Below are 72,089 nucleotides of genomic sequence, written 5' to 3'. Positions count from 1 at the left end.
CCTGTTCTGTATTGGCATGCATGCATGCGCACGCATGCACACAAGCACGCCCATGCTGCTTTTCTCATTGGGACATGAAGCACAGGGGATCATTTCTGGCCACCGTCTTGGTTACTGGTGTGCTCTTCCTGACATTGCGCCCTCCCAATGGGCAGGCTCCGGATCCCCAACCGGGCCAACATGACAGGATGAGACCTCTTAAGTCTTTTGGCGTGAATATTGCCTTTGGGTTCCCAAGAGTTTTCCTCTGTCCCATACCCTTTCCACTCTATCGGGAACTGAATTTGGTTTTTCCTCTTCCTGCAATCCAAAATTGCTTCCACTTCAAATTCCTCCACCCCATTGACTAGTACCAGCAAGGGTGGACCAACGTTTTGCCCAGGGAAAGAATTAGGGATAGCGTGTTACAGCAAGGTCACATGAAAAACGGGGTGAATCCTGAAAGTTTCCGGTAGCTCTAATTCATGGGCCATATCGTTGACCTTTTTCTTTACTGGGAAAGGCCCCACAAACATAGGGCCCAATTTATTTGATGGGCAGGCTAGTCTTAGATTAGTTTTGGACAACCATACTTGATCTCCTAGTTTCAGAATCAATTCTCCTCTTCTTTTTTTGTCAAAGACCCTTTTGTTTTATGCCTGTGTTTTAACCATTGTTTCTTGCAACAGCCTGTTATTAGTGTCAAATAACTCCATTGTTTCAAGGACAGCAGGTACTGAGCATTCTGGTACTGCATCGGAAAAGAAAAAAGGATGGAAGCCATAATTGGCAAAGAATGGGCCTGGGGATTGCTTTGTGGCTGAATGGACAGAGTTATTGTAGACAAATTCAGCTAATGGTAATAGCGACACCCAGTCATCTTGAGAGAATGAGGAAAAACAGCACAGAGTCTGATTGGTTCTCTCCATCTGTCCATTCGTTTGTGGGTGATAGGCTGAAGAAAATGACAGTTTGATCCTCAGGGCTTCACGCACAGCTTTCCAAAACATGGAGGTGAACTGTACCCCACAATCTGACACAATATTTGCTGCAACCCCATGAAGTCTTATAATTTCCTTGATAAAAATTTGTGAAGTCTCTTGCGCAGATGGTGTACCTTTTATAGGAAGGAAATGTGCCATTTTAGACAACCGGTCCACCACCACAAAGATGGTGCTGTATCCTTCCGATGGAGGAAGCTCGACAATAAAGTCTATAGAAATCATCTTCCAGGGTCTACCCAGGACGGGAAGTGGTTTCAGCAGACCCCATTCCTTAGTTTTGCTGTTCTTGCTCTGAATACAAGTGATGTAAGACTCAACATACTTCTTGCGTTCTTTCTCTATCTGTGGCCACCAGAATGTACGTTGCACAAGTTCAGAGGTCTTGCTGATTCCAAAATGTCCAGCTAGCGTGATTGTGACACAGCCCCAAGGTAGAGACTCTGAAGTTTTCTGGTACAAAGATCTTATCCTTATACCATAGCAAACCATCTCTTGCCTGTAAGGTAATTCCAGTAGGTGGGGGGATTCCCCACGGAAGCTTGATTGTTTGATTTGAGATAGTAGATCTCCTTGAAGCAAAAGGAAATTTCCTGAAGACAGAATAGTATCTGGGGGTGCAGACTGTTCAGACTTGCTAAACATGTGGGAAAACGCATTGGGTTTCGTATTCTTAGACCCGGGCCTGTAAGTTATGTGAAAAGAGAATCTAGAAAAAAATAGTGCCCACCTGGCCTGTTGGAGTCTCAACCTCTTTGCCACTCTTAAATATTCCAGATTCTTATAATCTGTATAGATCAAGATTTGGTGTGCAGCTTCTTCCAGCAGGTACCTCCATTTTTCCAGTGAGGCCTTGATCGTTAGGAGTTCACAATCCCCAACATCATAGTTCCATTCTGATGTTGATAGTTTATGGGAAAAGAAAGTGACTGGATGTAACAGAGCCTTGGACCCTAGTCTCTGAGAAAGCACTGCTCCAACTGCTGTTTCTGATGCATCCACTTCCAGGACATATGGCAAGACCTGATCAGGATGTTTTAAAACAGATGCAGAAGTAAACATTCCTTTAAGAGTGTCAAAGGCCGTCTGAGCTTCAGCGAACCATTGGAATTTGATGCCTTGACTGGTTAGTTGCATGATGGGGGCGATGATAGCGGAAAAACCCCTAATGAATTTCCGGTAAAAATTTGCGAATCCCACAAAGTGCTGAACACCCTTCTTATATGTGGGAGCTGGCCAGTCTAGAATGGCAGCAACCTTTTGGGAATCCATATTCACACCTTCAGTGGATATAATTAGTCCCAGGAATTGAATACTTTGGCGTTCAAATTCACATTTCTCAGGCTTGGCATATAGGCCATGCTGACGAAACCAGCCAAAACTCTATTTACATGTCTCTGATGATTGTCCAAGGATGAAGAAAATGTTAATATATCGTCCAGATAGACTATGACGAACAGATCCAAAAAGTCTTGGAAGGCATTGTTAATGAAATGCGGGGGGCATTGCATAATCCAAAGGGCATCATGAGATACTCAAAATGCCCAAATCAAGCGCAAAAATCTGTATTTCGTTCATCCCCCTCCATTATGCAAACCAGATTATAGGCTCCTCAGAGGTCTAGCTTTGTGAATATTATTGCAGCTCCAAGCCTTTGGAATAATTCGGGCACCAAGGGGAGAGGATAGCTGTTCTTGATAGTGATTTTATTGAGTCCACGATAATCCACACAGGGCCATAGTGAATGATCTTTCTTCTCCACAAAGAAGATGCCAGCTCCAGCCAGGGAAGTAGAGGGGCAAATGAAGCCCTTCTATAGGTAAATTCTTCCAAAAGGAACTTCGACCCCGGGAAGAAGTTCGATTGGACATAGGGCCAGTGAGGGGGGTGTCTCGACCCCCTTTTTGCTGATCATATCCAATAACTCGTGGTATACTGCTGGTACAGATTGGTAAACTTCAGAATCAGAGTCCAGACATAGCAGGGACGGTGGATCATGTGAGCTTGCCGGTAAACAGTGCAGAAGGGAGAGTCAAACTCAATTTCCCCTGTGGCCCAATTGATGTCCGGATTATGGGCTTGGAGCCATGGCATGCCAAGGATGACTGGAAACAGAGGCGAAGCAATGGCATCCAAGTGTAGCAGTTCTTGGTGATTGGTGGCAGTGGAGGCACATAATTGAACTGTCTCTTGTGTAACTGGCCCGGACTTAATAGCAGATCCATCAGATAGATGTACTGAAAGCCCCTGGGCCTTGGGTTGCATTGGGATCTGATGTTCTGTAGCAAAGGATTAGTCCATAAAGCAGCTTCAGGCCCCAGAATTGATTATGGCAAAAACTGGAATAGTCTTTTATGGCAGCTGCAACAGGATGGGAAGAGCAATATGAGATAAGCTGCTTGGTGAGACTGGTGCAAGAGCAAAAAACATTGAGAGGCACTTCCAGAAATTGGCCAGGCATGATCTCACATAGTTTCCAGGTTCCCCACAGTATAGGCAGAGGTTATTCTGGCGCTGGCATTGGCGCTTCTCAATGGTGAGTGAAGGGCGGAGCAAGCCGAGCTGCAATGGCTCTGGAGCATCTGAGACAGGTGCTGCGAGGACTGGTGGAGCAGGGCTGATGGAACTGGGAACACGTGGTAACATGTACAGTGGATGGGAATGTCCTGCGGTTCTTTCAGACCTTTGTTTTCTTAATCGTCGGTCGATCTGGATGGACAAGTTGATCAAAGCATCCAAAGTATGGGGAATTCCAACCTGGGCCAGTTCATCTTTGAGTGGTTCAGAGAGGCCCATGGAGAACTGGTAGCGTAGGGCACTCCAGTGCCTTAACACTGAAACATAGTCCTAGGCCGCTCTGCGACCTTAATGGAGTTTATGCAATGCTGCTTCCACGGTGGCAGTTTGCTGAGGATTTTCATAAAGCTGGGACATGGAATTAATGAAAGTGGCCAGGTCTGTTAGTGCTGCGGCCCTTTGTTCCAGTAGACGTTGAGCCCAGGATTGTGGCTCACCCTGCAGCAGGGAAATGACAAAGCTAACCTTGGTAACTGTCATTGAACGTCCCACACTCCGCTTGAGTGCTTCCGTCATATACCACTTCCTCCCAGTCTGTATACAGATATCAGATATTCCAACCTCTCTGAGCACAAAACAAGGCGACACTTGCTTGTTGCTAACATGAACTGTTTTATTTAGAATCAAAATTACAAGACTTTATATGCCGTTGGAACCTCCTCTAACAATACAACTGTAACCTCATTAACATAATTAACATGAGCTAATTAACTAAAAAATTTACCCAGACCAGATGACAGACTTGTGGGCACTGAGCTTCACACAGTAGTATAAACACAATAGCTGGAGCTAATTACAATTAACAATACAAACAACAATCTCCCCCCCCTCCTCAGCCTATTCATCAACAGTTCGGCTCCTAGCCAGTCCTGGAGGCTAATGTGATCAGCTCACTCAATTAACAGGTTGAGTTCAGAATCAACCAAACCAATAATAGTCTCTACATACATCCTGGGAGATATTGTGGACAAATATTACTGTCCCATTTTAAGTAGTCCAAGATATATTTTCTCACTCACCCTGTGCCAGGATGGCACAGGGTGACTTAGACATAAGATGTATTCTGAGTTCCACGGGCCCTTCCGTCACATCTCTCCCCTTTCGGCAGAAGACTAACACAGGAGGAGACCCCAGACGGGTTGACTCCGAAGTTAGTAAGTAGTTCCAGTTCTCTACTGCCTGTACCCACACAGTACCCCAAATAAATTGTTCCAAACAAAGCATTACTCACCCAGCCAACCTCTGCCTCTCTCAGAGAACATATCTGCCGCTGGGGAGAGGCCTGGACTGGCCCTTCTCCCTGGAGTCCTTTCTGCCGCTGGAGAGAAGACAGGGTGTCTGGGCTTACTCTGTCATGCTGTTGGGGATCTGGGCCCACTGCCCAGCATCCCTGGGGTATACAGGTGGAGACTGAAGTCCCATCCACCTTCACAGGAAATCCATCCTCTGTTAGTCGAGGGCAGAGTCCAGCAGTCCTCAGCCCTGTTGCCAGCCCTTCTGCTGGAAACCCCACACCATCTGTTCCGGCTAACTGTTGGGGAGGGAGGCCGACTGCCCCACCTCCCTGGAACTCTGTAGTTGTTGCTGGTGCTGGGCAGAGGTTGGTAACACTCTGCCCTGTTGCCAGCACTTCTGCTGGGGACTCTGCATCCTCCGCTCTGGCTAACCGTTGGGGCAGGAGGCTGGCTTCCTCCACTCCCAAACTGTGTAGCTGCCATTGGGGAGGTGAGCCGGCTGCTTCCTTTTCCATTCCCTCATCTGGTTGCTTGGATGACATGTCTATGGTACTGTCTCCCAGGTGCACTGATCTTTGCTGGGGAGGGAAGGCCGCTTCCTCCACCCTGACCAACTGTTGGGGAGGGACAACACACACCTCCTCTCCCTTCTCCCCCTGTATCTGCTGCTGGGAAGTGATTGCCACCTTCTCACCCTGGGCCTCCGAAACTGTCACAGGTGTGGGGCAGAGGTCTTGGACCCTCTGTCCGGTTGCCAGATCTTCAGCTGGAGAAGTTTGTTGTAACTCCACAGATACTGCTGTTGGTGCTGGGCAGAGCACAGTGAAGTTTGGCCCCAATAGCAGCTCTTCTGCTGGAGGCTCATCAGGTTGTTCTTCCTCAGCAGAAAAGTCTATTAAATCCCCTACCTCTATAACTGGTGTCTTTGGATAGAGGTTCACCATCTCCTGTCCGTGGAACTCAGAAGATGCCATCAGTGCTGAGCAGAGCGCAATGAAGTTTGGCCCTAATCCCAACTCTTCTGCTGGGGGCTCTCCCGATGGTTCTTCCTCAGCAGAAAAGTCTATCAAATCCCCTGTCTCTGCAACTGGTGTCTGGGGATGGAGGTTCACCATCTCCTGTCCATGGAATCCAGAAGATGCTATCAGTGCTGGGCAGAGGTTAGCAGAGCTCTGCCCGGTTGTCAGCACTTCAGGTTTGGGGATGGCAATCTCCAGATTTTCCGCTGCAGATTCTCTGGCATGCTGCTGGACAGGCACATTCCTCCATCCAAGATCATCCCATGCAGAAACAGGATCATCAAGGTCAGTCAGCACTTGCTGCATCCGCCATAAGACCTCCGCCTCCCTAGCTGTGGGGACAGGTTGGCAAAGCACACTATTGCTCTGCCACATTGCCGACTCTTCAGCCAGGATTTCCGGGTTGTCAGCTGGTATTTCCTGATAGTCCCAGGCAAAGGGAGCCCAGCCCTGGCACTGAGCAATGTCTAGCAGCCGTCTGTAGGCAATCTCTAGCTCCCATTTCTGAACGGCCAGAAACTCCAAATCTTCCTGTGCCCAGTGCACTTCCGAAATGTTCAGTAGCCCTTCTCTGAAATCCATGATTTCGTCCACCCGCCACTCCAAATCACACCCAAAGTTAGGGTCCCCTGTCAGCTTCACATACAACAGTCCCAAGCCGCCGTAGCTTAAACCTTCTGTTGGGCTGTCATCCGCTATCCAGGGACATGCTTGGGATACATGCCACCGGAGGGCTCTGTAGCTCTCATCCAGCTTTATCTCTGCCCAGACCAGCCTGCTTAATTCAGCTGTCTGCTTCTTGTGTGGTTTTTCTCCCAAAAACCGCACCCGCAGTCCGTACTGCGACCAGTACCTTTCCTCGATGGAGGGGAGAACTTTTCCCTGGTGTCGCTGCTCACGGGCTAGCGCTTCCTTCCAGAGTTTGCAGCGAATAGAATCACACCATCCCAGCAGGACCTGCTCCGATACTGGTCCTCTGTGCTGTATCTGCATCTCTCGCAACCTCCTTCTGAATTCCTCATCCATGGCGGCTGGTATCTGTACCTCTCGTCTCCTGCTATCTGGAGAAATCCCCTGTCTCTGCAACTGGTGTCTGGGGATGGAGGTTCACCATCTCCTGTCCATGGAATCCAGAAGATGCTATCAGTGCTGGGCAGAGGTTAGCAGAGCTCTGCCCGGTTGTCAGCACTTCAGGTTTGGGGATGGCAATCTCCAGATTTTCCGCTGCAGATTCTCTGGCATGCTGCTGGACAGGCACATTCCTCCATCCAAGATCATCCCATGCAGAAACAGGATCATCAAGGTCAGTCAGCACTTGCTGCATCCTCCATAAGACCTCCGCCTCCCTAGCTGTGGGGACAGGTTGGCAAAGCACACTATTGCTCTGCCACATTGCCGACTCTTCAGCCAGGATTTCCGGGTTGTCAGCTGGTATTTCCTGATAGTCCCAGGCAAAGGGAGCCCAGCCCTGGCACTGAGCAATGTCTAGCAGCCGTCTGTAGGCAATCTCTAGCTCCCATTTCTGAACGGCCAGAAACTCCAAATCTTCCTGTGCCCAGTGCACTTCCGAAATGTTCAGTAGCCCTTCTCTGAAATCCATGATTTCGTCCACCCGCCACTCCAAATCACACCCAAAGTTAGGGTCCCCTGTCAGCTTCACATACAACAGTCCCAAGCCGCCGTAGCTTAAGCCTTCCGTTGGGCTGTCATCCGCTATCCAGGGACATGCTTGGGATACATGCCACCGGAGGGCTCTGTAGCTCTCATCCAGCTTTATCTCTGCCCAGACCAGCCTGCTTAATTCAGCTGTCTGCTTCTTGTGTGGTTTTTCTCCCAAAAACCGCACCCGCAGTCCGTACTGCGACCAGTACCTTTCCTCGATGGAGGGGAGAACTTTTCCCTGGTGTCGCTGCTCACGGGCTAGCGCTTCCTTCCAGAGTTTGCAGCGAATAGAATCACACCATCCCAGCAGGACCTGCTCCGATACTGGTCCTCTGTGCTGTATCTGCATCTCTCGCAACCTCCTTCTGAATTCCTCATCCATGGCGGCTGGTATCTGTACCTCTCGTCTCCTGCTATCTGGACCTTGGATCCAGATGGAAGTTTGGATGTCCCAGACTGCAGGAAGCTTTCCCGCTGCTTGCCACCAATGTCACGGAACGTCCCACACTCCGCTTGAGTGCTTCCGTCATATACCACTTCCTCCCAGTCTGTATACAGATATCAGATATTCCAACCTCTCTGAGCACAAAACAAGGCGACACTTGCTTGTTGCTAACATGAACTGTTTTATTTAGAATCAAAATTACAAGACTTTATATGCCATTGGAACCTCCTCTAACAATACAACTGTAACCTAATTAACATAATTAACATGAGCTAATTAACTAAAAAATTTACCCAGACCAGATGACAGACTTGTGGGCACTGAGCTTCACACAGTAGTATAAACACAATAGCTGGAGCTAATTACAATTAACAATACAAACAACAATCCCCCCCCCCTCCTCAGCCTATTCATCAACAGTTCGGCTCCTAGCCAGTCCTGGAGGCTAATGTGATCAGCTCACTCAATTAACAGGTTGAGTTCAGAATCAACCAAACCAATAATAGTCTCTACATACATCCTGGGAGATATTGTGGACAAATATTACTGTCCCATTTTAAGTAGTCCAAGATATATTTTCTCACTCACCCTGTGCCAGGATGGCACAGGGTGACTTAGACATAAGATGTATTCTGAGTTCCACGGGCCCTCCCGTCACAGTAACTTCCAGGGCTGTAGAGAAAAATAGAGTTCACAAGCATTGTGGAATGCTCTGAATTTACTGCGTTCTCCGTAAAATATTTTGGGGGTCGGAACCCTGGGTTCAGGGGGTATCATCATTACTGAGGGTGCAGTGGGTGTTCCAGGAGAATGGGTGGATGGCTGAACAGGCCCCTGAGTGGCCGAAGAAGACAGAGCCTGCACACATCCTTCCAACCGAGTGTAGGCCTCTTGAAGATTCAGGAAAGTCTGTGTGAGGCCTGATAGATGTTGGCAAAGTCCATCCATGTGAGAGGTTCCTTGCTCAGACTCGGACATGGCTGTCTGGTACTGTCACGTACCTGGTAGTAAAGTCTGTTATGCAGAGGAAGGCCTCTTTTACACCTCGAGCTCGAGGCCTCTTGATAGAGCAGACAGGAGGAGCGGGAGTGCAGAGTCGCACAAGTGCCTGGCAGAATGGCTAGCAGTGAAGCCGAACTGAAGGCAGAGCCATGGAGGAACACTGACATTGCAGGATGACCAGGGACAGCTGACAGGCTGGAGACTGAGTAAGGACTGGAGTACAGGTTGCAAGCAGAATGTGCTGTACCACAATGGCAGGTTCCCAGCTGCTTTTTTCTTTTCACGTAAGGCTATTCCAGCTCTGTACAATCACGTGGAACACAATGTTGTGGCATCATTGGGCAAGGCAGTCAGCCCTTAAGGTCCACGTTACTGCTGACACGTGGTCCAGCAAGCATGGTCAGGGACCAAATATTTTATTCACAGCACACTGGATAACTCTGCTTGCAACTCGGAAGTATGCAAGACAGGGCTCAGTGCTGCAGCTTGTTTTGCTGCCATGTTTCCATACAGCTGGTGGTGATGATGTGAGATTTGTCAGCTCCACCCCTCCTCCTCCTCCTTCATGCCTTCCTCTGCTGAATTGTCCTATGAACCACCAGTACCCCCTAGGTGTTCAAGGTGCTATTTAATGAGTCTGGCTAAAAGATGCCATGCAGTGCTTTAACTGGTCTAGGGGACACATTGGAGCAGAGATTCTTGCAGCTCTGCATGAGGAGGCCCAGAGGGGGTTCACGCCATGCCAGCCAGGAATGGTGGTGTGCAATAATGGCACTAACCTCCTGCCCGCCTTTCGATAGAGAAAGTTGACACATATGCCATGTCTTGCACATGTCCTCAGTTTGGTGGTGCAGCATTTCTTAAACACCCAGGGTTGGAAGATCTGCTAACGCAGGCCAGAAGAGCCTGTAGCCATTTCAGGTGGCCATACACAGCCAGTGCTCAGCTGGCTGAAATTCAGCAGGTATTCCACCTGCCCGTAAACCACCTTTCGTGACATGCCTGCCAAGTGGAACACAACTTTGGCAATGCTGCAGCAGCTGAACATGCAGCAGAGGGCCTTCAATGAGTATCTGTGTAAGTATGGCACAAGAACAGGTTTAGGGCAGCTCGGATTTTCTTTCCCCATGCCAATAGCTGCTGATAAAGGATGCATGCACTGTACTGTCAACATTTGAGGAGGCGACAAGGATGGTAAGCCAAGACAATGCATGTATCAGTGACACAATCCCTCTTGTGTTCCTGCTGGAGCAGACTCTGCATAGTATTATGAGGCAGAGCAGTTGGAGGAAGAGGAAGACTTCTTTTCCTCTCAAGGCCCGCTTTATGCAAACACCATTCTTGCAATGCCACAGAACACAAAAGAGGAAAGGAAGGAGAAGGATTCTGGCAGTTTTGGAGGCTTTGAAGCAGAGAAAGACATACGTCAACCTTTAGCAGATGGTTTTCCATCTTCAGAACCCTTGGGAGTAGTACATTGCTGGGAGGAGGCAGTTCCAGATACTGTAATCCTCAGTCACCCCGAGGACTCTGCTTCTCATGCCTCCGCAAACATGCAGTGCATGGCCTCCCTCATTTTTCAAAGCCTGTGAAAGGACCCGAGAATTTGTGGCATTGAGGTGAATGATCACTATTGTTGGCAACCCTCCTTGACCACTGTTACAAGGGGAAAGTCTCATAACTCACCCATTCCCACAGAGGAAGCAGAGGATGAAATATCTTGAGGACACCATAGATAGGAGTTTATGTAATGCCATTCCAGACTCTGGTAGGTTACAGTCTCATGGAAAAGCTAGTTTTGAGATTTCTGTTGGTCAAGAGAGGGCGGTGGAGAAGGTGGCCGCCTCAGTAATACATTTAAAAAATGTTTTAGTCCTCGGCAGCTAAGGATGTCAGCTTCCACATCCCATTGGCAGCGTCTGCATCATATGGTGGGAGATTATCTAGTGGCGAAAACAGACATGTAGAGCTTTCCGGTGGACGATCCACTGGGTTACTGGGTCATGAGAATAGACCACTGGCCAGAACTTGCCCAGTATGCAATTGAGCTGCTGGGCTGCCCTGCATCCAGCATGCTTTCCAAACGGGCATTCAGTCCTGCCAGAGGTTTTGTGACAAATAAAAGAGTGCGTCTATCCACAGACTCTGTTGACCGGCTGACATTCATCAGAATAAATAATTCCTGGATTAGCAGCAGCTATCAAGCCCCTGATGCTGGTGTTTTCAGGATGTGGAATCAGTGCAAGACTGTCTAGGCTGCCTAGCTTTGTGGGTGTTAATTTTATCGTGAACAAATATTTTGGTATAGGTTTCATGGGCATTATTTTTTTATTATTATTAATTTTAATTATATCCATATACAAAAACAAATTCCGTAAATTCTAAGATGATTACATTTGATGTATACATTTTATCCCCCCATAAGTCCTCCCCACCCCCCCCTCCTGTTCTCCATCCATTCCCATCCATCCCTTATCTAAATTTTCTCATTGAATGAATGGATTCCAGTAATATGTTATTCAAGTGCAAATAGACCTCCTAAAACGTCAGGGGTGAGCAGTTAGTGTGGCACTAGGTGCATCTGGAGAGCACTTGTCTATGGGTGTTTGTTCTGGCAGTTGAAGAGTCTATTGAAGCATCTTTATTTACACTTTAAGCACTTTGATTGTTTTTGATGACCTTGCTGTCTTGGACTTTATGCTATCTTTTTGGCACTATTTAAATTAATTGCACAGCATATTGTTGCCATATGAGATTATATAATATATGTTTTCTGAAAAGGTTTATTATTAAAGTGGTTGTAAACCCTCCTGTAATGCTGCAGCCCCCCGAGCCCCTGTTTTACTTACCTGTACCCTCTTATTCTCACACCGGGAACAAGCACACCAGCAAAAGCGGGTGTCTCGGGTTCTGATTGCATGGATTGATAGCAGCGCAACCATTGGCTCCCAGGGGCGAGGCTGAGTACTACTTTCTGTGTGAATAGACGCAGAAGCAGGACAAGGCAGCGCACCCGTGCAGGTTTCCTGAAGGAGAGCGCTTCTCTGACGGGGCACTTGAGATGAGGAGGAGCTACTAGTGCCACTGAGGGACCCCAGAAGAGGATTGGGGCTACTCTGTGCAAAACCAACTGCACAGGTAAGTATGACATGTTTGTTATTAAAAAAAAAAAGAAGTTTTACAACCCCATTAAGATTCATATATTTATATATTTACATTTATTTTTATAGAAGTGATTTTTTAAAAGTGTTGCACTGATTATTTCCCTTTTATGAAACAGGGGATCTATCATTTAACAGTAACATCATTGCCACCTCTAAATGACAGTTCCCTGCTGGCTTTTGTTTGTAAACAAGGGGCCGGGGATCCCGGGTGACATCACTGACCAAATGGTCATGTCCATATTTGTGCAATGCAATCACCTGGGATCCATGCCACTGTGTTTACATTCTATCACTGCTGGGAATCTGAAATTTGTGATGGGAGGACTATCAGGTCATGTTGTGAATCAACATTGTCGAGCGTTAATCATTGTGATTGATGTAAATCTACATCCCTGGGCAATGTCATTAATGTTAGACTTTCATCGAGGGACATTGTTTTATATTTAAAGGATATTAGGGCTTTTTAACAGTATGGATGTTTTTATCATTACAGGTATTTATATAGCGGCAACAATTTACACTGTGTTTTATATCTATACTGTACATTTACATCAGTCCCTGCCCTCAAGAAGCCTAAAATATAAGGCACCTAACTCACTTTTATACATATACATATTAGGGCCAATTTATACATGAGCCAGTTAACCTACCAGCATATCTTTGGAGTGTGGGTGGAAACAGGAGTACCCAAACTCCTTTATAGAGGATTGAATACTCTTATTTTAAAGGAAGCTTTAAAAGATTCTAAACCTGTTGGGGGATAGGTTGAAGCATTGATGACCTTGTCCCCATCAACATAAGCACAAGCTGTCATGCAAGGGGGACAGACTGCCCCCTTCCCAACCCAATGTCTTTGTACACGAAATAAAGAAATGGAGACATATTCCCTAAAAATAAACAGGAGACCTTTATCCAGATATAAGGCCTTGGTGGCAAGAAAATGGGGTCAGAAAGAGTGTACCACCCCTCCTGAACCATAACAGGTCACATACTTGCCCTTAAAGCCAAATTCTAGTTATGGAATTCATAGCATATTTACATTGATCCAGCTTGGATGTATGCCTATGCCATACCTAGGGTTGCCACCTCATCCCTTTTAAACCCGAACACATATTAATTACACAGGTTCACTGGCTGATTAAGGTGGTAATTAAACTCACTTGGTGCCTTATCTGCATTAAATTACCCTCAGAACCTGTGTAATTCATATGTGTTCAGTTTTAAAGGGATGAGGTGGCAACCCTAGCCATACCTGTGGCGTACCTGTGAAAGCACTGTAGTAGTCACTGGTATTGCCTTCTGGGTCCTGTCATAAGTCATTCAGAGAATACTATGCCTTGCATTAATTTATAAAATAAAACATTTAATTCTGATTCCAAATCTTTAGAGCATTAGGCAAATCTCAGGAAACAGCTCCTGTTTTACTATTTTATTATAGAAGCTGTTGTCATTCAGGTTTTGCTTACATTACATACATTTTACATTGCATACTGGGCAATGGTGGCATTTTATTAAAAGTGCAAATTTGGATATTCAAAATGTAACCAGATTTTTGGACTGGCAAAGCCATGAAGGTATCTTTTCTCTACCCAGTCTTGGGTGATCCTACCATCCCCGACAGCATAGGCCCAGCTACCTTTTGTGATCCCCTTGATACAAATATCTTTGAGGCCTCTAAGTTCACTACATGTGAAAGATGGTCTCCCACAGTACACAGAACATGGAAATGCAATAGTTTTAGTAAATATAAACTGCTAAATACCTTTTCGCAAAAGGAGTTAGAGCAGTCTTCTGACTTCTATCAGTGTCTGATTAAAGCTTGTAGGAGGAGTTTTCATTCTAATTTGACTGTCCTTTAAAGCGGAGTTCCAACAAAAAAAAATTAAAAGTCAGCAGCTACAAATACTGTAGCTGCTGACTTTTAATAGTCGGACACTTACCTGTCCTAGGGTTCAGCGATGTGGGGAAACAAAGCCCCTCTCATATCCCCCTCCTCTCTACAGCGCCAGTATTGTCACTGTGGGTGCCTGGCTGTGGCTTCACAGCCAGGCACGCACTGCGCATGCGCGATACGCACTGCGCACGCACGAGCCACGCTGCACGCTGTGACTGGCCAGGAAATCATCTGGGACCTGTGACGTATCCCAGATGATTGCTGAGAGGGAGAGGTGAACTTTCCTCCTGGTGCCACAGTGCTCCGGCAGGAAGTGGGAGCTGGAACCCTCTAAAAAGAAGGTCCCCCCCCCCAAAAAATGACATGCCAAATGTGGCATGTCAGGGGGTCATCTTCCCTTAAAGCAGAAGTTCCATTTTTGGGTGGAACTCCGCTTTAAGGCTGCAGGACCCCTGACCCTGATCACATGCGCTCTCTCTCAAAAAAAAAAAACTCTCTGGCAATACACACCAAACTGAGCATGTGAAGAATGTCCCCTAGCCTCTGTTCTATCAGGAGATGGTTTTGGGACTCTGGAAGAAGGGAAGGAACAGAAAAGACAGGATCAAACAGCCTTATTTTCCATAGTGAGTATAACAAGCATGCTTTACTGCATATACAGACTGATTTTACTGTTGTGAGTTTAGTAACACTTTAATTCCCTCATGAGGGCTGACGGCTTATCCTGTCTAGATGTCTGGCGGGCCTTGCAACAATGCCATTTTTTCCTCTCATTACCTGCCCATGAAGACCTTAAGAGACAACTCACTGCATTTGAGAGTCTATGTGAGGAAAGAGACATTCTCTCTTAAATATGTAATAGCTCATCTCCCAGCCTCCAGATGATGGCTTTCCTTCCTTCCTGGCTAAATGGGAGCTGGATTTAAATCTAATTTTCTCCCATCACTCAAAAACTCAGACTCCTTTGTTTTACCCTAAAATCTGTCATCTTCAAATGGCTCTCCAGGTGGTACAGGACACAACTGTGCTGCATAAACAATTCCCATATGCTGGAGGTGCTGACAGGTCAAGGGCTCGATTCTCCATTTATTCTGATCTTGCCCCCTACTGAGGACCTTCTAGACAGAGGTTAGGTGAACCTCCAAAAAATTCACAGACTTCCCCTTGCCTGATTGCCCAGCCTTTTTTTTGACTTGACCACTTTTCAATCCCTTGTAAGATATATGTCCATGCTCCATCATCTGCTAAATGCGGCCAAAGCCGCTAATGAAGAAGGATTTGAAGCGCCCCTCTATCCCCGTGTGGCAACATAAAGTTGAAGGTATAAATCATATGGAAGATCTCATCTTCTTCTCACAGAACAAGGTTATGTACAAGAAAACCTGGTTCCATTGGAACACCTTTGTCTTCTCAGAGGAAGGTAAGATGCTTCTGGCAAGCGACTCCTAATCACTGAAATGACTCCTCTTTAAGGTCCCTAGGAGTTCCTCCTACCCCTTCCCACACCAAACCCCCCCCCCCCCCCCATTTTTTTTTTCATTCCCTCCTTCTTCATTTTCTCCCCTTCCTTTCTTCCCAACTTGCTTTTCTTTTAAATTCACATAAAAAATGCTAATGAAAAAAGGGGTTGCATGGAGCTGCATAATCATGTCAGTTTATCCAATCATAATGCTTTGTTGACTTGATACAATGCTTTAAGTTTATGAACTTGTAACTATGTTTGCACCAATATCTCTATAGGTGTATTGTACTAACCTGTTACTGTTCCTAAATAAAGATTTAGAAATAATTTGCAAATTTACAGTGTACACAAGTCCAGCCACTAAGCAGGCTAAATCATTTTTTTTAGTTTTAGCAGGCAATTGATAATCACATGACCCTTAAAAAATATGTTTTTTCATAGCAATACCTCATCCTCTATGTTTGCAAAAAAACTCATGTTTTCTTCTTCTTGTAAACCTTTCTGAAACCTTGTTTTGATACCTTTGACAGATTGATGCCATCCAATTATAATGTAGTTTATCTTCTTAATGTTTGACCTACCTCATACTCGGTTGCCTTCTGGTGCATCTACCCACTTTAAACTTCTGTTTGCACTTGAAATGACTACATTTTCCAAATGTCATTTAAAAGTGTGTTTTTGATATATTTTCCATTTTATTTCCTTTTATTAAAACTTTGCATATCTGCCGTATAGATTCAGTGGTGTATTACCTTTTGCTATTTTGGTCTGATTGTATTGAATGTATCCGATGTATACTGGAACTTCTACCTGTTTCATCTTTTTTTCCCAATAAAAGTTTTTTTAGAAAATTTTTTTTTTTTTAATATATATTCTAGGCGCCTCCTTTACAGAAAAAGACAAACTTATCAAAAGGATTAATGTACACAATTTTTCCTCCAAGAAAACTAGGATATGGAGTTTGATATATGACTAAACTTCCAACTTGCTGGTGGGAAGGAGGTTAATTGTGTTTCTAGGTGTATAACTTTGGGGGTCCACCACCAGAAATAAGGAACAACATATAGTCAATAATTAATAAAAATCTATAACCCAGACCCTTTTCACAAAATGGTGGGCTCACAGCAGCCTTATTGTCAGGCTGTGTTGGAGTATTAGGGAGAGCTCACAATTCTGTGCTAGCACTGTGACACAGTTAGGATCTTAGACCTTGTTCAATGATGTCAGGCTTTCATGTTTTGTTAAAGCTGAAGGAGTGGTAAGGCAGTAGTAGGAGGGTAAATATAGGACTCAATAGTATACAATTGCCAACATTTGATAATAATTAAGGCAGACACCTTGCAGGGGCGGATCCAGAGGTGGCAACGGGGCTATTGCCCCCCGAGAAATTAGATGCGGGTGAGTTAGTGGGTTGGTGAGAGAGAGCGAGAGGCTCCGCGGGCGGGCAGCTGAGAGGGTGGGTGACTCCATGGGTGGGTGAGAGAGAGGAAGGGCCGGGCAACTGAGCGGCTAGGCGGGCGGGTGAGAGAGCAGGCGGCTCCGTGGGCGGGTGGCTGGGTGGGTGAGAGAGCAGGTAAGCTGGTAGGCTTTGTGGGTGGGAGGGCAGCTAACCAATCAGCAAGCTGACAGGAGAGCATTCTCCAGGAAGCCTTCTGTATTGTCCACTAGGGGCAGCGTTTGTCCATGAATCATCTCTATTAGCCCTGGGCCATCTTATCTAGCTCTTATTCTCTTTGAAGCCTGTAACCACATATATCACAGTGGGTGGGCTTAAGCCAAGACATTATTATTCTGATCTTAGGCCACCTGGCTGTATCAACCAGGAAATGAAATACCAGAAGTATGATATTAAACCACGTTGCTATCCAACATATTCCGATTTGCGTCTAAAGGGCGCATACCACCCTTCTTCAGACATGGCTCCTAATGAACAGTCCATCACTGTCTTAATGCGTGTCGCTCCCCAACATGTGTTTCCGAACCAGTACCTATGGAACAGTCCTTAACTGTCTTAACGTGTTGCGTTTTTCAACATGTGATTCAGAATGTGATGGAACAATCCATAATGGTCTTACCGTGTTGTGCTTCCCAATATGTGCCGCTTTGCCACTGAGTGACACACTAGGGATGAGCCGAATACCCCCCTGTTCAGTTCGCACCAGAACATGCGAACAGGAAAAAAGTTCGTTTGAACACGCGAGCACCGTTAAAGTCTATGGGACACGAACATGAATAATCAAAAGTGCTAATTTTAAAGGCTTATATGCAAGTTATTGTCATAAAAAGTGTTTGGGGACCTGGGTCCTGCCCCAGGGGACATGGATCAATGCAAAAAAAGTTATGCTTAAAGTCAAACAATAAAAGTGTAATATCCCTTTAAATTTCATACCTGGGGGGTGTCTATAGTATGCCTGTAAAAGGGCGCATGTTTCCCGTGTTTAGAACAGTCTGACAGCAAAATGACATTTCAAAGAAAAAAAGCCATTTAAAACTACTCGCGGCTGTTGCATTGCCGGTCCGACAATACACATAAAAGTTCATTGATAAAAACGGCATGGGAATTCCCCACAGGGGAACCCCGAACAAAAAAAAATGACGTGGGGGCCCCCCTAAATTCCATTCCAGGCCCTTCAGGTCTGGTATGGATATTAAGGGGAACCCCGGCCAAAATAAAAAAAAAAAATGACGTGGGGGTCCCCCTAAATTCCATACCAGGCCCTTCAGGTCTGGTATGGATATTAAGGGGAACCCCGGCCAAAACTTTTTAAAAAAATGACGTGGGGGTCCCCCTAAATTCCATACCTTCAGGTCTGGTATGGGTTTTAAGGGGAACTCCGCGCCAAAAAAAAAATGGCGTGGGGTCCCCCCAAAAATCCATACCAGACCCTTATCCGAGCAAGCAACCTGGCAGGCCGCAGGAAAAGAGGGGGGGACGAGAGAGCGCCCCCCCCTCCTGAACCGTACCAGGCCACATGCCCTCAACATTGGGAGGGTGCTTTGGGGTAGCCCCCCAAAACACCTTGTCCCCATGTTGATGAGGACAAGGGCCTCATCCCCACAACCCTGGCCGGTGGTTGTGGGGGTCTGCGGGCGGGGGGCTTATCGGAATCCGGAAGCCCCCTTTAACAAGGGGACCCCCAGATCCCGGCCCTCCCCCTGTGTGAAATGGTTGTACCCCTACCATTGCACTAAAAAAAAGTCAAAAATGTTAAAAATGACAAGAGACAGTTTTTGACAATCCCTTTATTTAAATGCTTCTTCTTTCTTCTATCTTCCTTCATCTTCTTCTTCTGGTTCTTCTGGCTCTTCTGGTTCTTCCTCCGGCGTTCTCATCCAGCATCTCCTCCGCGGTGTCTTCTATCTTCTTCTCCTCGGGCCGCTCCGTACCCATGGCATGGGGGGAGGCTCCCGCTCTTCTCTTCATCTTCTTCTCTTCTTCATCTTCTTCTCTGCTTCATCTTCTTCTCTTCTTCATTTTCTTCTCTGGGCCGCTCCATATCCATGCTGGCATGGAGGGAGGCTCCCGCTGTGTGACGGTGTCTCGTCTGACGGTTCTTAAATAACGGGGGGCGGGGCCACCCGGTGACCCTGCCCCCCTCTGACGCACGGTGACTTGACGGGACTTCCCTGTGACGTCACGGGGAATGCCACAGGGAAGTCCTGTCATGTCCCATGCGTCAGAGGGGGGCGGGGTCACTGGGTGGCCCCGCCCCCCGTTATTTAAGAACCGTCATAAGAGGAGACGCCGTCACACAGCGGGAGCCTCCCTCCATGCCAGCATGGATGCGGAGCGGCCCGGAGAAGAAAATGAAGAAGAGAAGAAGAGAAGAAGATAAAGAAGAAGATGAAGAAGAGAAGAAGATGAAGAGAAGAGCGGGGGCCTCCCCCCATGCCATGGGTGCGGAGCGGCCCGAGGAGAAGAAGATAGAAGACGCCGCAGAGGAGATGCTGGACGAGAACGCCGGAGGAAGAACCAGAAGAGCCAGAAGAACCAGAAGAAGAAGATGAAGGAAGATAGAAGAAAGAAGAAGCATTTAAATAAAGGAATTGTCAAAAACTGTCTGTTGTCATTTTTAACAGTTTTTTAGTGAAATGGTAGGGGTACAACCATTTCACACAGGGGGGAGGGCCAGGATCTGGGGGTCCCCTTGTTAAAGGGGGCTTCCAGATTCCGATAAGCCCCCCGCCCGCAGAACCCCACAACCACCTGCCAGGGTTGTGGGGATGAGGCCCTTGTCATTTTTTTTTTTTTAATTTTGGCCGGGGTTCCCCTTAATATCCATACCAGACCTAAAGGGCCTGGTATGGAATTTAGGGGGACCCCCACGTCATTTTTTTTTTTTAATTTTGGTTTGGGGTTCCCCTGTGGGGAATTCCCAGGCCGTTTTTATCAATGAACTTCTATGTATATTGTCAGACCGGCAATGCAATAGCCGCGAGTAGTTTTAAATGGCTTTTATCCTTTGAAATGTCATTTTGCTGTCAGACTGTTCTAAACACGGGAAACATGCGCCCCTTTACAGGCATACTATAGATACCCCCAGCTACTAAATTTAAAGGGATATTACACTTTTATTGTTTGACTTTAAGCATTATTAAAATCACTGCTCCTGAAAAAACTGCAGTTTTTAAAACTTTTGTTTGCATTGATCCATGTCCCCTGGGGCAGGACCCAGGTCCCCAAACACTTTTTATGACAATAACTTGCATATAAGCCTTTAAAATTAGCACTTTTGATTTCTCCCATAGACTTTTAAAGGGTGTTCCGCGGCATTCGAATTTGCCGCGAACACCCCAAATTGTTCGCTGTTCGGCGAACTTGCGAACAGCCAATGTTCGAGTCGAACATGAGTTCGACTCGAAGCTCATCCCTATGACACACCACCATTATTCTTCAGCGACAGATTCCATGTCACCATTCTGTATCTTCGGTATCTTCTCCTTTCTGGTATCTTCAGGACGGGATGCAGTACAGGCAAGGGGTGTCCATTCACTTAACATTCACCAGCACACACCAAGAGCAACATATTGACCAGCTTTCCGATACAGAGTCCCAAGGAGGGCCTTACTCACCCATATTACTAACCTACAATACACATAGGTCACACTATACCATAACATTAAATCAACCCATTACCATAATATATATATCTATATACGTGACCCCTTCAACTATGCATCCTACTCCCAACCTCCTATAACCCTTTACTGTAAATACGGGATTAGGCGGATTTGCTCACAATGTCTTTCCTACTGCAACTTGGCATGTCTGCGGTATTTCAGGGCTCTGAATTGGCAGCAAAGCCTCTAACTTGTACGAAGAGACCTTATCATCAATTCGTCCCTCAGCTTGCATAGATAAGTGGGAGACCCTTCTATATAAGTTTTGAGTCTAACAACACATATAAATCTGAAACAATGACAAAACCCACACAATTCCCTCCCTGTGCCTGGATTTCCATGACCATGCCCAGGATATATCATGCACCTCTACCTACTGTTAGGTTCAAGAAACACCCTAGTTCCATGACTAACATTACATCGGTATCCTTTAGGACAAAGAAACAAACTCGTCTATGTCCCAAATAATACCCAGGTGCTTCCATCCCAGCAATGATCTCTCCATACAGAACACAGAGTGAAATGTCTTCCCAACATTTTTCATTCACCACCATGTATTTACCTGCCAAACAAAGGACATCATGGCCATGCTTCTGATTGAGGGAAATATCAACCTGCTTCCAGCTTCCGTACTTTCTGATCACATGTGGGTAACTTAGCCACAAATGGCAACAAGATAGAATCCCCAGTCAGTAACCCCATTGATGCCACCAAATATACAGACTGAATCTGCACTTCTGTATATGGGATCATACAGCATAACACCTTTCACAATCCAAACTGATACAGCCCATCCAGGCATTTGACCACCACTTTGGATTAGTGTAAGCGTTGTGTTTTGGCAAATTCTTACTGAGCGGTGATGCTAACTCATCAGGCCACTGCCCCTCATACAGAGACTGTACAATCAGCTTGATGTTGGTTGATACTTCCACCCTGCTTCTGCGTGCACGCCAGAGCCCATGACCGATTTCTGTCCTGTACCATCACACTTTCTACCAACCTCTCATACATGGTTGAGAAAATCTGGAGCCACTTTACACTGGGTATTTATGTGACTTTGTTGAATGTTAATAAGGATGCCACCAATCTCTTTGAGTAACAAAGCCCCGCTTATTGTCTGAAGCTATGGCTGTCAGTTTGTTCCTCAGGAGGCCGATGTCCACTCCATTAACAACACCCATCCCAGCCCCTATTCCCCCAATACAGTGCTGAATACATCCCTCCTCTTCCAGTTACTCCTCAGAAATAAGCGTCTTGTGTGAACCTCATCCTGTGTTAACACATCTCTGGGAGCAAGCTTCTGGTACAATGACCTCACTTGATTCAGTGTATACTCAGCACATATAGGGCAATAGGCTTTTATCAACTACTATGAGATGCTGAAGCACCATGTGGTGAAGGCATACTGTACCCTGGTAGCCAGCGTTTGTTCCCTTTATCTAACGGAGCATGCTTCTGTGTGTGGTCACTGGCATTACCTGTGCAGGGTTTCAACCTCTCAGGTGAGACATCAACCATGCGTATCTCCCCCATGTCCAGTTCTGGTGTCCCACATGTCCAGTAACTGAGGGCTCCTCTAAAGGACTGCTAAGATTGAGACACCACCCCTACAAGGAAGTTTTCACTCCGTTGATGTGTCACCTGGCACCCTCTAGTTTGGCCAACCGACACCTTATTATGTATAAGTGCCAGCCTCCTGGGTACCTGCACCATATTAATTCCGTTACGTCAATACATGTCATATATTAAACACTTTTCTTCTTTCAATTTCCTCCCTCCAACAAAAAAAACATATTTTACATTTCATGTTCTGACGGATTGGATATGTTATATTCCTTCCCCAACCTCCATCCCATTGCACATGTATTAATAGCACGTTTGCATTCATCAGGAGAGACTCCAGCAAAAATGTTTCACTAGTCTTGTTGAGAGGCACAGTCTTTCAGATTCAGCATTAGCACTACATTGTCCTTAAGAAAAAAACAAGTATTGAACAGAATCTTTTCGTTTGTCCCTTCTTTCCTGATGCTTATCAGAACAAATTTGTGATGTGGTGTGGCAAAGACAAACTGCCAACCAGATGATCATCTGTCATCCATGTTCCAGAGACCTCTCCAATCTCGCTTCACCATGACTCTGGAAATGAAAAGCAAGAGCAGAATCAAATTCTTGTCCATAATATCTGCTTGCTTGCTACATTTACTTATAGTTCCTTCCTTGGAACCCAGGAACTTAGTATTCCTGGCTTCTGCAACTCTGATCAAACTATCAAAACAACCATGACTTCTTTAGGCTAAACTCACTCTAAAACGGATCCCTATGGTATGATCAAAAATGTAAAAACAAAGCGAACGTCAATGTTGTTTCTCAAAAATTCTAAACACTAACAAAAAACAATGCATTTATCTGTATCTTAAGACCTATGCACTAACTCCCCTTTCAGGTGGACAAAGCATGAACCTTTTGGAACTCTTTGCACCTGAATAAAAATAAAAACAAAGAAAAAAAATGAACTCTAGAGGCTAGAATGGCTTCCTACCAACTCTTGTCTTAAACAAACAAAATATATCCAGCTTGAGGACATAACCCATGACCATCTATTCAGTTGCTAATTGAGGGAATAGCCAATTACCCCCTTTCAGGTGGACTAAACATAATAATTTTGCCACCTGAACCAAACCAGAAATAAAATAAATGAATAAACAAATAGCAAAAATATTTAAAAAAATTAAAGAATTAATTTAAAAAATCTGGCCATTATCACATAAAAAAAACATGACAAGACAACCACCATAAAACAATGACAAACACTCAACTTTTAATTAACCACTTGACAACTGAGCACTTAAACCCCCTTCCTAACCAGACCAATTTTCAGCTTTCGGTGCTCTCACATTTTGAATGACAATTACTCAGTCATGCAACACTGTACCATATGAAATGTTTGTCCTTTATTTCACACAAATAGAGCTTTCTTTTGGTGGTATTTAATCACTGCTGTTTTTTTATTTTTTGCGCTATAAATCAAAAAAGACTGAAAATTTGATTAAAAAAAATAAAATTCTTTGTTTCTGTTCAAATTTATTGCAGAGTATTGACAAGTATTGGCAGAGTATTGGCGAGTATTGGTAGAGTATTGGTGAGTATTGGCAGTGTATTGCAGTGTTGCAGAGTATTGGCAGAGTATTGCACAGTGTTGCAGAGTATTGCACAATGTTGCAGAGTATTGCACAGTGTTGCAGAGTATTGCACAATGTTGCAGAGTATTGCATAGTGTCGCAGAGTATTGGCAGAGTATTGCACAGTGTTGCAAAGTATTGGCAGAGTATTGCACAGTGTTGCAGAGTATTGCACAATGTTGCAGAGTATTGCACAGTGTTGCACAATGTTGCAGAGTATTGCACAGTGTTGCAGAGTATTGCACAGTGTTGCAGTTTTGCAGAGTATTGCAATGTTGCAGAGTATTGCAGTTTTGCAGAGTGTTTCAGAGTATTGACATTGAGCAGCGCTGTGGGCACTAAACATCCAGCCCACAGCGCTGCTGCCATCTCTCCCCCTCTCCCCTCGCACTGTACCGATCGGTACACAGAGGGGAGGGAGGAACCAGCATCATGATGTGACGCCGGTTTGTTTACAAGTGATACCCCTTTCCTGACCAGAGCATTTTTTTACAATTTGGCACTGCGTCGCTTTAACTGCTAATTGCGCAGACATGCAATGCTGTACCCAAACAAAATTTGCGTCCTTTTCTTCCTATAAATAGAGCTTTCTTTTGATGGTATTTGATCACCTTTTTGCGCTATAAACGGAAAAAGATTGAAAATTTTGAAAAAAAATGATATTTTCTACTTTTTGTTATAAAAAAAATCCAATCAACTCAATTTTAGTCATACATTTAGGCCAAAATGTATTCAGCCACATGTCTTTGGTAAAAAAAAATGTCAATAAGTGTATATTTATTGGTTTGCACAAAAGCTATAGCGTCTACAAACTAGGGTACATTTTCTGGAATTTACACAGCTTTTAGTTTATGACTGCCTATGTCAATTCTTGAGGTGCTAAAATGGCAGGGCAGTACAAACCCCCCCCAAATGACCCCATTTTGGAAAGTAGACACCCCAAGGAAATTGCTGAGAGGCATGTTGAGCCCATTGAATATTATTTTTTTTGTCCCAACTGATTGAATAATGACAAGAAAAAAAAATTACAAAGAGTTGTCACTAAATAATATATTGCTCACACAGGTCATGGGCATATGTGGAATTGCACCCCAAAATACATTTAGCTGCTTCTCCTGAGTATGGGGATACCACATGTGTGGGACTTTTTGGGAGCCTAGCCACATACGGGGCCCCGAAAACCAAGCACCGCCTTCAGGATTCCTAAGGGCGTAAATTTTTGATTTCACTCCTCACTACCTATCACAGTTTTGAAGGCCATAAAATTCCAAGATGGCACAAACCCCCCCCCCAAATTACCCCATTTTGGAAAGTAGACACCCAAAGCTATTTGCTGAGAGGCATGTTGAGTCCATGGAATATTTTATCTTTTGACACAAGTTGCGGGAATATTACAAACTTTTTTTTTTGCACAAAGTTGTCACTAAATTATATATTGCTCAAACAAGCCATGGGCATATGTGGAATTACACCCCAAAATACATTCTGCTGCTTCTCCTGAGTACGGGGATACCACATGTGTGGGACTTTTTGGGAGCCTAGCTGCATACGGGGCCCCGAAAACCAATCACCACTTTCAGGATTTCTAAGGGCATAAATTTTTGATTCACTCCTCACTACCTATCACAGTTTCGAAGGCCATAAAATGGCAAGATAGCACAAACCCTCCCAAATGACCCCATTTTGGAAAGTAGAAATCCCAAGCTATTTGCTGAGAGGCATGGTGAGTATTTTGCAGCTCTCAATTGTTTTTGAAAATGAAGAAAGACAAGAAAACATTTTTTTTTTCTTTTTTCAATTTTCAAAACTTTGTGACAAAAAGTGAGGTCTGCAAAATACTCACTATACCTCTCAGCAAATAGCTTGGGGTGTCTACTTTCCAAAATAGGGTCATTTGGGGGGGTTTGTGCCACCTGGGCATTCCATGGCCTCCGAAACTGTGATAGGCAGTGAAGAGTGAAATCAAAAATTTACGCCCTTAGAAAGCCTGAAGGCGTTGCTTGGTTTTCGGGGTCCTGTACGCGGCTAGGCTCCCAAAAAGTCTCACACATGTGGTATCCCCATACTCAGGAAAAGCAACAGAATGTATTTTGGGGTGTAATTTCACACATTCCCATGGCATGTTTGAGCAATATATCATTTAGTGACAACTTTGTGCAAATAAAAAAAAAAATTTGTCTTTTTCCCGCAACTTGTGTCACAATATAAAATATTCCATGGACTCGACATGCCTCTCAGCACATAGCTTGGGGTGTCTACTTTCCAAAATGGGGTAATTTGGGGGGGTTTGAACTGTCCTGCCATTTTATGCACAACATTTAGAAGCTTATGTCACACATCACCCACTCTTCTAACCACTTGAAGACAAAGCCCTTTCTGACACTTTTTTTTTTTACATGAAAAAATTATTTTTTTTGCAAGAAAATTACTTTGAACCCCAAAACATTATATATTTTTTTTAAAGAAAATGCCCTACAAATTAAAATGGTGGGTGTTTCATTTTTCATTTTTTTTCACACAGTATTTGTGCAGCGATTTTTCAAACGCATTTTTTGGGGAAAAACACACTTTTTAAAATTTTAATGCACTAAAACACACTATATTGCCCAAATGTTTGATGAAATAAAAAAGATGATCTTAGGCCAAGTACATGGATACCAAATATGACATGCTTTAAAACTGCGCACAAACGTGCAGTGGCGACAAACTAAATACATTTTTAAAAGCATTTAAAAGTCTTTACAGGTTACAACTTTAGATTTACAGAGGAGGTCTACTGCTAAAATTACTGCCCTCGATCTGACCTTTGTGGTGATACCTCACATGCATGGTGCAATTGCTGTTTACATTTGACGCCAGACCGATGCTTGCATTCGCCTTTACGCAAGAGCAGGGGGGACAGGGGTGCTTTTTTTTTTATTTTTTATTTTTATTTTTTTTGCTTTTGTATCTTATTTTTAAACTGTTCCTTTCATTTTTTTTAATCATTTTTATTGTTATCTCAGGGAATGTAAATATCCCCTATGATAGCAATAGGTAGTAGCAGGTACTCTTTTTTGCAAAAATTGGGGTCTATTAGACCCTAGATCTCTTCTCTGCCCTCAAAGCATCTGACCACACCAAGATCGGTGTGATAAAATGCTTTCCCAATTTCCCAATGGCGCTGTTTACATCCGGCGAAATCTAACTCATGCTTGTAGCTTCTGGTTTCTTAGGCCAAAGAGATGTTTGGAGCCATTCTGGTCTCTGATCAGCTCTATGGTCATCTGGCTGAATCACCGGCTGCATTCTCAGGTTCCCTGTTGGGACAGGAGAGCCAGAGAAAAACATGGAAGATGGTGGGGGGCATTCCCTCCCACTGTTTGTAAAAGCAGTCTAGAGGCTAATTAGCTGCTAGGATTGCTTTTACATGAAAGCCGACCACTGGCTGAAAAGAATGAGACCAAGATGATACCTAAACCTGCAGGCATCATTCTGGTATAACCACTTAAAGTCCAGCAACATACCAGTATGTTGCTGGTCCTTGTTGGGCATATATTGTAATTTTTTTTTTTCATGCAGCCTGTGGGCTGAACAAAAAAAAGAGATTGATCGGTGGCTATGCACACCATTAGAATACCTCCCTTCATCCACCCACTTCTAATGATGGGCATACATGCACCGTATATATATGCCAAAGCATGGGGCATCCGCCCCAAAAGGTAGGAGCAAACCGCTCCTCCGCCCCTGCTGCCCCCATGCTTTGGCATATATGCTCTTTTTTTAACTGTGGTGGTGAAATCACCTCCTACAGCACTGAAGTCACGGCTTTATGTATCGTGGGAGCAAACGCTGTTAGCTGTCAATATAAATAAATCCACGCTGCAACTGAATGGCATACCTGCTAAGCAAATGATGGTTAACAATAAAACAAAGTAACATTACAGTATAACAGTAAGACTTACCATACCTGCAAAACAAATAAAAAAAAAAACATAGTAAAAAATAAAACATTTAACGCAACCTGTGCCTAAAATATATATATGCTGAAGCATGGGGGCATCCTCCCGCAAAAGTTAGGAGCAAATCGCTCCTCCACCCTCTGCTGCCCCCATGCTTCGGCATGTATGCTGAAGTATGTAACTGTGGTGGTGAAATCACCTCAGACAGCGCTGGAGTCATGGCTTTATGTATAGTGGGAGCAAACGCTGTTGCTGTCAAGATAAATAAATCCACGCTCCAACTGAATGGTATACCTGCTAAGCAAATGATGGTTAACAATAAAACAAAGTAACATTACAGTATAACAGTAAGACTTACCATACCTGCAAAGCAAATAAAAAAAAAATAGCAAAAAATAAAACATTTAACGCAACCTGTGCCTAAAATATATATATGCCGAAGCATGGGGCATCCTCCCACAAAAGTTAGGAGCAAATAACTCCTCCGCCCTCTGCTGCCCCCATGCTTCAGCATATATGCTGAAGTATGTAACTGTGGTGGTGAAATCACCTCAGACAGCGCTGGAGTCACGGCTTTATGTATCGTGGGAGCAAACACTGTTGCTGTCAAGATAAATAAATCCGCTCTGCAGCTGAATGGCGTACCTGAAAACAAAAAAATGGTTAACAATAAAACACAGTAAACAGTAAAGTATAAAAAAATTGCATACATATAAAGCAAACATGATAAAAACATAATAACAATAAAACATTGCAGAATAGAATACAGTAAAAAAGAGCAGAACAATAGAGAGAGAATAGAGAGAGAACAATAAAACGACAACTATTTTAGGTTTTTTTATTTTATTTTTTTTTGGGGTTTTTTTTTTGTTTTTTTGGGGGGTTTTTTTGTTTTTTTTTTACACTTTTTTTTGTAACTGTAACTTTTGTAACTGTAACCGTTTCCAGGTTCGGGTCTCTCAAAATGCGATGGCATCTTGGGAGACCCTGTGAAAGTGTGTCCTAGTCTGTGCAGTGCTGTACCCTATGCTAATACTCAACTAGTGTATGGTAGCGTTCAGAACATTCACCAATTCAAAGACCAGGATTGTCAGGACAGGAGGGACAATAATAGCGGGTGTCACGCCTATATCCGCGCTTTCTGCAACATTTTCTTTGGGGGGCTCGTTGGGTAGGGGTACGCGGGAGGACATAAGGAAAATGCCTCTCATGCAGCCGGCTTACTGCATTTGGATTGGGAAGGTGAAGTGGAGCACTGTCTTGAAACAGAAGGGCTCTGACGATCTCTTCCTGGAATTTAAGGAAGGATCCAGTCCATCCTGAAGCTCTGTATAGCACATGAGCGTTCAGCAAAGCCAACTGAAATAACTATACAAACACTTTTTTACACCAGCGTCTGGCCTTACGGGCAGCTAGGTATGGCGCCAACAACTGGTGGTTGAGGTCCACCCCTCCCATATTGAGGTTATATTCGTGGACACAGAGGGGTTTCTCCACAACACCAGTCGCTGTAGTAATTTGGACCGTCGTGTCTGCATGAAGGGAGGTAAGAACGAAAACATTCTTATTATCCCTCCACTTCATAGTGAGCAAATTATTACACTGCAAGCAGGCTCTCTCCCCCAGCCTAAGACGGGAATCTACAAGCCACTGGGGAAAGCCCCGGCGATTAGGTCACAAGGTGCCACATGCTCCAATCTGATGATCAAAAAGGGTGACACCAAGTCCCACACAACCTTGCCAGCACTTCCTATGTAGTCAGGGCAGTTTGTCGGCTCTACGTGACTATCTTTTCCCTCGTAAACCATAAAACTACATGTAAAGCCTGTGGCCCTGTCACAGAGCTTATACATCTTGACCCAGTATCTGGCACGCTTGCTGGGAAGGTACTGTTTGAATGACAAGTGGCCAGAAAACTTAATCAGGGACTCATCAATGCAGACAACTTGATGAGGAGTAAACAAGTCTGCAAAATGTTGGTTGAAGTGGTTTACGAGTGGTTTACGAGGGGCCGAATTTTGTAGAGCCGATCGTATCCAGGGTCTCCACGAGGACGACAGAGTTCATTGTTGTTGAAGTGCATGAACCGCAAAATCTGCTCGTATCGTGCCCTGGCCATGGAAGCAGAGAACACAGGCATATGGTGAATTGGGTCAGTGGACCAATATGACAGTAACTCACTCTTTTTGGTTATGCCCATGAGGAGGGAAACGCCCAGAAAGATCTTAAATTCAGAAATTGGTTTCCAATCTCTGGCAAGGGAGGACTGGGGATTAGCGGCGATGTGTTGACCAGCGTACAAATTGCTTTGGTCCACAATAGATCTATAGAGATCTTCGGTCAAAAACTGCAAATAAAAATCAAGTGGCGTAAAATCAACTGTTTTCAGATGAATGGCGGGTTGGCCAGTGAATGGGGGAAGTACAGGTGCTGCAGAAGTGGTGGGTTCCCAATTCGGATTGGCAAATGCAGCAGGAAGGGCACTATGGGCACAACGTGCCTGTGTTCATCTTCTTGGTGGCATCGGGACACTACTTGTGCTTGCCACCTCGCCAGCTTGAACTGCACTTATGGGACTCGCCACGTCACCACGTGTTACTGCAGTGCTGGATGTACAACCAGGGTGTACTAGGCCGCTGGTGCTTGCCAGTTCACCAGAAGGAATAGTGGCGCTAGTACTTCTCTGCTCCATACGAGAGCCCTGCAGTTCTTGTACCTCAACAGCAGAAGAAGAAGTTCGGGGTCTGGTACGCCTGACCTTGGCAGGGACCACAACTCCGTCGCCAAAGATATCTGTCATGGAGCCGCTGCTGTCTACAGGTTCGTATTCTGAGCCTGAATCTGACAGATGAGTGACTTCCTCTTCACTATCTGTCATGCTCAGAAACGTGTAGGCCTCTTCACTAGTGTACCTTCGATTTGCCAAACAAACTAACTAACCAGCGTCATCCGTAGCACTTATACAGTGATCACTGGTGAAAGGGTTAACTAGGGGGCAATCAGGGGGTTAAAACCTTTATTAGGTAGTATATAGGTGTCCCTGACGCTATAAAAAGCTGACGGCGAACCTATATACTTACCTCCCTAACTAGCGTCACTTGTGACACTAATACAGCGATCAGAAAAACGATCGCTTAGTGACACTGGCGACGGGGGTGATCACGTGTTAAAACTTTATTGGGGGAGTTAGGGGGGTACCCTAGACCTAAAGGGGCCTAACACTAACTGTCCTACCACTTATAACTGTCAAAAACTGACACCAATGCAATATTTAGAAAAAAAAACTGCTATTGGTGTCACTGTGACAGGGGGTACAGGGGGGTGATCGGTGGGTGACTGGGGGGTGATGGGGGGGTAAAAAGTGTGCCTGCGTGTTTTACTGTAAGTGTAGTGTTGGTGCAAACCCACATTGATGTCTTCTCTCCTCGGCACCGGAACGAAAAGACCGGCTCGAGGAGAGATGACATCACTTCTTCTGCTTCTGTTTACATTACAGAAGCCGAGGAAGCATTTCATTCGCCAGGAGCAATCACGAGGGGGTGGCCACGAATGAGTGTCCTCCCCCTCACCTCTGATTGCCCCCGACTAGAATCCGACCGCCGCAGGCACCGGTTGGGGTCCAATCGGACCCCCGCCCGCGGGCAGGCAGGGACATACAGGTAAGCCCTTATGCCTGCCCCTGCCATTGTGCCGATGTACATCGACGTGCGGCGGTCGGCAACTGGTTAATAATTAGTGAACTCAGGGGGCCATACAAGACCCCACTCTATCAAGTTATATTCTACTGATTTGATTCTTTGACTGACTGCTGGCTAATGCATTGCGTCCGGACAGTGTTCAGTGTTGTTCTGGATTGTTATATGTTTGTGTTGTTTGTTGATATGTTTATGGTAATTAATTCTTTTCCTTATTGGATTTAATAAGTTTTTAAGAACACTGCACTATTCCTAGTTTAAACCTTTTTGATACATTAAATATATATTTATAAATGGAATAAATTCAACCTGAAGAACCCCCAGGCCACACCTTGTGCTTCCACTGTCCTGCACAGCTCCTTGAGGTAACCCGGCTCCAGTGCCATGGTATTGAAAGGCTCCTGGCAGAAGCCTAAGACCAAAAGTATGTGGGAGGTGCTAGTGCGGGCCTCCTCCAAGATGGCACTGCTGCCTCCCTCACATGCAGGCTCACCACAGTCTCTCAAGCCAAAGCCACCACCAATCAGAGAGGAGGGTAAGTCAGACACAGACCTCCTGGCCACCCCACTATCCTACTACTCCTCCACAGCGCAGCCAGATCTGCTTTTTGAGCGCATGTTACGGAGGGCTTTCAAACAGACCTCAGACTGGGTCACAGAGTGCCTCTCTAGGGAGATCTGAGAATTGGGCCAATATTCATCTGATCTTAAACAGAGGGTAGATGACCTTAAAGCCCTTCTCAGCAACCATGCTGATGAGCTTGAAGCTCTCAGAGAAGAGAACCTTATGCCCTGTACACACGGTCGGATTTTCCGACGAAAAATGTGCGATCGGAGCGTGTTGTCGGAAATTCCGACCGTGTGTGGGCTCCATCGGACATTTTCCATTGGATTTTCCGACACACAAAGTTTCACAAAGACACAAAAATTTTCCGACAACAAAATCTGATCACGTCAATTCCGACGCACAAAGTGCCACGCATGCTCAGAAGAAATTCCGAGATGGAACAGCTCGGTCTGGTAAAATTAGCGCTCGGAATGGATATAGTACTTTCGTCAGGCTGCAATGTTTAAAATTGTTTAATACAACGCACTCTCTTCTTCTTTATAATGCTAGAAGAATGAAGTTGTTTTGCTGCTCATATTCACACAGACTTCTTACAAACTTTTTTCTTTATTATTTGTCATGATTTCATCTATATATTTTGATTTGTCACATCTGACAAAAAAGATATATATATATTTTTTTGGTTTGTATTGTTTTCAAGCCTGATCGTGTTTTTATTTATTTATTTTTTTTTAATTTTACATCCAGAATATTTTTGGGTGTGTTTTGTGTGTCAAGTTACCACAACACCATTATTATCTTGTATTATTTAATCTCAAGGAGATTGGTTGGTGTTGGTGTCTCTTGTTAATTTCACATTGTATATTTGAAATGTACCTGCCTCCTCGCAAACAAACTGTCCTTTTTGATGGAAAACACACATAGGCAAGTATAATTGAAACAAAAATTCCTTTATTAAGGGATCAGAACCAAACAAAGAGGGAGGCAACACTGGAGAAACAGCAGAAATTGGCAAAGCCTTTGGCCACCAGGGCACACATCAACTATTTTACAGCAAAATTGGTGGCCTGAGGAGTCCATATATAAGGGAGTGCAGTCTGGTCCAGAAGGCCAAGAGATCCTGAACAGCAGCAGATGACATGTCCCCAGGCTGTGGTCATAAAAGAGCCTGCATCTTTTGTCAGACCAGACTGAACTCAGGTCATCACTCTCTGGTCTTCCTTCCACGCTTCCTTCCACACTGTGGCTCTGGTGGTGGAGTTGTGGCAGGAGGTGGAGGAGGATGGTCCAACTCACACAGGTGGGTTTTGTGTGTGATTTCGCCCCTCACCCCCTTAGTTAGTGTTTTGTAAAGAAGGTCCTCACACATGAAGAGTTGACCCTCCTGCATGTCCTTCAGTTTTGTGACAGCCATGCAGGCAAAGGCCTCTTCATGAGTGGGTAAGGCTCTGAGGGATGCAGAAGCCTCCTGTATCAGCCTGAGTGCTGAATCCTGCACGTTACTCCCCTTTCCGGGGTCTTTTGGTTGGAAGGCAGAGGGGAGGGACCTGTGATTCTGTCAGGCTCCTACTGGGCCCCGCCTTCTCCTGGCTGCCACTTAGCCCCGCCTCCTCCTGGCTGACACTTACCCCCGCCTCCTCCTGGCTGCCACATTCCACAGCCTCCTCCTGTGTGCCACATTCCAGAGCCTCATCCTGGCTGAGGTCTTCCTGTGTATGAAAAAGGGACATAGTTTTAGTTTTTTATTCATCAATCACACACAATTTTCATCTCATGACTTTTGCAAATTGAATGTTAACAAATATAAAAGATTATCATTCTGAGCCCAGCATTTTCATTCTTGTCCCAAATATTTTTGCCCACTACTGTCTATTGATATGTAAAACACTTTCTTAAATCAGCAATTAGTGATCAATGATAACATCTAGTAAACATCATTTATTTATTGACCAGAAATCTGTATAACAATGCTATACCTGGCTCCAGCTGGGCTCCTCCACTTCTTCCTGGCAGGAAGTCCCAGGTTGGACATCGGAAGCCTCAGCTGGGGTGGAAGATAGGGTGGAAGGAAGAGTGGAAGGAAGAGTGGAGAGGGATTCCCTGACTTCAGTCTGGTCTGACAGAAATCGCAGTCTCTCATAGTACCACAGCCTGGGGACATAAACGTCATCTGCTGCAGCTCCGGATCTCTGGGAATCTGTGACCTTCTTGTGCTCCCTAAGATAAGTGCTCCTCAGGCCACCAATTTTGGCTTTTAAATAGGGGATGGTTGCCGTGAGGACCACTGGCTTCATCAACTCCAGCAGTTTCTCCAGCACTGCCTGCCTCTTTTGTTTATGATTATAATGTGGATGTTTGACCTGCCACAGACAGGGCAGCTCCCTGTACTTGTCTATGAACAGGGCCCCCGCCTCCTCCTGGCTGCCACATTCCACAGCCTCCTCCTGTGTGCCACATTCCAGAGCCTCATCCTGGCTGAGGTCTTCCTGTGTATGAAAAAGGGACATAGTTTTAGTTTTTTATTCATCAATCACACACAATTTTCATCTCATGACTTTTGCAAATTGAATGTTAACAAATATAAAAGATTATCATTCTGAGCCCAGCATTTTCATTCTTGTCCCAAATATTTTTGCCCACTACTGTCTATTGATATGTAAAACACTTTCTTAAATCAGCAATTAGTGATCAATGATAACATCTAGTAAACATCATTTATTTATTGACCAGAAATCTGTATAACAATGCTATACCTGGCTCCAGCTGGGCTCCTCCACTTCTTCCTGGCAGGAAGTCCCAGGTTGGACATCGGAAGCCTCAGCTGGGGTGGAAGATAGGGTGGAAGGAAGAGTGGAAGGAAGAGTGGAGAGGGATTCCCTGACTTCAGTCTGGTCTGACAGAAATCGCAGTCTCTCATAGTACCACAGCCTGGGGACATAAACGTCATCTGCTGCAGCTCCGGATCTCTGGGAATCTGTGACCTTCTTGTGCTCCCTAAGATAAGTGCTCCTCAGGCCACCAATTTTGGCTTTTAAATAGGGGATGGTTGCCGTGGGGACCACTGGCTTCACCAACTCCAGCAGTTTCTCCAGCGCTGCCTGCCTCTTTTGTTTATGATTATAATGTGGATGTTTGACCTGCCACAGACAGGGCAGCTCCCTGTACTTGTCTATGAACAGGGAGAGGAAATTGTGGTCATTGAAGCCATCCATTTTATCTGCAAGACACAACACAAGACAAACCCTAATGTCAGGTGAAACTCTCCTAATCTTGTTGCAATATAGGCCTCAATCTAGAAGCTGTATAGGCCCAAGTTTAGATCTTACCTTCGTTATCATGATCGGCGTCTCTGATACTCCTTCCTCCGCTCACAGATCGTACGTACTACGCACGCGTGTTACACTTTATATACACTGCGCATGTGTGAAACTCCGCCCACCCCTGACGTTCTTTCTAGTCTATTCCCTGCCCCTTCTCGTTCGGCGCAGTGGGAGAAAAGCACATGGCGGAGACACAGCAGGTGCGTGCTGATTACAGCAACGAGGAGGAGGAGGAGGAAATCCCAGAGCCAGAAACGTCCCAATCCCGGAAGAGACAATTTAAGGCCTCAAATATGTCCTTTGGGGAGATGTTGGAGATGGTCGACATAATAAAGAGGGCCGACTATGATGGGTAGTATAGACCTTACCCCAACCCCAATGTCAGAAAGGCCAAGATCATGGTGAAAGTGGTCAAAAGTCTGCAGAAGAATTTCAGGGTACGACGATCCAAGGATCAGCTCAGGAAGTGGTGGTCGGACCTCAAATTAAGGGAGCATGAGCAGTACAGAAGGATCAGGAGAGTGCTGCAAAAAAGTAAGTAGTTGTCCTATGTTCCTATTCTTTATTTTTCTAACATTCGTGCTGCTCCATGTGCTTTTCTTTAGTGTTGTACAGCAACACTATGTTCATGGGCACATTATTTGTTCGTATGAAACATTGTTTGTTCGGCATAGAAAACACCATGTTTTGGACATATGCATTTGAATACATTTTTGCTAGCCTACTTCTCGTCAAATAATTTGGGTGTCTTGATGGGTTGGTAACTAGAATGAAATAAAAAATAGATTCTGTGTAAGGAGAGAACACTCAGCAGCTGTTTACACATCTGGACGCTGGAGCACTAGTGTGGGACACCAGAACACCCTTTTTATTAGGGGGGGCCCACACAGGTGCTCCAGTGTATACTATAGGGGTTTCTTCATCTATGAAGCTTGTACAAAACAGGTAAGTATTCAAGCTTGACAAAGTGACAAAATATTTGTTCATCTTGGAACAAAAGCAGACAATTGTACCCCACTTCCAAGCAATATTTCATATTCCTATTTCTGTCATCAAATATCTGTGTGCTAAGTATACCTATTTTTTTTACATAGGGGAGAAAAGACTCGAAGGACACCCCTCATCCGAGGAGACCACAGACCCCCCACCTCATGAGGAAGTGGAAATCCGACAACGTCAACAGGAAGGAAGGAGACGTGGTGGAAATAGTCACCACAACAGGTGAGTGTCTGCGACCACAGGCTCAGGTAAGAGATGGATGGTGCTATATTTATAATACATGGTATGTTTTTGTTTTTATATTTTTAGGTGATCGTGATGTTGTGGATGAAGGACATTTCACCAGTGAGAGTGCACAGATCCTGATCGGGGAGATCATGGGGTGTAATAGGGACTTGGAAAACAACCAGAAAAACATCAATGATGTTAAAAACAAAATGAAGAACATCATTGATGTTTTAGGGAGAGTTTAAAACACCTCCAAATCCCTTACTTTTTTGTGTTTTTTTGAATTGAAACTTTTTTCAGATTTTTGGACATATTCGAGAAAAGCCACATTTTGAAGATGCACACAGTGTGTCAACATGTGCTATCTGCCATCACGGGAGATCAATGTAGGCGTTTTGGGGGTGCAACCCCTTCCTCAATAATAAAGTTGCTGTGAGGAAGGGGTTGCACCCCCAAAACACGTCCCTTGATCCCCAGTGATGGCAGATAGCACATGTTGACATTCGGCAATTTGTGTGCATCTTCAAAATTTGGCTTTTCCAGGGGTGACTTCACCCCATCTAAACGCAATATTAAACACAGTTTATAAATACTCATGTCTGATATTGCCTTCAATTTCTACAAAAGTTGAACTTTGTAAGTTCCATATTTGTGTATTTCTTGTTTGTTTGAAACATGCCTGTTTTACCTTAAATGGACATTTCTACTTTTATTAATGTGACCCAAAAAATTGTTATACGACAAACATGTTGGTTTGTTTTAAAAACCTTTTATAAATGCACATGTGATTGTGCTGGTATTAAAAAGATTGATACTCAAGAATGTGTAGATTATTGTTTCAATGCTCCTAAAATTTTGTTGTGGTAAAAACGGTGTTTTCAGTGACAATGGGGGTTATTTCCTAAGGGCAAATCCACTTTGCACTACAAGTGCAGTTTCAGTGCAGTCTCAAGTGCACTTGTAGTGCAAAGTGTATTTTCTATTAGTAAATAACACCCAACAGTGCTTTTTTAGGTTACACAATCACGCCATTTTCAGGACTCCCCACATTTCTGTCAGGGTCAGCTAAAAGAAACACAAGCAGTAAATGTCACCAAAGATTGTAGTAGTTAAAAATTTTTAGTTTATTTGAAAAATATATCAGACATTGTCTGGCATATTGATGGCCCCCCACCCGCAAAGTAATCAAGGTATCTAAGACAGACCTCGCGGGAACTCAGGGGGGCAAGCCAGGACGGCCAGCCTCAAACGCCGTCAGGGTTGGTTCATTAACTTGAATTCCGGCCTCAGGCCCAACTGAGAAAGCATAGTTGGCAGAATTTTGCCTTAAAAAGTTGTGGAGAACACAGCACGCCAGGATGATATGATTCAGTTTATACTCCGCCATGTGTATGGGTGTAAGAGATAGGATGAACCGGCTGGCCATGATTCCAAACATGTTCTCCACCACTCTTCTGGTTCTGGCCAGCTGGTAATTAAAAACCCTCTGGTCCAGGGTGAGGGTCCTCATAGGAAATGGCCACATAAGATGGTCCCCCAGTGCAAATGCTTCATCCGCAACAAAGACGAATGGGAGTCCTTCCACATTGTCTTCTGGAGGTGGCAAGTCCAAGCTGCCATTCTGGAGATGCCTGTAGAACTCCATCTGGGTGATGACTCCACCATCAGACATCCAGCCATTCTTCCCCACGTCCACATACAGGAACTCATAAGTAGCCGACACCACTGCCAACATCACAATACTATTGAACCCCTTGTAGTTGTAATAGTATGACCCCGAGTTGGGTGGTGGGATGATGTGGACGTGTTTCCCATCAATTTCCCCTCCGCAGTTAGGAAAGTCCCACCGCTGGGCAAAGTGGGAGGCCACAGTCTGCCATTCCTGTGGCGTGGAAGGAAACTATGGAGTCAAACAAGAAAAATAAATTAATCATTTTGCACATAAACATTGCAAGCAGATTAGACACAAACATTCTTGGCCAACATCAGTATAACATTTATTTTAGGGAGTATTTAAAGACAAAGGTATAAGGTCCACCTATCAGATTCCTCACCCCCCCTCTCATGGCCCATTTTTAAAATTTTATGGGGGGGAGATGTTTTGGACAGGTAACCATCTCCACTTCATTAAGAGATGAATGCCTAAATAATGTGTATTACTTTGGCTAGTCCCTCCTTACTTTACACTATTGGCAGCCCACTGGACACGTAAGAAGTGTCCTAATACAAAGAGATAAATACACACTGTACACATTTTAGCACATTTTTACATTCTGCTATTACCTATCAAGATAATAATAGGATACCAAAACTTTAAACAGTACCATTTGAAAGTATTCAGGCAGGCCCTTGCACTACATGCTTTGGGGAATTCATCCATAAATCTGACCACTAAAGAGGTGGGTATAGTGTGTATAGGTTTGGCAAAGTCAGCAGATAGAGGATTGTTATCAGCTGAGTTAGCAGTTGGGGGGAGGGAGGGTTCCAAATGATTTTGGGACACCAAGAAAAAGCCTCTGGCACTCTGCCTGAATTTCAAACACACATCTTTTAGGGTAAAGCACTACTATGGAGCTGACAAAATACATTTTTAAGTGACTACACAAGGTGGATATAGGGCCAGGAGAGCATGCTGGGGAGGTAAGTGAAGGCAAATATGCATGAAGGACAAAAAAATAAAAACCTAAAATTCCAGCATGCATGAGGACAAAGGGGGCATTCACAGCATATTACAATCATGGTAATTAGGGAATGAGAAAAGTAATACAATATATTAACAAACATTAAATACAATAAAAATTGAGATTAAAGGATAAAAATCTTACCTTAATATTCTCCTTCTGCAGGACCTGGATGATGGCAGAACAGGTCTCTGGGATAATGATCCCCAGAGCCTAGGGGAGATGCCTGTCGAGAACTTCAAGTCCTGCAGGCTTCTCCCCGTCGCCAAGTACCACAGTGTGGCGACTAGCCTCTGCTCTGGAGTGATGGCTTGCCTCATGCAGGTATCCTGCCTGCTGATATAGGGGGTCAGCAAAGCCAACAAACGGTGAAATACAGGGTCTGTCATCCTGAGAAAGTTCCTGAAATCATCAGGATTATTCTCACGGATCTTACGGAGCAAAGGCATGTGACAGAATTGGTCACGCTGGAGCAACCAATTCTTCGTCCATGAACTCCTCCCCACCCTGTTCATGGACTGGACTTGTGTCAAGGTAAGGACCCCAACACCAAGCCCCCGCACAGCAGGAACTCTACGAGGAGTACGTATATGCAACATGGCTAGAAAACGGTCAGCTGCTCAGAACGAAGTAACAGAACGCACTGAAGAACAGCAAGGCCTGTAAAGAGCGACCTGAAAAACAGCAACGAGCGGACAAGAATAGTCAAATACGAACTCACTGCACGCACTGAAGATCAGATACAAACCCACAAGCACAAACTGAACAGCAGAAAACGATCTGAAACCCACGATTCTGGAAAAGCACGAATCGTCTCTCACCAAACTTTTACGAACACGAGATTAGCAAAAGGAGCCCAAAGGGTGCCGCGCTTGGTTCTGAACTGCCCTTTTCTAGTCTCGTCGTACGTGGTGTACGTAACCGCGTTCTTGGCGATCGGAAATTCCGACAACTTTGTGCGACCGTGTGTATGCAAAACAAGTTTGAGCCAACATCCGTCGGAAAAAATCCATGGATTTTGTTGTCGGAATGTCCAATCAATGTCCAATCGTGTGTACAGGGCATTACACTGCATTCCCATCTGGAAGATTATGAGAATAGGGCCAGACGCACCAACATACATATCTGTGGGATCCCTGAAACAGAATTAGATCTACAATCCATGATCACGGCTTTATTTCAGGAGCTATCCCCATCCATCCCTATTGAGTGCCTTGAAATTGATCAGATACATGGAGCCCTTACCCTTTGCAAGCCAGAGGTTTCTCCACATGATATAGTCGCCAAGCTACATAATCCTGTATTTTTCTAAACTAAACGGTGGTCTAGGACTCACCAACTTTACCAAACATTACAAGTCAGCCTACCTGGCCCAACTGGCCCTAAATATCACACGTTTCATAAAATGCCTTTATGATTGGCATTGGAATCCGTAGACTGTGACCCCCAACCTATTATGGTCCCATTCCGCTGACCATAAGGAAACATGGAACCCTGTTACTCATCACTTCTTATCTCTATGGGACAGCCTTTGAACCAAGTTCAGTGTCCAATCTCCCCACAACCCACTTTTGTCTTACCTTTGGAATCCCACCTTTTATCCAGACTGGACCTCCCCGGCATCATTCAACAAATGGTCTTCAGCCAAACTCATCCGACCTACAAGTTCACAACCCCTGTCACCTTTAAGACATTCCCTGCTCTGTGTGAGTCATATGGAATCCCTAACTCTGAATGCTTCCGCTACCTCTAAATCAAACATTTCCTCACCCCATGATTGCATACAGAATTATCTTTACCCAACTTGACCAACTTCAAGAGCACCTGCAAAAATGATCCACATGCCCGTGGCCTAATCTCTGCCTTTTTTGCCCAGTTATTAAACCCACCACCCCATACATCTCTTCATTATGCAGCTAAGTGAGAGGGAGACTTAGGCCTCCACCTAGACATTAAGAACTGGTCTGAAATTTGGACTGCCACCAAATCGGCCTCTCAGAATGTTGTAGCCCTAGAAACAGACTACAAATCTCTAATGCTGTGGTACCTAGTCCCTGCCTGGATTGCTAAATTCCATTCATCCTACCCTTCAACCTGCTTCTGAGGCTGCTCAGGTAAAGGCACGCAGCTCCACATTTGGTGGACCCATGCACTAGCTCAATTGTTTTGGGCTGAAATTTTTCATATTCTTTCCTCCCTCATCTCTACTCTATAGCAAGAGCAGAGATGAGCTGATGGTTCAAATTCAAATGGCTTAAATTTGGCTGTTCAGGCATGCATACAAATGCCCCAAACTTAAGTCCAATTGGCCTCCAATTCGGCAGGAGCTGTACATCATATATATAAACAATATTTCTAATGCCGCGTACACATGATCGGACTTTCTGGCATACTTGGTCCGGCACACTTTCCGATGGACTTTGTCCGCCAGGTGCGCCGGACTTTAAAATGGACGGACTTGCCCACACACGACCGGACTTTCCGGCGGGCTAAATCCGCCCGTCTTTCCGACGGCCTTTCGCCGGAGTTACGGCAGACTTTCAGAATGAACGGACTTGCCCACACATGGACAAGTCCGTTCATTTTGAACATGACTCAGGTACGACGGGACTAGAAAAGGAAGTCAATCTTGCCGCTTTTATCTGCGAGATTGACACCTTGCGAGCCCCGTCGTGGGTCATACCAGGCCCTTAGGTCTGGTATGGGTTATAAAGGGAAGCCCCTACGCCGAAAAACAGCGTGGGGTCCCCCCTAAAATCCATACCAGACCCCGATCCGAGCATGCAGCCCTGGCAGGTCAGGAAAGGGGGTGGGGACGAGCGAGCGCCCCCCCCCTGAACCGTACCAGGCCACATGCCCTCAACATGGGGGGGGTGCTTTGGGGGAGGGGGGCCCTGCGGGGCCCCCCACCCCAAAGCACCTTGTCCCCATGTTGATGAGGACAAGGGCCTCTTCCTGACAACCCTGGCCGTTTGTTGTCGGGGTCTGCGGGCGGGGGGCTTATCGGAATCCGGGAGCCCCCTATAATAAGAGGGCCCCCAGATCCCGCACCCCCACCCTATGTGAATGAGTATGGGGTACATGGTACCCCTACCCATTCACCTAGGGAAAAAGCGTCAATAATAAAACATACAGACGTATAAAGCATAAGTAATATAAAGCATACAGACGAGCGTGCTTTTAAAACATGTTTCAAATCTAGGTCTGGCGGGCTTTTGGGAAAAAGTCCGCCGGGAAAAGTCTGCCAGAGCCTACACACGGTCGGATTGTCCGGCGGACTCTGGTCCGCCGGACCAAGTATGCCGGAAAGTCCGCTCGTGTGTACGCGGCATGACGCTTCTTTATATGACATCTTCTCTTTGTCACTGGTTCCTAAGGAAGCAGCAGGTGCTTGCACCCATAGTGTCCCTAGGAAACAAGGACATCATGGGAAATCCCAGCTCCATTTAAGCAATGGGATGGAGATAACAGTGACTTCACTGCCCAAATATGGTCATCGCTCGGGGTGCTGTGATTGAACTAGGGTTATCACTGGGGTCAGTCAAGTGCACCAGGTCATTGTTTTTTTTTTGTAAGTCAATGGGTGGTGGCCATTGTGATTGATGATTTATTTACAATGAGAGACATTTTTTGTGTATGTTTTCTTTTAATAAAGGCCTTGTCAAATGTTTGGGTGTCTTTATTTCTAAGTTACAATTGTTTTGAACCCCATACTCATTCACATGTGGGGGGGGACAGTATCTGGGGGACACTTATTATTAAAGAGGGTTTGCAGATTCTGATAAGCCCCCCACTTGCAGACCCCCACAACAAAGCAAGGGTTGGCCCTTGTCCTCATCAACGTGGGAATGCTTAGATTAAGGGTACAAATTTTAGAGTGACATTTAAACTCATACCAAACCTAAAGGGTTTTGAGGGTGGGACTACACATTTTTTTTTTCATTCTTGCTGCAGAATATGCTACAGCAAAATGGCATTTACAAAGAAAAAAGTATATACAGTTGTGATTGCCAGCATCTTAAAAAAAAAAATCTCTCCTAATGTCCCCAAAAATACATAGCAGATCCTTGGAGTGTTTGATGACAGATGTCAAAGACATTTCCTGGCAATTTTAAAACTTTTTTCCTTTGTAAATGTGAGTGCTGCTGCAGCACTTTCTGCACACCACAGAGATGTGGCCCTTCACAGGTATTATTAGGGCACCCCCCGGGCATGTTATCTAACCACTTCAATACAGGGCACTTATACACCTTCCTTCCACAGACCAATTTTCAGCTTTCAGCTTTCAGTGTTGTCGCAGTTTTTTATGACAATTTAGTAAGTTTCCTCTTTCACTGATGGGCACTGATAAGGCGGCACTGACAGGCACTGATAAGGCGGCACCGATGTGGTAGCACCAATGAGCGGGCACTGAGGGGCACTGACAATGGGCACTGATACGCGGCACTGATGGGCACTGGTAGGCGGCACTGATGGGTGGCACTGATATGCAGCACTGATGGGCATTGATAGACGGCACTCATGGGCACTCATGGGTGGCACAGGTGGGCACTGATGGGCACTGAAAGGCTGCAAAGATAGGTTTTTATGGGTGGCACTGATAGGCGGCACTGATGGGCACTGATAGGTGGCACTGCTGGGCACTGATGGGCACTAATGGGCATTGATACATGGCACTGATGGGCACTGATGGGCATTGATATGTGGCACTGATGGGCACTGATACGCGGCACTGATATGATGCACTGATAGGCATCCCTGGCGGCACTGGCAGTGGTAGGCATTGTAAGTGCGCACTGATTGGCAGCTGCCTGGGCACAGATTAGTATTTCCCTGGGGGTCTAGGGAGGCATACCTGGTAGTCCAGTGTGGATGGCCATCCTGGTGGTCCTGGGCGACATGATGGTGGTCCTGGGTGGGATATGAGGGGGGGCTGTGCTGATAAACAATCAGCACAGACCCCCACTGTCAGGAGAGCAGCCGATTGGCTCCCCTCTACTCGTGTCTGTCAGACGTGAGTGTAGAAAACCGATCACCGGCTCTTCCTATTTACATCGTGATCAGCCGTGATTGGACACGGCTGTTCATGTGGTAAAGAGTCTCCATCAGAGACTCTCTACCTAGATCGGAGTTGTGGTGTGTCAGACTGGCACACCGCAACAGCGATCACCGCAATGCGCGTCCCCGGGGGCGCACAGCGGCTTAATATCCTGAGGTCGTCATATGATGCCTAGTCAGGATATTGAAACCACTTTGCTGCCGTCATTCTGCTATATGGCGGGCGGCAAGTGGTTAAAGGGATTGATCAATTCTAATGTTCCACTTTAAGCATATAAAATTCACTGCTCCTGGCCTCATGGGATTTAATTTTTTTTTTTTTTTTTTACATTGGTACATGTTCCGTGGAGCATTGTCCATCTCTCCATGCTATTTTTTTACATCCACTTGCCTATTCACCCAAAAAATGGGCATTTTTAAGTTGACAGATTAATCCCATTGATTTCAGTAGGGTTCAGGTATATCATCCAAACATCTTTTGAAGTTCGCTGAACCTTGATCGAACTGAACCCAGGGCAGTTTGGCTCATCACTAATCAAGAGTATCTGAATCACAAGAATGACAAAACAGAATTACAAACAGCTTGTCAAGTAAAGCAGTTTCTTGTGTTTAACTGTTTGCCAGTATTCCACTTTAATTTAGCAGAGAAAGTACTATGACATATAATGGAAAAATAGTAAGTTGTGTTTATCTTATTTGTTATCCATTGTTGTGTGGTCTATATATACAAATTAAACAAGAGTTTAAGATAAAACTGCCTAAAATAAAAATGTAAAAGTCAAACATTTAGATTTGTTGTTCTCCAAATAACTCCCTTGGAATGACCTGTAACACAAGGTTTTGCAAACAATCGATCTGTTGACTGACAGATAAATGGATCTACTTTGCATATGGATCAGATACTGGTTGTTTGTTTTAATAGCTGGTCACAAGGCAAGTATAGAGAACTGGAAGGCTCTATCAATCTATTTTGCCACAAGCAGTGACACACAGCATGATACTGTGTACAGTAGTAATGACTTGTTACTGGTGGGTGTTGATGGTCTTTAGAATGAGTCCTATGTATTTATGCAGGATTAAGCAAGGCATATCACAGGTTTATGTTGATGGGAAAAGAGGAATTGCAAATGAAGATCATTGTCCACATTTCTTCTGATAACAGGAGCATTTTTTGTAAACGCATGTGAAGGTTGTTAACTATCTCTGCCAGATGAGTCCCATTGATATGCTCACAACAATTACTAGATTATAGTTTACTCACACTATGTTCTGTGTCACTTCCACTCTGTTATAATGACAAGAGAAAAAAACAGAAACAGTAGAAAGTATGCCTAATTTGAAACATGATACTTGTACTATGCCCACATAAAATATCTTTATGAGTTTATACTATTTCGCCAATATTTTAAAGACCTTTAAAATTAAACAAATGTTATTAGAACTCTTTTTTATTTGGGCTCATCAGAAAATCTCCTGTATTTATAAAGCTGAACTCCAGAAAAAATAACATTTGTAGTTCCCCTCCCAGCACTGCAAGGGTTAAATGCCTATTTTGAGCAATAGGAAGCTTTAGTCACATTTTTGCCACTTTTTTATCACTATTGCAGGCTTTCATTTGTGTTTTCTGCCCCCCCCAAAGCTGCCTCACTTTCATGGTTGCAGGCATTCTGACATAAATATATACAGTATATAATGCAAGACCTGAAGTCCAGAAATCGTGCATTGTACATGAGGACAGCGAGGGCCTGCTCGCATCCCAGAAGAGATTATCAGCTGAACAGAAAAAAGAGGCAAGTATAACTGCTTATTCTTCTACCCCTGGATAAAACAAAATGTAACCCTTGCATAGTGGGTGGGGGAGGGGGGGCATGGTAAGGGTCAATTTTTTCACTTAACCCAGAATTCACCTAAAATAGCTCCTTGCTAATATAACTCATAGGGCAGCATGTATTCAGGTAACATGTTTATATGTTTTTCAAAAGTGCTGTGATGCATTTGAAAATACATCACTTATTTTATTTGAAAGAAACCTACAGCACAAGCTGATAAAATGCAGCATGTTTGATTTTTTGCATAAACATATTCCTATTGAAATAATTTATTTCTGCATTACTCTGTGTTTTTCTTAGAAATGTAAAGTAAGATGGCCAGTATAGACCAACTAAGAAAGAATAGGAAATTATCTTTCAAACAAATGTGGGTTTGATACCTTAAAATGTTTTGTCAGTTCAACTTGGCCATGGCTTTTAATCAATAAAATTCTTAAAATATTTTTTTTTTATTTAGACAGTTAGTGATTTTGGCCTACCATTCAGTAAAATGTTTACAGGCACAAATGTTATAAAAAGTTGTAATTATTGTGTAAAACCTGTCAACAATGTCATGGTATTGCTATGGAACACATTAATAAGCTTATTGAAAATGCAATTACTACAATAATCCTTACCAACCTTTATTTTTGCAGACTTGACTGCAGAAAAAATGATATATGATTGCATGCTATCGAGTTTTACACTTTGTACAAAGTTAATGCCTTGTAATATTATAATATATGTTGTATATTTTTGTAGCCAGTTTTTACATTGCTAAATAAGGCTGTTAAGCAGGCTGTATAAGATTATTCTATATTTGTGCAAATCACTTCACATGTACCATATCTAGCCAATGAAAGATTCCAGTAATGAATAAACTTTAAAATGATGATTAATTAATGCATAAAATATTTACCATAAATATATTAATATTATCGATATCTTAAAACATTATTACTAAAAGGGTGCAAATTGTGTTTATTTTTAAAGGCAAACAAGTCAAACTTTTTATTCTTTTTTAGAGAATCTCTTTAAATTTGTGCAGTCTGCGAAGAATAATTTACTGTTGGAAAATAATTTTGATAAACTCTACAATTTCAGTCTATTGCAATCTGCTTTGCATCATTGTTTAATTGTTATCAAATCTTAGGAAGAATTGTCCCGTGCATGATTAGAGGAGGTTTTCCTGTTGCAGCTTTATTTTGCTTTATTTGCATGTAATTAGACAATTGTGATAAAGGGCAATGGCACTTGTTAAATGTATCCCCCTCTGTTTCTCTTGGTGATACATCATCCAAAGCCATCAAAGCTGTCATTGTGGCATCACTAAAGGGATGTGGACAACATCCCTTATTCAAATTACTTTACAAATCAATCACTCTCATCACACTCCTATCTTTATTTGATGGCTTTAGGACAAATGTTTTGTCTTATGGGTGGGAAATGTTAGCATTTGAAAGAGACTAGACTTCAATAGGCAATTTGATAAATGCCCTTGTTAAAACACAAACATATTGAATGTTTAACTAATGTCCAGTATCTTAAAGGTTATAGTATTGTTTGTTAAATCAAAATACAATTAATTTTACAACACATAAAGGAAATATGAAATATATTCAATCAAAACTACTTAGATGCTGCTTTATTCTTTTCTCAGAATTGTGCAGATATACAGCATACAACCATTAAACTGCTTATTGTAGACTCATTCTCCAGAAAAACATGATAAAATTAATGCTGCCTAAAGTGTTTTAAATACTTGAATTATCTTTATTAGCCCTTGGTAATGCTTTGCTTGCAGGAAAATAACACAATTGAGGTACAAACATTATTGCAGTACATTTTATAAGATGTTTTAGTGCATTTATTTATGAAAATTGGCTGTTTTTTGGTAATAAAATTCCAAACTGTAATAAATAATAATAACAAAAACATTAGAAGCTTTAAGAAGGCATGTTTCAAATACAGAAAACTAAAACAAATGAAAAAATGAATCAAAATCTCCTGGAAGAAGTGTATTATTTTTAAATTAAAAATCATCTAAAAATATAAGAATTTAAATTAGAAGAGCTACAACACATCATGTTAATAGTAGACAATGAAATTAATCAGCTACCGCAGAGAGTAGTAGCTGCTATACAGAATTGATACAATGTTGCAGAGCTGGAAATCCATTATTTATCAAGTTATCTGGACTAAAACGCCTCACATATGAGCAAGAGATCCCATAAAGTAAACAACCAACTTCAGTCTCTACAACAGTGTATCAATTCCAAATAGCAGTTTACTCTCTGCAGTTGCTGATTCATTACACTGTTGGTGGTAAACACAGGAATCTCCATACACTCCATACACAGTGCTGAGGTCTTCCTCACATTATTTCCTTTTCTGGTTGAACATTTTTAGACTATAGTGTTAGAATGTTTTCTTTTTCTTTTAAAGAGTTTCTATTCTTTTGATTAAATTTTAGGGAATGTTAGGTTCACCCTTCAAAAGGCAACAAATAAAAACTGACATATCACATGTATTACAAACATTACAAGTATTATTTGTGATGTGTGTGCAACTGCTAAAACATTCAGACAGCATTTATTTTTATTTATAAATAGACCCTTTAGTGTCTTAGGGCCGGTTCCCACTGCAGTGCAAATCATCTCTGTGCGATGCAATTTCAGCCATACAGATAGTATGGCTGAATTTGCATCGCATTCAGACCAAATTCGCACAGGATCCTTTTTTTGGTCCGCAGCAGAATCAGATCGCATGGGTGTGAACACCCATGCATTGCGATTCCTGTCCGAATTTGCAGTTCACACTGTGTTATGCAAACTGATTTAGGGGTGTCATTAACTTTCATTTGACACTCCCAGCAGTTCGCATAGGGCAGTGTGAACTGCCGCCGGGAGACATGCGATGTGGGAACTGGCAGTGGATTTGCAGGGTTCCCCGCATTTCTGCAGTGTGAAACAAGCCTTAGAAACAATCAACTACGCAAGGGATAGTGAAGTAGGGGTTTCAATTTGCCCCAAAAATACTTCCTTTCCACATTTTTCAAATATTTTACTAGGGTTCTCTAGGTACTAAATTAATTTGATTTACTAAGGAGTAGAACACCGCTTTAGCGCTGGTACACATGGGCAGAATATCGGCCAGCATTCAGCCAGTGTGTACAACAGCCTGTCTGACAGAAGCCAGACTAACGTCTGGCTTCTGTTGAATGGGCATGCTGGAAAATCAGCAGGTAATCAGCATCTGATCGGCTGCAAGCACTGACCAATGTGTTCTGGTAGGGGGCGGTTCCCCTGTCAGAACACAATAGCACAACGGGGAGATCATTGTAATAACATTGCATAGTTAGTACAGTGAGCTCCTTGAGTGTTCCTCAGTGTGTACCAGGCATTACTCCGGTAAACCTGTGTTCATTTTAATTAAAATGTGTATAGGATGTGTTTTATAGGAATTGCATGATTTTAATGATGGAAGTAAACCCAGATTTGCTAGCTGAACATTCAACAGAACATCAACCTCCCTGTCATGTGCTTGCTGATGGATGTTTTTCTCCTGTTGCTGGAGAAGCTGAAATGTACTGATAGACATATGATTCTTTGGATTTATAGTCCACACTTAATTGAATGGTAAACAGAAGATATCATGGAATCCTAATGGAATGCAGGTTTCAATCTGGCACATCAGATCATGTAGAAGAATGCATTACAATGCCTTCTTGTACACAATCAAACAAGCTTTGCTGTGAGTTGGGTTGTGTTTTCACAACTTCATGAATAGAGGGGGTTGAGACATGCAAACAGCTGCTTTTTTATGCAGCTCTGACATTATTCCATGTATCAATGCAGCAGCTGAAGTGCACTAATAACTGAACAATTATACTTGTTTAAAACCTGCATTTACCTCAGTGGTAAATGTAATAATGTAATAAGAAAATAACCAGTATTGACTTTAAAAATACAAATCTTTACATTCCTGGATGTTTGAAGTGAAAACAAGCCAACCTCTTTTCCCATCTGATTGATAGATCACCTTTGCATTTAGCATTCAAGTAAATGTTGGCCATAGACAAGTGGAACTTTGCATCTATTGCATTGCAAAGCAAAAAAAAAACATTAGTATAATGGGAAGGAAATCAGAATAATTTGTGTGGGAAATTAACCACTTCTCTGAACGGTTTACCCCCCTTCATGACCAGGCCATTTTTTGCGTTACTTTAACTGACAATTGCATGGTCGTGCGATGCTGTACCCAAATAAAATTTATGTCCTTTTTTCCCTCAAATAGAGCTTTCTTTTGGTGGTATTAGATCACCTCTGCGTTTTTTGCGCTATAAACAAAAAAGACATACCCAATAAAAAAAAAATTAAAAATCGAATTTCTTCATCAATTTAGACCAATATGTATTCTGCTACATATTTTTGGTAAAAAAAAATCCCAATAAGCATATATTAATCCTCAGATCTGTGAGACACCACATGAGACACAGGAAACAGGCTTGAGTGTTTTCATAAGGTGTCTGATTTTATTGAGTACAACAGTAGCTTATATACAAGTAAAACAAAGAAGGGAGGGGCTGCGTTTTAATATATGCATGTATCATGGAACAAGAGTACCTAGTTTGTATGCCCTGTCTCTCTTTTTGCAGTGTTTACTTTTCTGATCTACTAATGTCTGGTTGCCATAGTAACCTTTCAATTCTCTGGTAGAGAGAATGGATTAGCCCACTCTCCCTGTCTAAATTCATTAGTTAGTTTCTCCCTGTTCCTTTTCCTGTTTAGCCTAGACCTCTGGTCTTTTTCACTCATGGAAGGCTCTGTAAGTACAAGCTGGCAAACCTTGCATTAAGCATTCTGTTTTCTACCTCCTTCCCTGTGTAAGAACTCCACATAGAGAAGCTCTCTCTTAACACCCTGCAACATCTACAAACTCATCTACAAACTCTCTGCTGTTATTTCACAAATAAAGTTAAGAAAGTTAAAGGACTTTAGGACTTTGTTGTGCTTTGATAGGAAGGCGAGTTAAGCTAACTGGCCTTATTCATATCCTCGCATATGACACTGGGGTTGCAGAATAGTAAAAAACAGATTGCTGTGCTTTGAAAAACAGCACAGAAAGCTCCAGCTTCACACAGTTCTTATGCAAGGAACAAGCAACAGTGACAGAGCTCTCTGACAAAGGGACTGCAAGAAACCTTACAACAATTCTGTCTTTCCGGAATCCTCTCTCTGCATAGTGTTTCAGTGAGGAGCAGCCATCTTAGCTACCCCTGTGCACACCACCATTCAGCTGCCAGGATAAGGGTCAAGCACCAGGATACCTGTGAGTTCAGTTACCTCTACGCTGACCGCTGCAGGACACTGAACGGCAACATCTGAGACTGTCGCCCATCGCTGACTATAGTAACAGACCGCACGCCACACATGCTGGCTAAAGATTTACACACACCAGCAGCATGGCAGAACGCAGACCCTCATTAGACATCGCACAGGACAGTGATAACTTGGACGCTGAAACCATCACACAACTGCGAGCAAGCAAGAAGCTGCAGTGCCTAAACGAACAATCAATCATACACAAAAGGCCCACGAAAATTATGAAGCTAACATTGACGCACACCGTGCCAAGTTAGAGAGACCTTGGGAAGACACAATATTTGAAATATGTAATGCCACAGGCATTAGCAGTCAAAAAGGACAGATTATGCAAGCCAAGATTAAGTCATGCCATGGACATTACGTTGAACTGTCACAGACTTACTTCACCTATCTGACTAGAACGAACACAAACAACAGCCTGCAAGAACGTGACCTGCAAAAAGTGATCGATCTGGAGCGAGAAGGCATTGTGGAGACTGCCATCACGAAAGCACAAAAAGAAAGAAAGGAGCTCCTCCTAGAGACAGTGTCACTGCGCTCTAGCACATTCAGACGCTCCTCTAGGTCAAGCAAATCAGTGCAGTCAAATGCATCCAGTGGAAGTGCATGTGCTATCAAGGCTCGTGCTACTGTGGAGGCTGCACGTGCTAGGGCCAAATATGCCCAGAAAGAGGCAGTCATAAGAGCTGAGAGAGCACAGATAGAAGAGGAGGAGCAGACAGCCACCGCCAAAGCAGCCGCTGCCACTGCACATAAAAAGGCTGAATTGGACACAACCTTAAAAGCCTTAAGTAAGGAAGAGGACGCAGCACCCACTATAGCCCAGGCTGAAGTCTTGGAAGCAGCTGTGCAACTGGACGGTGGGGAGCAGCCGCTGCCACTGCACATAAAAAGGCTGAATTGGACGCAACCTTAGAAGCCTTAAGTAAGGAAGAGGACGCAGCACCCACTATAGCCCAGGCTGAAGTCTTGGAAGCAGCTGTGCAACTGGACGGCGGGGAGCAAAAGTACAGCCTGACGCCGCCAGAGGGTCCAGGCAGTCATACTGCAGATTACGTAAGGAGCCTTCTCCGTTTCAACACCAGTGCATCTCAGAGCAGTGAGGGCAACATATCTGACACCAAAGACTTGCTAGACCTGAGAGAAGATGCTGTTCCTCCAAGGATACTAAGTTCCTGGGATAACAGCAGTCAAAGAAATAATCCACACGCCAATATGCTCATGAATGCACCACCACAGGCTAGCCATGTGGCTGCACTAACACAGAGAGATACAGCTATACACACTGGCCAGCTGTCAGGAGGCACAGGCCACCCAGCTAACCCGCCAGCACGGTTCCTTCCGGTGGTCCGAAGCCGCACAAGTAGCCTTTCTGAAATTGAAAACCCTTTTTAGTTCTGCTCCAATTCTTCGCCACCCCGATCCTTCTCAGCCATTTGTACTGGAGGTGGACGCCTCGGAAATTGCAACAGGAGCAATTCTTTCCCAAAGACAAGGGCCCAAAGCCATTCTTCACCCCGTTGCATTTGCATCCCGGAGACTCAGCCCGCCGGAATTAAACTACGATGTGGGTGACAGGGAGCTGCTGGCCATAAAATTTGCTGTAGAAGAATGGAGGTATTTGCTTGAAGATGCATTACACCCAGTGATGATCTTTACAGATCATAAGAACCTTGAGTACTTACGGACAGCAAAGCGGCTAAAACCTAGACAAGCCCGTTGGGCTCTCTTTTTCTCTCGCTTCAACTTTCACATATCCTACAGACCTGGCACAAAGAATGGAAAGGCAGACGCACTCTCGCGGATGTTCTCAGCAGATTCCCAGACTCCAGAACCTAGTACAATCCTCTCTTCTCAAAACTTCCTTGGGATGGCACAGGTGGACTTGATGTCATCCATCAAATCATCGTCTAACTCTTGTATGGAACCAGAGATACAATCCTTGAAAAGAAATGGGAATTTTTTTTGGATCCGTGGGAAAATTTTTGTACCTCGGGAGACACGGTCACTAACCCTTAAAATGTGCCATGACCATAAACTCGCAGGGCACTTTGGGATAAGGAAGACGTCCGAGCTGGTCTCTCGCTCTTTTTGGTGGCCTGGGTGGAGATGGGATTGCAAGGAATATGTGGCTTCTTGTCCTTTATGCCAGCGGAACAAAGGTCAAAACGCCAAGTCTTGGGGTCTACTAAAACCCCTGCCCATTCCAGAACGGCCATGGTCTGACGTATCCATGGATTTCATAGTGGACTTGCCAGCCTCGGGGGGTTTTACCACCATTTTTGTCGTGGTCGACCGTCTCTCCAAGATGGCCCATTTTCTGCCCATGAAGGGCACTCCTTCGGCCTTGGAGACGGCCAATATTTTTCTGAAGGAAATCATCAGGCTCCATGGTGTACCAAAGAGTATTGTGTCAGACGGGTGTACAATTTACGTCCAAATTCTGGAGGGAGTTCTGCAAAGCCCTAGATATCAAGGTCTGCCTCTCATCAGCTTACCACCCTCAGAGCAACGGCCAAACGGAGAGGACAAACCAGACCCTAGAGCAATACCTGTGGTGTTTCTGCTCAGGATCCCAGGATGATTGGGCAAGTCTTCTCCCATATGCGGAGTTCGCTTATAACAATTCCGTCTACGCTGCTACCAACCAAACGCCTTTCTGGGCAAATTACGGATTCCACCCCACGTTTCTGTCCAGCGATGTTCCTGAGATAGCAGTCCCTGCAGTGCATGACAGAATAACCTCTTTACAAGTTAATTTCCAGAGGATTCAAGACATGTTGCAAAAAGCTCAAGCGGATTACAAGGAACAGTATGACCGGGGCAGGAGGGAGAACCCAACCTTTAATATAGGAGAGGAGGTCTGGTTGTCCACCACCAACCTTAAACTATCCGTGCCTTCTCAGGAACTGGGGCCCAAGTTCATTGGTCCTTTTCCCATCAAGAGGATTATCAACCCTGTGGCTATGGAGCTCGCCGGAGGGCTACATCTGAGGGCTCCAGCACCCAGTCGGGTTGCTGGTTTGTCGTCAGCTGTGCCCTGTTCCCTGTACCTGCTGTTGTCCCTGTTGTACCTAGTGACCCTGTGCTGAACCTTGCCTGAATAACGGACTATACTCTGCCTGCCTGATACCCCTGACCTCTGCCTGATTAACGGACTCTCTGCCTGCCTGATACCCCTGACCTCTGCCTGATTAACGGATACTCTGCCTGCCTGATACCCCTGACCTCTGCTTGATTAACAGACTTTGCTCTGCCTGATACCCCGGTTCTGACCTCTGCCTGAATAACGGACTCTGCTCTGCCTGATACCCCGGTTCTGATCTCTGCCTGAATTACGGACTCTGCTCTGCCTGAAACCCCGGTTCGGATCTAACTTCTTGTCTTTGCAGTTCTTCAGTACCCAACGGCTACCCGGACCTCCCTCTGGCCCTTCGGGAATCCTGCTACTACCGGAAGCCCGTGCCTCCGCGTACCCCCAACTCCCTGTATCACTTCCAGGGGTTCGGGTGCGCGTGGTCGTAAGGGCGAGCCGCTCTCGGCATCTTGGCCTCGGTGAGTATAGTCCCGACACCAGCAATCATCAAACACTTGCATCAAAGAAGAGGTGATCACAAGACCCTTCCAGGGAACCACGGCAGAACAAGATCAGCACACCAATGTATCAGGCCTGGCCAACATGGGGAAGTATATGATCTGGCGTGACATGGTGCAGATGGGACTCTCCAACTTTGACGACCGTCCCCGAGAATTACAGGATATGGAAGTTCACATTCAAGGATGCTATTAAGAGTCTACGCTTCTCCACCAGGGAGGAACTCAGCCTGCTGACCAAATGGCTGGGGAAAGAATTTGTGGAACATGCTAAGAGGCTCAGGGCAGCCAACGTGAACCACCCCCAAGTAGGTCTGAGCTTAGTATGGGAAAGGCTAGAGGAGTGATATAGTAGCCCCAAAGCAGTCGAAGATGCACTCTTCAAGAGGGTCGACAATTTTCCCAGAATTACTACCAAAGACTATACGAAGTTACGAGAACTCTGGGATTTGCTGCAGGAGCTGCAGTCTGCAAGAACAGATCAATCAAAAAACAGGCCTCAACACCCTGGACTCCGCTTGCGGAGTGAGACAAATCTTGAAGAAGTTACCCTACAACCTCCAAGAAAGATTGATTTCGCAAGGCTCCAAATACAAAAGGGAGAAGTAGGTCACCTACCACCCTCTCTCTTTCTTCTTGAGCTTCATTCGCGAAGCAGCCCACACAAAGAATGATCCCAGCTTCATTGTGGATGCATAGACCACACTCAGTACAAGTAGCCTGAAGGATGAAAGACCAACGGCAAGACATGGCAGTGCTAGAACATCCCTCTCAGTTTGCAGGACAGACGTGTTCCCCACAACCCACACAAGCCCTGACCAGTCGGCCGCTGGAGTCCAGAAGCAGAGAGACATAAACAAAGAATGTCACATACATAAAAAATCACATCTGCTTAACAAGTGCATCGGGTTCAGGATGAAATCCATAGAGGAACGCAAAAACTTACTACGAGAGTTGGGAGCTTGCTTTAAATGCTGTGCTTCTACAGGACATCTATTCAAGGAATGTAAACACCCAGAGACATTTAAGCCTAAAACAGTCATGACCCCTAACCCTATAATAAGGCAGGATGGGGAGGAAGAAGAGGTTAAGACACCTACCCCATCGGTAACATCTAAATGTACTGAGATTTGTGGAGATGGAGGCGAAGGTAGACTTTTTTTAATTTTAATGCACTAAAACACACTATATTGCCCAAATGTTTGATGTAATAAAAAATATTATCTTAGGCCGAGTACATGGATACCAAACACGACATGCTTTAAAATTGCGCACAAACTTGCAGCGGCGACAAACTACATACATTTTTAAAAGACTTTAAACGCCTTTACAGGTTACCACTTTAGATTTACGGAGGAGGTCAACTGCTAAAATTACTGCCCTCGATCTAACCTTTGCGGTGATACCTCACATGCATGGTGCAATTGCTGCTTACATATGATGCCAGACCGACGCTTGCATTCGCCTTTGCGCGAGAGCAGGGGGGGACAGGGGTGCTTTTTTTTTTTTTTAATTATGTATTTTGCTTTTTTTATTTTATTTTTAAACTGTTCCTTTCATTTATATTTTTTTATCATTTTTATTGTTATCTCAGGAAATGTAAATATCCCCTATGATAGAAATAGGTAGTGACAGGTACTCTTTTTTGAAAAAATTGTGGTCTATTAGACCCTAGAGCTCTCCTCTGCCCTCAACGCATCTGACCACACCAAGATCGGTGTGATAAAATGCTTTCCCAATTTCTCAATGGCACTGTTTATATCCGGCGAAATCTAAGTCATGAAATGCTCGTAGCTTCCGGTTTCTTAGGCCATAGAGATGATTGGAGCCGTTCTGGTCTCTGATCAGCTCTATGGTCAGCTGGCGGAACCACAGGCTGCATTCTCAGGTTCCCTGTTGGGACAGGAGAGCCAGAGAAAACCATGGAAGATGATAGGGGGGACATTTCCTCCCACTGCTTGTAAAAGCAGTCTAGAGGCTAATTAGCCATTAGAATTACTTTTACATGAAAGCCGACTGCTGGCTGAAAAGAATGATACCAAGATGATACCTTAACCCCTAAATTCTGGTATAACCACTCGAAGTCCAGCAACATACCAGTACGTAGCTGGTCCTTGTTGGGCATATATTGTAAACTTTTTTTTCATGCAGCCTGTGGGCTGCATGAAAAAAAGAGATTGATCGGTGGGTATGCTCACCATTAGAATACCTCCCTTCATCCACCCACTTCTAATGATGGGCATACATGCACCGTTTTGTTTTTAACTGTGGTGGTGAAATCACCTCTTACAGCGCTGGAGTCACGGCTTTATGTATCATGGGAGCAAACGCTATTGCTGTCAAGATAAATAAATCTGAGCTGAGCTGAATGGCGTACCTGCTAAGCAAATGATGGTTAACAATAAAATAAATAACATTACAGTATAACAGTACACACGGTCGGATTTTCCGATGGACAATGTCTGATCGGAGCGTGTTGTCGGAAATTCAGACCGTGTGTGGGCGCCATCGGACATTTTCCATCGGATTTTCCGACACACAAAGTTGGAGAGCAGGAGATAAAATTTTCCGACAACAAAATCCGATCGCGTCAATTCCGACCGTGTGTGGCCTGTTCCGACGCACAAAGTGCCACGCATGCTCAGAAGAAATTCCGACACGGGACAGCTCGTTCTGGTAAACTTAGCGTTCGCAATGGATACAGCACTTTCGTCACGCTGCAATGTTCAAAATGGTTTAATACAGCGCACTCTCTTCTTCTTTATAATGTGACAAGAATTAAGTCGTTTTGCTGCTCATATTCACACACACTTCTCACAATCTTTTATTTGTGTTTTTTTAGTGGGATTCCCTGAATATATTGTTATTAGTTGTCACATCTGACAGTTTTATATTTTTTAATTTTTTTTTATTTTGGATTTTAAGCCTTTTTTTTTCTTTAATGTTTGGATTTTTTCCAAGGCTGATCTTTGTTCAATGTTATTTTTATTTTTACTCCAGAATATTTTTGGGTGTGTTTTGTGTGTCAAGTTACCCCAACACCATTGATATCTTTTATTATTTAATCTCCAGGAGATTGTTTGTTTGTTGTTGGTGTCCCTTGTTCATTTTACATTGTATATTTGAATTGTACCTGAATCCTCACAAACAAACGGTCCTTTTTGAAGTAAAACACATAGGAGAGTATAATTCAAAATAAAAATCCTTTATTAAGGGATTAGAACCAAACAAAGAGGGAGGCAACACTGGATCAACATGAGAAATTAGCGAAGCCTGGGACCCCCACGGCAGACATCAATTCTTCAACATCAAAATTGGTGGCCTGAGGAGTCCATATGTAAGGGAGGGCAGTCTGGTCCGGGATTCACAGAGACTCGGATAGCAGCAGATGACATCTGTGTCCCCAGGCTGTGGTACCACAAGAGGCTGCATCTTTTGGCCGACCAGACTGAACCCAGGGCAATCACTGTCTGGTCTTCCTTCCACACTTCCTTCACGGCTGTGGCTGTGCAGTTGGAGATGTGGCAGGAGGAGGAGTAGGACCTGGAGGAGGAGTAGGACCTGGAGGAGGAGGAGGACTGGGGGGACCTGGAGGAGAGGGAGGAGGAGGACCTGCAGGAGGAGGAGGAGGACCATCCCAAAGATGTGTGTGAGGTGTAATTTGGCCCCTCATACCTTTCTCCAGAGCCTCCGATATGAGGGCCTCACACATGGCTTTTTGGCCCTCCTCCATCCTCTGCATTTTATAGGCTATGAAGGCAGCAATGTTCTCCTGCCTGGTGTGTGGTGCTCCCAGGACCTCTGTAGCCCTCCAAAAGAATGCTATAGCAGCCGCCTCTAGGGTACTCCTCCTACTGCCACTTTCTCTTTTCGGGGGGGTGGAGGGACCTTGATATCAGCCAGCCGGCTCGGCCCGGCCACCTCCTAGCTGAGACTTCCCTGTGTATGAAAAAGGGACATAGTTTTAGTTTTTGCATCATCAATCACAGTCCTAAATTAGTACTCCCAACTAACATCTAGTTAACATCATTGATTGTACAAGCAGAAATATTTAGAGGAATGCTATACCTGGCTCAATCTGGGCTCCTCTACATGTGGCCTGGAAGGCCCAGGTTGGGCGTCAGAAGCCTCAGCCGGGGGGGAAGGAAGCGTGGAAGGAAGACTGGAGAGGGATGGCCTGGGTTCAGTCTGGCCTACCAGAAAGTGCAGCCTGTCGTAGTACAACATCCTGGGGACATAGATGTCATCTGCTGCTCCAGATCTCTGTGAATCCAGGACTTTCTTGCGCTCCCTCAGATATGTGCTCCTCAGGCCACCAATGAAAATCTTTAAATAAGTGATGTCTGCCGTGGGGATCACCTGCTTCACAATTTCACACAATTGCTCCAGTGCTGCCTTCCTCTTTGCTTGGTTCTTGAAATGGGGGTGGGTAATCTCCCACAGACAGGGCAGCTCACTTAGCATCTCTATGAATACTGACATGAAGTCATTGTCTTTCATTAAGATATCCATGTTCACTGCAAGACACAACACAAGACAAAGCCTAATGTCAGACAAAACTCTCCTAATCTTGTTACAATATAGGCCTCAATCTAGAAGCAGTATAGGCACAAGTTTGTCTCTTACCTTCGTTCTTACGATCGGTGCGTCCAATGCTCCTTCCTCCGCTCACAGATCGTACGTAATACGCACGCGTGTTACGCTTTATACACACTGTGCATGCGTGTAACTCCGCCCGCCCCTGACGATCTTTCTAGTGTATTCCCCGCCCCTTTTCCTTCGGCGCAGTGGGGGAAGAGCATGATGGCGGAGTTACATAAGGTGCGTGCTAATTCTAGCAACGAGGAGGAGGAGGAGGAAAGGCCAGATCCAGGCACGTCCCGATCCAGAAGGAGACGTTTTAAGGCCACAAATATGTCGTTTGGGGAGATGTTGGAGATGGTCGACATCATGAGGAAGTCCGACTATGACGGAAAATATGGGCCTTACCCCAACCTCAACATCCGAAAGGCCAAAATCATGGCAAAAGTGGTCAGGAGTCTTGAGCGGAATTTCGGGGTACGAAGGTCTAAAGATCAGCTCAGGAAGCGGTGGTCGGACCTGAAGTTGAGAGAGCCAGAGCAGTACCGAAAGATCCGGAGAGTGCTGCAAAAAAGTAAGTAGTTGTGCTGTGTTCCTATTCTTTCTGTCTTTATTATGTTCGTTCTGCTCCATATGCTTTTATTAATTGTAACGTTTAAAAAGGTCAACTTTAATGTTCATGGGCCCATTATTCGTTCATATCAAACATTTTTATTTCAGCCTCTAGAACACCATTGTTTAGGCCATATGCATTTTCCCACATTTTTTTTGGGCCTACTTGGATGCCAAATATTTGTTTGTGTAGATGGGTTTGTTACTAGAATGAAATGCAAACTAGATTGTGTGTAAGGAGAGGACACTGAGCAGCTGTTTTCACATCTGGACACTGGAGCACTAGTGTGGGACACAAGAACACCATTTTTATTAGGGGGGCCACACTGATGCTCCAGTGTATACTATAGGGGGGGCTACATCTGTGAAGCTTGTACTAAACAGGTAAAGTATTGCAGCTTGACAAAGGGCAATAAAAAATATACATCTTGGAACTCGGCTAAAATAGACAATTGTACCCCACTTCCAAGCAATGTTTCCTATTTCTAGTTCTGCCATCAAATATCTCTGTGCTAATTATACCATTTTTGTTTTACATAGGGGAGAAAAGACTCGGACACCCCTCATCCCAGGAGACCAGAGACCCCCCCCTCTGGAAGAAGGGGAAATACCAACCCAAGAAGCTGAGCAGGAGGAAGAAGAAGATGTGGTGGAGATTGGCACCACAACAGGTGAGTGTCTGCGACCACAGGCTCAGGTAAAAGAGATGGATGGTGGCAGATTTTTGAGACCTTTTTTTTTGTTCTTTATCTCTTTTTAGGTGATCGTGATCCAGAACGCTTTACATCTGAAAGTGCCCAGATACTGATCGGGGAGATCATGGGGTGTAATCTCCAATTGCAAAACATCCAGCAACAAATCAGTGATGTTATTAAAAAAAATAATAACATCATTGATGTTTTGGGGTGAATTTAAACCCCACAAAATCACCTGTTTTATTGTGGTCCAATCTTACCAAAATTTTTTCAATGTTTAGAAAAGCCAAATTTGGAGGATGCACACAGTGTGGCAACATGTGCTATCTGCCATCACGGGAGATCAATGGATGCGTTTTGGGGGTGCAACCCCTTCCTCAATTATAAAGTAGCGTTGAGGAAGGGCTTGCTCCCCCAAAACACGTCCCTTGATCCCCCCTGATGGCAGATAGCACATGTTGCCATTCGTAAATTGGTGTGCATCTTCCAAATTTGGCTTTTCCAGGGGTGATTTCCCACCATCTGAACGCTATATCAAACCAGGTTCCTAAATACTGATGTCTGATATAGCCTTCAGGTTTTAACATATGTGAACTTTGTAAGTTCAAGTATTTTGGCTTTCTTGTTGGTTTTACACAGGCCTGTTTTATCTGAAATGGATATTTCGATTTTTGATAATGCTACTGCAAACATTGTTATACAACAAACATGTTGGTTCATTTTAAAAACCTTTGGTAAATGCACATGTGATTGTGCAGGTATAAAAAAGTGCCTTACTCAAGAATGTGTGGATTATTGTCTCAACACTACAACACTTTTGGGGTGATGTAATTGCTGTTTTATGCAAAAATGGGGGTTATTTCCTAAGGGCAAATACACTTTGCCCTATAAGTGCAGGTTCAGTGCAGTTGCAAGTGCACTTGTAGTGAAATGTGTTTTTGCATTTAGGAAGTACCAGCCAACAGTGTTTTTTATAAGGTTACCCAATCACGACATTTTCTGCACTCAACACATTTCTGTCAGGGTCAACTAAAACAAACACAAGCAGTAAATGTCCACAAAGAATTTCTTTTGGTTGTTTTTTATTTGAAAAAGGTGTCACAGATTGTCTGGCATATTGATAGCCCCCCTACCCGCAAAGAACTCCAGGTAGCGTAACCGGACATCACGGGCATTCAGGGAGGGCAAGCCAGATTCCGGCCTCAGGCCCAACTGAGCCAGCATAATTGGCTGAATGTTTTCTTAAAAAATTATGGAGAACACAACAGGCAAGTATTATATGGTTCAGTTTATACTCCGCCATATGGATGGGTGTCAGAAATAATCGGAACCGGCTGGCCAGGATTCCAAATGTGTTCTCCACCACTCTTCGGGCTCTGGCCAGCCGGTAATTAAAAACCCTCTGTTCCGGGGTGAGGGTCCTCATCGGGAATGGCCGCATCAGGTGGTCCCCCAGCGCAAATGCTTCATCAGCAACGAACACAAATGGGAGACCTTCAACATTGTCCTCTGGAGGTGGCAAGTCCAAGCTGCCATTCTGGAGACGCCTGTAGAACTCTGTCTGGGCGATCACTCCACCATCGGACATCCGGCCATTCTTCCCCACGTCCACATACAAGAACTCGTAATTAGCCGACACCACCGCCAACATCACTATACTATTAAACCCCTTGTAATTATAATAGTACGACCCCGAGTTGGGTGGTGGGACGATGTGGACGTGATTCCCATCAATTGCCCCTCCGCAGTTAGGAAAGTCCCACCGCTGGGCAAAGTGGGAGGCCACAGTCTGCCATTCCTGTGGCGTTGAAGGAAACTGTTGAGGAAAAAACAATAAGCATTACTATTTTTTCAAAGATACATGGCAAGCAGATTATACACAAACATTATGGGGCAACCTCCAGATAGCATTTACTAAGGGGAATTTAACAACAACAAAGTATAAGGTACACCTATCATATTCCCCCTCCCCCCCTCTCATGGGCCATTTCTAACATTATAGGGGGGGAAACTCTTGGACAGGTAACCCTCTTCACTTCATTGAGAGATGAATGCCTAAATACAGGGTATTACTTGGAACAGCCCCTCCTTAGTTACACTATTGGCAGACCACTGGACAGGTAAGAAGTGTCATAATACAAAGATATAAATACACACTGTACACATTTGAGCACATTTGAACATTCTGATATTACCTATCAAGATAATAATAGGATACAAAAACTTTAAACAGTACCATTGGAAAGTATACAGGCAGGCCCTTGCACTACATGCTTTGGGGAATTCATCCATAAATCTGACCAGTAAAGAGGTGGGTATAGTGTGTATGGGTTTGGCAAAGTCAGCAGATAGATGATTGAGGATAGAGAATTGGGATCAGCTGACTTAGCAGTTGGGGGAGGGAGGGTTACAAAAAATTTGGGGACACCACAAAAAAAAGCCTCTGGCACTCTGCCTGAATTTAAATCAAAAATAACATTTCCAAACATTTTAGGGGGTGTTTGGGGTAAAGCACTACTATGGAGCTGATTAAAATACATTGTTATGTGACTACATGAGGTGAATATAGGGCAGGAGACACCATGCTGGGGAGGTTATTGAAGGGCAAATATGTATGAAGGACATAAAATAATAATTACATAAAAATCCAGCATGCATGAGAACAAAGGGGACATTCACAGCATATTACAATCATGGTAATTAGGGAATGAGGAAAGAAATACAATATATTAGCAAACATTCAATACAATAAAATGTGATATAAAAGGATAAAAATCTTACCTTCATATACTCCTTCTGCAGGACCTGTATGATGGCAGAACAGGTCTCTGGGATAATGATCCCCAGAGCCTGGGGGGAGATGCCTGTTGAGAACTTGAGGTCCTGCAGGCTTCTCCCTGTGGCCAAATACCGCAAGGTAGCGATCAACCTCTGCTCCGGAGTGATGGCTTGCCTCATGCAGGTATCCTGCCTGCTAATTTAGGGGGTCAGCAAAGCCAACAAACGGTGAAATACGGGGTCCGTCATCCTGAGAAAGTTCCTGAAATCATCAGGATTATTCTCACGGATCTCACGGAGCAAAGGCATATGACAGAACTGGTCACGCTGAAGCAACCAATTCTTGGTCCATGAACTCCTCCTCACCCTGTTCATGGACTGGACTTGTGTCAAGGTCAGGACCCCAACACCAAGCCCCCGCACAGCACGAACTCTACGAGGAGTACGCATACGAAACATGGCTAGAAAACGGTCGGCTGCTCAGAACGAAGTAACAGAACGCACTGAAGAACAGCAAGGCCTGTGAAGAGCGACCTGAAAACCAGTAACGAACGGACAAGAATACAATGACTACTTAAAGTCACGCGGAACTTGCTGCACGCACTGAAGAGCAGATACAAACCCACAAGCACAAACTGAACGGCAGAAAACGATCTGAAAGCCACGAGTCTGAAAAAGCGCGAATCGTCTCTCACCAAACTTTTACTAACACGAGATTAGCAAAAGGAGCCCAAAGGGTGCCGCGCTTGGTTCTGAACCGGCCTTTTCTAGTCTCGTCGTACGTGGTGTACGTCACCGCGTTCTTGGCGATCAGAAATTCCGACAACTTTGTGCGACCGTGTGTAGGCTAAACGAGTTTGAGCCAACATCCGTCGGAAAAAATCCTAGGATTTTGTTGTCGGAATGTCCGAACAAAGTCCGACCGTGTGTACGGGGCATAAGACTTACCAAACCTGCAAAGCAAATACAAAAAAAAAACATAGTAAAAAATAAAACATTTTTTAACACAACCTGTGCCTAAAATATATATATATGCCAAAGCATGGGGACATACACCCACAAAAGTTAGGAGCAAATCGCTCCTCCGCCCCTGCTGCCCCCATTCTTCGGCATATATGCTGAAGTATGTAACTGTGGTGGTAAAATCACCTCTGAAAGCGCTGGAGTCAAGGCTTTATGTATCGTGGGAGCAAACCCTTTTGCTGTCAAGATAAATAAATCCGCGCTACAGCTGAATGGCGTACCTGAAAACAAAAAAACAATTAACAAGAAAACACAGTAAACAGTAAAGTATAAAAAAATTACATACCTGAACAGCAAAGAGGATAAAACATGATAACAATAAAATATTGCAGAATAGACTACAGTAAAAAAGAGCAGAACAATAGAGAGAATGGAGAGAGAGAGAACACTAAAGCGACAACTATTTTTGTTTTTTTTATTTTATATTTTTTTTGTTTTTTTTATTTTTTACTTTTTTTTTTTTTTTTTTTTTACACTTTTTTTTGTAACTAACTTTTATAACTGTAACCGGTTCCAGGTTTGGGTCTCTCCAAATGCGATGGGATCTTGGGAGACGCTGTGAAAGTGTGCCTAGTCTGTGCAATGCTGTACCCTACACTAAAACTCCACTAGTGTATGATAGCATTCAAAACATTCACCAATGCAAAGACCAGGACTGTCAGGACAGGAGGGACAATAATAGCGGGTGTCACGCCTATATCCACGCTTTCTGCAGACACAACATTTTCTTTGGGGGGCTCATTGGGTAGGGGTACGTGGAAGGACATAAGGAAAATGCCTCTCATGCAGCCGGCTTACTGCATTTGGTTGGGGATAGTGAGGTGGAGCACCGTCTGGAAACAGAAGGGCTCTGACGATCTCTTCCTGGAATTTAAGAAAGGATCCAGACCATCCTGAAGCTCTGTATAGCACAGGAGCGTTCAGCAAAGCCAATTGAAATAAATAAACAGACACTTTTTTATACCAGCGCCTGGCCTTACGGGCAACTAGGTACGGCGCCAACAACTGGTCGTTGAGATCCACCCCTCCCATATTTTGGTTATATTCATGGACACAGAGGGGTTTCTCCACAACACCAGTCGCCGTAGTAATTTGGACCGTTGTGTCTGCATGAAGGGAGGTAAGAACAAAAACATTCTTATTATCCCTCCACTTCATAGCAAGCAAGTTATTACACTTCAAGCAGGCTCTCTCCCCCAGCCTAAGACGGGAATCTACAAGCCGCTGGGGAAAGCCCCGGCGATTAGATCACACAGTGCCACATGCTCCAATCTGATGATCAAAAAGGTGACTAAAAAGTGGTAATAATTGTCCACATACAAATGGTACCCCTTTCCGAATAAGGGTGACACCAAGTCCCACACAATATTGCCAGCACTTCCTATGTAGTCAGGGCAGTTTGTCAGCTCTACATGGCTATCTCTTCCCTCGTAAACCATAAAACTACATGTATAGCCTGTGGCCCTGTCACAGAGCTTATACATCTTGACCCCGTATCTGGCACGCTTGCTGGGAAGGTACTGTTTGAATGACAAGCGGCCAGAAAACGTAATCAGGGACTCATCAATGCAGACAACTTGATGAGGAGTAAACAAGTCTGCAAAACTTTGGTTGAAGTGGTTTATGAGGGGCCGAATTTTGTAGAGCCGATCCTATCCAGGGTCTCCACGAGGACGACAGAGTTGATTGTTGTTGAAGTGCATGAACTACAAAATCTGCTTGTATCGTGCCCTGGCCATGGAAGCAGAGAACACGGGCATATGGTACATTGGGTCAGTGGACCAATATGACCACAACATACTCATTTTAACTATGCCCATGTTGAGGGATAGGCCCAGAAAGGTCCCTAAATTCGGAGACCGTAATTGGTCTCCAATATCTGGCAAGGGAGGACTAGGGAATAGTGGCGATGTGTTGACCAGCGTACAAATTGCTTTGGTCCATAATAGATCTATAGAGATCTTCAGTGAAAAACAGCGAATAGAAATCAAGTGACATAAAATCAACTGTTTCCACTTAAATTCCGGGTTGGCCAGTGAATGGGGGAAGTACGGGTGCTGCAGAAGTGGTGGGTTCCCAATTCGGATTGGCGAATTCTGCAGGAAGGACACTATGGGCACGAGGGACCCAGTCTTTGTCTTCTTGGTGGCAGCAGGACACTAATTGTGCTTGCCACCTCACCAGCTTGAACTGCACTTATGGGACTCGACACGTCACCACGTGTTACTGCAGTGCTGGATGTACGACCAGGGTGTACTAGGCCGCTGGTGCTTGCCAGTTCACCAGAAGGGATAGCGGTGCTAGTACTTCTCTGATCCATATGGGAGTCCTGCGGTTCTTGCACCTCAACAGCAGAAGAAGAAGATTGGGGTCTTGTACGCCTGACCTTGGCAGGGACCACTACTCCGTTGTCACAGCTATCTGTCATGAAGCCGCTGCTGTCTACATGTTCGTATTCTGAGCCTGAATCTGACAGATGAGTGACTTCCTCTTCACTATCTGTCATGCTCAGAAACGTGTAGGCCTCTTCATTAGTGTACCTTCGATTTGCCATTTTGGGCTCTAAATTTAGTGGTACACTAGTGAGACTCACAGGTAAAAAAGCTCCTGACTGTCAGCGACTGTATCAAAACGCTACCAAAAAAACTGTTAGCGTTCGTAGGGATCAGGCCTGACTCTTTGAACGCTGCAGTTATGTGTTTAGTGTTTTGTAAGTGACAATGATTGATCGATACTGCACTTGGGTGGGCTGGGCTGGGCGGAGGTGCAAAACACAGGTGTTAGCAGGTATCTGGGCTGATCCCACTAACACTGCATTTTTGGGGACCCTAAACTGCTGGGGACGCTAGTACAGATCTGATCAGATCAGATATTGATTCGTTCAGATACTATACCACTAAGGGAGGTGTACGCTGCGTGCATGGGTGTGAGCGGTACTGGCACTAACCTGACGCTGCCTGGGATGACGCAGACCCTATCTGACCCTAAAACCTAACTTATATCACCCGCCGGGTGATCAGGGGGTTAAACCTTTATTAGGTACTAAACGGCGGGTGCCCTGAAACTATAAAAAACAAACTAACTAACCAGCGTCACCCATAACAGTTATACGGTGATCACTGGTGAAAGGGTTAACTAGGGGGCAATCAGGGGGTTAAAACCTTTATTATGTAGTATATGGGGGTCCCTGACGCTATAAAAAGCTGACGCCAAACCTAAATACTTACCTCCCTAACTAGCGTCACCTGTGACACTAATACAGCGATCAGAAAAATGATCGCTTAGTGACACTGGTGACGGGGGGTGATTACAGGGTTAAACCTTTATTGGGGGGTACCCTAGACCTAAAGAGGCCTACCACTAACTGCCCTACCACTTATAACTGTCACAAAATGACACCAATGCAGTAATCAGTAAAAAAAAAAAACTGCTATTGGTGTCACTGTGACAAAGGATACGGGGGGGGGAGGAAGGTTTTCATTCGTCAGGAAAGATCACGAGGAGGTGGCCATGAATAGATGGCCTCCCCCTCAGCACAGATCACTCCTGTAACGAAGCCGACTGCCGCAGGCACCGGGGGGGTCCGATTGGACCCCCCGCCCGCGGGCAGGCAGGGACGTTCATTCTGCCGACGAACATTGTCGTGCGGCGGTCGGCAAGTTAAAGGCCTTTGTTGTGCTTTGTTAGGAAGGCGAGTTAAGCTATCTGGCCTTATTCATATCCTCCTGGGGTTGCAGAAAAGAATGTCTAAGGGTTATACAAACTTACACTCAGTACTTACTTATCATGAGTTAGACTGCTGACTAGATAACAAGAAATAGCTGATGACTTGCTGACACAGGATGTTGCTCCGGGAATCGGCTTAACCACAGTAACGCATAGGGTGTGGTTCTATTCAAACTGTTAGTTAAGCTGTTTATGACAAAACTCATACATACAAAAGTTAATTTCTACTTTATGTAAAATGGAGGAGAATCTAAAATGGGATCACAGTTGTTTATACATTCTCTTACAATCCGATCTTAAGTCAATCCCCTCTTAAGTCATGAACATGAGTTAATTTCTCTCCACGGTAACATAATTAGATTTCTTATCATAGTACATGCTAAGGTAGGCTTTATTAGCAGGGGGGGCAGGGGTTTGGGTAGCTCTAGCAATGATACACATTACAAGTTTGAAACATGCATATAAAAATAATAGAAAAAGCAAAATCATTATAATAGTCATAGCAATGTCTTTCAGCCATGAAAATATTCCTCCAAAACTAAATCCGCCTAATCCTTTGAAAGGATCCCAAAACTTTGCTCCATCTATTCATGGCCACCTCCTCGTGATCTTTCCTGACGAATGAAAACCTTCCTCCCCCCCCCCGTATCCTTTGTCACAGTGACACAGTGACACCAATAGCAGTTTTTTTTTTTTACTGATTACTGCATTGGTGTCATTTTGTGACAGTTATAAGTGGTAGGGCAGTTAGTGGTAGGCCTCTTTAGGTCTAGGGTACCCCCCAATAAAGGTTTAACCCTGTAATCACCCCCCGTCACCAGTGTCACTAAGCGATCATTTTTCTGATCGCTGTATTAGTGTCACAGGTGACGCTAGTTAGGGAGGTAAGTATTTAGGTTTGGCGTCAGCTTTTTATAGCGTCAGGGACCCCCATATACTACATAATAGTGCTTCTGTTTGTAATTTATCGACTTCTTTTCTGTGTTGTGAGATTATGTCATAATAATCAGGTATTTCTATACTGGTATTATGTATCCAAGTACAACATTCATAGTCTTCAGTCATCTCACATAACCCTGCACTCATACTTTCTATGTCCATGTCATGAAGTTATAGTTGTTTTCTGATTGCTCTTGTTTTCAAATTTAACTTAGTGATGTCATCTGAATTTTTATCCAGTATTTCATCTGGTATCTTAGAATAATTATTTAATTTCTTTATCATATCAATCCCCCATCCTGTTCACGAGGGAAACCAAGCCCATGCCATGTCCTTTTCAAGAAACAATTCTCACTTCATTCTATGCTTAAGAGGGTATATTGGATGCCTACTGGCCTCAAGTAGGTGGTCTCCCTTATTGTTACCCATTACTCCCATAATCGGGACGAAAGAGTCCAAATAACACCATCCCTGGGCATGGAGGGGGACCCCAGGATAGCATACCTTCCCACAACACACATAGACACTTCGTCCTAGTGCAAATGGTTTCTTAGCAATAAGCCCTTGGGTGTCCTTGTTCTGTGCTATGAGTATGAATTGGTGTAGTATATCACTTACATTATCAGGGAGGGACAAGAAATTAGACAAGGTGTTTTTTAAATCAGATATGTGGAACAGTGAACAGGAGGAGTTGTGTGTGGAAATGTTAAATATTGACCCATTGCATGTAGAGGGGTTAGTCTGTGTCTCATTCCCTAAATTAAAACACCAGTCAGGGGAATGACTTCTACCCATTACTGGAAAAGTAACCGTGTTGTTTCTATATAAACTTGATATGTTTGGTAAAACAGGAGGAGTTCCATTTAAAAAAAAGGTGATATTTAAAGGTACAGCCATAAGGAGAATATGGGCTATATTAGGATGCAGTTTACTACATATCCAACATTTCTCATACCCTGATTTCTGGGCATAATTATATTTGAATCTCAGTAGCAACATTTTATCTGTAAAACTATTGGTTTTAACTCCTTCATTATCTGATTGTGTATCTCTCTTGTGTCTGGTACTGTATGTGTATTATTGGTGGTGTTATTGGGTGACCCACATATGCCTTTAAGGGCTCCCAAATCTTCAGGATGATAGATACAATTAATTATGATCCATGTAGGTAGGAACACTATCAGAGAGATTAGGAACAGGAGGCAAAATGCCTTCCCAGAAGTCTGTGGTGCAATAAGCGAGGCCATCTTGTTCAGAGACTTTTTCACCTGCTTCACTCTCTTTTCAAGGATTTATTTTACCTCCTTTATCTTTGGCTTGCTTCTTAGGTATTTGGTTCACCTTCTTCACACGACTGGCATGAATCCAGGACTGTTGTCCCTTGGTAAGGATTGCGGTATGTGTGATTGCGATCACAGTGGTCGGGGGTCCGAATGGTTACTCTTGCTTCTTAGTACGATTCAGCTGTTGGACCACCACTACGACCCCTACCTGGAAAGAGTGTGTACGTTCCTGTGAAGAGAAAGGAGGGGTGTGAGCAACATTTCTTTCAACTCTGTCCAGAGTTTCAATGAGTTTCCTAATATACTCTCCCTGTATTACTTCTAGGTCCCCTCTTTCTAACATAAGTGGTTGTCTGGCCCATGGGGTGGGAAATGGCTTACCCATAAGGACCTCAAATGGAGAGTATCCTTTTTTCTTAAAGGGGGGTCATTCTTATTTTCGGCCAAAACTGCTGGTAGGACTTTCTGCCACTTATTATATGTGCCTCCTGTTGATTTTCTTATTTTATCTTTAATGGTTCTGTTCATTTTCTCAACAATACCTGAACTCTGTGGGTGGTAAGGTATCTCAAATTTCCAATCAATTTTAAGTGCTTTCACTAAATATTGGCACACTTTTGAAATAAAGGCAGGACCATTGTCAGAATATTTGGAGCGGGCATCCCCATCTAGGGATAATTTCCCGCATGAGGATTTTTACAACTGTTTGTGCATCTTCTTTTGTGGTTACAAATGCTTTTGTCCATCTTGAGAACATGTCTACTATCACAAGTAAATATTCCCGTCTTTTGCCTAACTTAGGCATATGGGTGAAGTCAATCTGTAAATATGTTAAAGGTGTGGATGGATATGTAAGGTGTTCATGTATTGCCTTGTGTGGATTTCTTGGGTTGTTTCTGATTCATTGGATGCATATGGCAACATAAAGATAAAGAAATAATTGTCCAATAATTCACATGTGACCTGCCAGCCTCTGTGCCCTACCCCATGATAATGAGAAATAAATAAAGGAGCACTAGCTACAGGTATACATGGTCTCCCCTCTTGACAGACAAGTCTGATATCTCGGCTTTTCTGCACTCCTGCAATATTTCATTGTTTAATATCTGTGTCTGTATCATATGTCTGAAGATCTGACAAGGTTTGGTCTAAGGGGAATTTCAGGTGCAAGTGATGCCATTTGTATGATAGCTTCTTGTTTAGAAGCTGTTGCCTTTGCTACTTTATCAGCTAAGGCATTTCCTTTTGAAACATCATCTTGGTTTGGGTATGTGCCTTGCAATGGACGATAGCTATAGAGCGAGGCAATTTAATCGCTTCCAAAAGGCTGGACACTAATGTTGAATGTGAAATTGATTTTCCATCTGCTGCTATGTACCTTTTTCTTAATGAGATAATACCAAAATCGTGGACTACACCAAATGCGTATTT

Source organism: Aquarana catesbeiana, linkage group LG05 (assembly GCF_042186555.1).
Source record: "Aquarana catesbeiana isolate 2022-GZ linkage group LG05, ASM4218655v1, whole genome shotgun sequence".
Taxonomy (NCBI): domain Eukaryota; kingdom Metazoa; phylum Chordata; class Amphibia; order Anura; family Ranidae; genus Aquarana; species Aquarana catesbeiana.
The sequence above is the reverse complement of the archived record's forward strand: the minus strand, read 5'-3'. Positions refer to the sequence as shown.